This window comes from Lepidochelys kempii, chromosome 3 (genome assembly GCF_965140285.1).
Source record: "Lepidochelys kempii isolate rLepKem1 chromosome 3, rLepKem1.hap1, whole genome shotgun sequence".
Classification (NCBI taxonomy): domain Eukaryota; kingdom Metazoa; phylum Chordata; order Testudines; family Cheloniidae; genus Lepidochelys; species Lepidochelys kempii.
The window spans coordinates 121,379,733-121,451,821 of record NC_136382.1 but is presented as its reverse complement, the minus strand read 5'-3'; the positions used below and the strand labels follow the sequence as shown (position 1 = coordinate 121,451,821).

At 43.8% G+C, this 72,089-nt stretch overlaps 1 protein-coding gene across 1 annotated transcript; it reads left to right on the top strand.

Annotated features, from left to right (window-relative positions):
- The first annotated feature begins 58,702 nt into the window (after nt 1-58,702).
- Nucleotides 58,703-69,568, top strand: TAGAP (T cell activation RhoGTPase activating protein). Its single transcript, XM_073337818.2, has 10 exons — nt 58,703-58,781; nt 59,256-59,340; nt 59,444-59,497; nt 60,208-60,274; nt 61,712-61,881; nt 63,063-63,224; nt 63,725-63,834; nt 64,604-64,799; nt 65,576-65,693; nt 67,013-69,568. Exons 2-10 carry the CDS (start codon nt 59,314-59,316, stop codon nt 68,305-68,307), a joined length of 2,199 nt encoding a protein of 732 aa, XP_073193919.2. The 5' UTR covers nt 58,703-58,781; nt 59,256-59,313; the 3' UTR covers nt 68,308-69,568.
- The last annotated feature ends 2,521 nt before the right edge of the window (nt 69,569-72,089 follow it).

The following is a 72,089-nucleotide window of genomic DNA, read 5'->3' as shown; positions in this document are numbered from 1 at the left end:
ATAAGGTATTCAAAAGTTTAACAAATAAACGCTCCTCGTCTGGGATGCCATTTGGTCTAGGGCCGACCCTGGTGTCATCAATGACACTACTCATGGAGTAAGGTACCACTCAATGAGAATAATCTTGATAGAATCAGGCCCTGATAAAGGACCTCATTATATGTTCCTATACTACGTTGGTATCAGTCCAGAGTACCTCCATTGAATTACTTTAGTGGAGTTACTGGATTGACTCCAGGGCAGCTGAGAGCAGAATTAAGCCCAATAGCTGCAACCCAATGCAATGTGGCTGATCGTGGGGATAAGAGCACTTATTGTGGCAGAGATTTTGGATGCTGTGTTTGTGCAGAGTTGAGAATTTGAGAATAATCATTTGGAAATACTGCAAGAGTACACAATACTTACACAATACTTACTGCATAGCACATGCCCCTCGATGGAGAGGCTATTCCATTTTAGTTGCATTAATTTTACATGTAAAAAATCAGGAACAGCCTGAAAACCAACATGAAAATTGTGTAATGAAAAATGAAACACGATTAGGTTCTCCGCAATAAGGCACAGGGAAGGACTTGCAGCCAAAATCCTGGTATCCATCGCTTATTGAACAATATGATCCATACAAATAGTATAAATACTGTCAAACCTTGTTCAGCTACACTTCTATTATCCAAAAAAAAAAACTCATCCAAAATGTGGCCTTGTCCCCAGTGTGTATTGAGTACGTTGAACCTTCCCTACTTCTCGGAATCTCTTTATCCAGATTACCTTTTAGTTCCATGTCCTCCAACTTAATCTATATGGCCTGTATGTATAAATGAAATAAATTAAGGGCTCAGGTGTGCCTGGACTTCCATGAGTGCACAAGAGACAAGGACTATGAGAGAACAACACTGCTGTGAACCATAGTTTCTCCAACAGAGGCGAGACGAAGTGCAATGGTGCAGCCACTCCCACCAGCCAAAAGAGTTGGCATAACGCAGGGGCATGTTAAGTTCCTGTTGCAATGAGGCAGCATCACAACACACCAACTATGGTCTGCTCCACAAAGGAACAATTGAGCCTTTAAAATAATGGATTGTATCAATTCAAATCAATTATATTAATTGGAAAGTGTAGGGGACAATTTCCTGGTGCAAGTGCTGGAGGAACCAACTAGGGGCAGAGCTCTTCTTGACCTGCTGCTCACAAACTGGGAAGAATTAGTAGGGGAAGCAAAAGTGGATGGGAACTTGGGAGACAGAGACCATGAGATGGTCGAGTTCAGGATCCTGAAACAGGGAAGAAAGGAGAGCAGCAGAATATGGACCCTGGACTTCAGAAAAGCAGATTTTGACAACCTCAGGGAACTGATGGGCAGGATCCCCTGGGAAAATAATATGAGGGGGAAAGGAGTCCAGGAGAGCTGGCTGTATTTTAAAGAATCCTTATTGAGGTTACAGGGACAAACCATCCCGATGTGTAGAAAGAATAGTAAATATGGCAGGCAACCAGCTTGGCTTCACAGTGAAATCCTTGCTGATCTTAAACACAAAAAAGAAGCTTACAAGAAGTAGAAGATTGGACAAATGACCAGGGAAGAGTATAAAAATATTGCTCGGGCATGCAGGAGTGAAATCAGGAAGACCAAATCACACCTGGAGTTGCAGCTAGCAAGAGATGTTAAGAGTAACAAGAAGGGTTTCTTCGGGTATGTTAGCAACAAGAAGAAAGTCAAGGAAAGTGTGGGCCCCTTGCTGAATGAGGGAGGCAACCCAGTGACAGAGGATGTGGGAAAAGCTAACGTACTCAATGCTTTTTTTGCCTCTGTCTTCACGAACAAGGTCAACTCCCAGACTAGTGTACTGGGCAGCACAGCATGGGGAGGAGGTGACCAGCCCTCTATGGAGAAAGAAGTGGTTCGGGACTATTTAGAAAAGCTGGACGAGCACAAGTTCATGGGGCTGGATGCACTACATTCGAGAGTGCTAAAGGAGTTGGCGGATGTGATTGCAGAGCCATTGGCCATTATCTTTGAAACTCATGGAGATCGGGGGAGGTCCTGGACAACTGGGAAAAGGCCAATGTAGTGCCCATCTTTAAAAAACAGAAGAAGGAGGATCCAGGGAACTACAGCCCAGTCAGCCTCACCTCAGTCCCTGGAAAAATCATGGAGCAGGTCTTCAAGGAATCAATTCTGAAGCACTTAGAGGAGAGGAAAGTGATCAGGAACAATCAGCATGGATTCATCAAGGGCAAGTCATGCCTGACTAATCTAATTGCCTTCTATGACGAGATAACTGGCTCTGTGGATGAGGGGAAAGCGGTGAACATGTTGTTCCTTGACTTTAGCAAAGCTTTTGACACGGTCTCCCACAGTATTCTTGCCAGCAAGTTAAAGAAGTATGGGCTGGATGAATGGACTATAAGGTGGATAGAAAGCTGGCTAGATTGTCAGGCTAAACAGGTAGTAATCAATGGCTCCATGTCTAGTAGGCAGCCGGTATCAAGTGGAGTGCCCCAGGGGTCGGTCCTGGGGCCGGTTTTGTTCAATATCTTCATTAATGATCTGGAGGATGGTGTGGATTGCACCCTCAGCAAGTTTGCAGATGACACTAAACTGGGAGGAGGGGTAGATACGCTGGAGGGTAGGGATAGGATACAGAGGGACCTAGACAAATTAGAGGATTGGGCCAAAAGAAATCTGATGAGGTTCAGCAAGGACAAGTGCAGAGTCCTGCACTTAGGATGGAAGAATCTCATGCACCGCTACAGACTAGGGACCGAATGGCTAGGCAGCAATTCTGCAGAAAAGGACCTAGGGGTGGCAGTGGACGAGAAGCTGGATATGAGTCAGCAGTGTGCCCTTGTTGCCAAGAAGGCCAATGGCATTTTGGGATGTATAAGTAGGGGCATTGCCAGCAGATCGAGGGACGTGTTCATTCCCCTCTATTCAACATTGGTGAAGCCTCATCTGGAGTACTGTGTCCAGTTTTGGGCCCTACACTACAAGAAGGATGTGGAAAAATTGGAAAGAGTCCAGCAGAGGGCAACACAAATGATTAGGGGACTGAAACACATGAGTTATGAGGAGAGACTGAGGGAACTGGGATTGTTTAGTCTGCAGAAGAGAAGAATGAGGGGGGATTTGATAGCTGCTTTCAACTACCTGAAAGGGGGTTCCAAAGAGGATGGATCTAGACTGTTCTCAGTGGTAGCAGATGACAGAACGAGGAGTAATGGTCTCAAATTGCAGTAGAGGAGGTTTAGGTTGGATATTAGGAAAAACTTTTTCGCTAGGAGGGTGGCGAAACACTGGAATGGGTTACCTAGGGAGGTGGTGGAATCTCCTTCCTTAGAAGTTTTTAAGGTCAGGCTTGACAAAGCCCTGGCTGGGATGATTTAGTTGGGGATCGGTCCTGCTTTGAGCAGGGGGTTGGACTAGATGACCTCCTAAGGTCCCTTCCAACCCTGATATTCTATGATTCTATGATTCTATGAATTCAGTTAGATACAGTGAACACTGGCCACTTCAGTGTTATTTTAAATGTATCCTATCTACTTATAATGTGTCTGTTGTTAAGGGGCTTATTCCTTCACCCACTTACTTCCCTGGTCCTTCTCGCATGAACAGAGAGCAACAATACCCGAAGTCCAAAGGTGCAAACAATTCGTGTTTATTGGGGTGAACTTCCAGCAAGCATGATTCCAGTTTCCTTCCTTAGTATCCTCCTTCCCAGCTCTGAAACCACAGAGCCTTACACCTGTGTCCTTGTTCCCAGTCCTGTCCTTAACCAAACATGATTCCAATTTCCCCAGCCCCATTCCCTGTTCCCATTTCCCCTTTTAGCAAAACATGATTCCAATTTCCTTACCCCCATTCCCTGTTCCCATTTCCCTCTTTAGCAAAACATGATTCCAATTTCCTTACCCCCATTCCCTGTTCCCATCTCCCCCACCCACACACCCACCCCCTCCCACCCACACCCACACCCACTAAGGTTAACCTATCCCCCTTATTTTCAGGCTTGACTTGTTTTTTCACCTCCCTTTCCTGGAGGGCCATAATCTGAGTCTTCTAGTAGCTTGTTTGCTGACCAGATGTATTTGTTATTTGCAGCTCCTTTGTGCCCATCAGCTAGGTAATTTGCATTTGCACACAGAGGCTTACTAGCTTGCTTTTGGATCCAAAGCTATTAGCAGTTTAGAGAGTGTCTTAAAAGGGAAACATTCCACTTCCACCAGAGTTCTGATTACTTTCCACTTTCATCTCCTGCTCCAAAACACAGAGATCTGAAAAAGAAAGCACAACCTATTGTGACTCCTTTTGGAGCCCTATTAGGATTTTAATGAAGTACCATGTTTTATTTGCATTTCTTTTACCCCTTCTCCAATATACACTGTACACGTCCTGGGAAAATGCAAATTCCTTCCATATAGTTTAACCTTCATAACATTATATTAGCCAAATTAATTTTACACAAGGTGTAACTGCCTCCCCCATGCCCACAGAGTTTTCATGTACACCCACCAAAGCAACAATCTGATCCCCCAGAGCTACCCCAAGGCTCAGTGTTCCCATCATCTGTACACATGAAAAGGGCTGGAAAGCAGTGAATGAAGAGGATTTAGAGGTCACAGCAGACAAGCAACTGAACATGAGCTCCTGTTACCTGGGATTCTTTCAACCCAAAGCTCTTGGTAACTTTTACTCTGTGCTAGGTGCTGTCAGGAAATAAATCAGGGGAGACGCAGCCATCTGACCGATAGATGGCTGGCACAAACAGGACAACACAAGAGTGCTTTCACTTAAAGCTAAATTTTACTTAGTCTCAATCACATACACACGTCCGCCACAGGTTAGTAAAACACCGCCAACCCTCAATAATTACCGAAGCTGAGTGTGGTTCTTGAGTGGCACAGCGGCAGCCCGTCTGCCAGTGGGGAACACAAGATGCATCCAGAGGGAGAGTCCAGTCCTGAAGAATTGCACTACCTCAGACTTTTCCCCCTTATTTATACATTAGTAATAGAATGACATGTTCTTTAAAGAAAACTTGTTAAGCATTCAGTTTCAATGGTTAAGCAAGAGGTTCCTTCTGATTATTGATTAACCAGATGTGGGTTTTTCCAGAGTTTGCAGCCTTGAGACCCCAACAGACATTCCTGGGTCTCATCCTGCTCTTCTAAAATGCATGCGTAAGCAGAGTCAGGATGAGCTCCACCCTGACATCTGGGGGTGAGGTATGGCAAGTTGTGGAAAAGAACTTCAGGGGCTGATCTCATTTGCATAGGCACACCCACCCCACCTAGAATGAGGCCATAGCTGCCCAAATGGTAACTTTGGCTGCTGTAGGATCCCCGGTGTCTCTGTTATTGAGGCAGGAAGAATAAATTGTTATTACCCTGATTATGGGAATCAAGGACAGTGGAACTGCACTTGGCCTTTTGTTATGATGGAGGGACTCGCCATCAACTAAGTAGCACTCACTAGACAGGGGACATGGGTTCCAAAACTCTGTGAATGGAGAGAGGCTGGGGAACAAGTATTAATACTTGGTGGTATAGCCCCCTGGTGAGGGCCTTACATGCTAATTGCACTTCCTTCTCTCTCCACTGTGGAATATCGGAGCTAATTTTGATTCTATTAGGAGTCTAGTTACAGGCTGCTGAGCTGAATTCACTTTGGGCTAATGGTGCACCAGCACTGAGGCTCCCCTACTACAAGCTGAAATCACAAAAGAGCTAAACTTACTAAGAGCTGAAATCACTGAGTGTTGTGTTAAGTAGTGGGGGAGCCTGAAAATATATGGTGGAGCAGTTTGCGGGATGGCGAGCAGAGCAGCTGGTGGAGCAGAGCAGTTTGCGGGATGGGGAGCAGCGTGGAGCCGCTTATGAGACGGCGAGCAGAGCCGTTCATGAGAGAGCGGAGCGGAGTGGAGTGGAGCTCTTCGTGAGTGAGCGGAGCAGAGCCCTGTGGAGCTGTGGGGTAGTCAGCTTCAGGTCACGTAAGGTGCCCCTTACCTCTTCCCCCACCCCCACACCCCCACAGGCACATTTTTATCCAGACTGGGGAGTAAAACTGCAGATAAACTTTTGGTCTCTGGGGCTGCCCTGACCAGGGACAGAGACTTTTGGGTCGTTGGACTTTTGGGACTTTGGGTGATTTGGGGTTGCTGGACTCAAGAAACAAAGGGAAAGGGCATGCCCCAATTTGCTTGGGGTGGGTTTTTTGCTCATGGGTTGTGTTATGAATCCTGTTCATGGTGTTTCCCCAACATAATGCCACATTGTTTCTCTCTGTTATTAAAAGGCTTTTTGTTACACTCAGACTATGTACTTACGAGAGGGGAAGTATTGCCTCTTGGAGGCGCCCAGCGGGGGTGCTATATATTTGTCCCAGGTCACTGGGTGGGGGCTCGAGCCGGTTTGCATTGTGTTATTGGAATGGATCCCCTAGATACTGAACCCGGCCCTTGTTGCTGCCAACTCTGACAGGCAGAAGGGTTACACATGTATCAGCAACTTCAACACAATTCTTATCAGGAAGGACACAGGGTCAGGCTGCCCTTTCTGTGGCACCCAAAACCGCCTCCCCTCCTTTCTTGGTCAAACTGAGAGTGCTGAATGGCCAATTTGCAGCCTGCTGACATGGCTGCTTTTAGCAAAAAGCCATAGTGGTTTCAGGCACTTTACTGGTTTGCCAAAGTCTCCCCGTACATTCCCAGGGCAATGCTGTGACACAAAGGGCTAATGCAATCCTTGGACGTAGAAACAGCGGAGTAGTGAGTAGATGAAGAGAGGTGATTTTACCTCTGTATACAGCATTGATGGGACTGAGACTGAAATACTGCATACCATTCTGGTGTCCACATTTTTAAAAGGGTCTTGTAAAATTGGAGAGGTTGAAGAAAAGAACCACAAAATCGAAGGCAGTTAAGGAGAGAGACTAAAGAAGTTCAATCTGTTTAGTTTATGAAAAGAAGATCACAAGACGACTTGATTACACTGTATATGTACCTTAATGGGGAGAAAATACCAGGTACTAAAGGGCTCTGTTATCTAGCAGAGAATGGTGTAACATGAGCCAATGGCTAGAAGTTAAAGTCAGACAAATTCTTATTAAAAAGGTGACACAATTTTTCTCCAGGGCAGACTGGAAGGCCCTGGAGGTTTTTCGCCTTCCTCTGTAGCATGGGGCACGGGTCACTTGCTGGAGGATTCTCTGCTCCTTGAGGTCTTCAAACTACAATTTGAGGACTTCAATAGCACAGATATAGGTGTGAGGTCTTTTTTAGGAGTGGTGGGTGAAATTCTGTGGCCTGCATTGTGCAGGAGGTCAGACTAGATGATCATAATGGTCCCTTCTGACCTAAATATCTATGAATCTATGATTGACCATGAGAACAAATTACCAAGGGAAGTGGTAAATGCTCCATCTCTTGAAGTCTTCAAATCAAGACTGACCAAATGCCTCTCTGGAAGACACGCTTTACTCAAACACAAGTTATGCTTTTGTCATACACAAGTTATTGGGCTCAATATAGGGGTAACTGGGTGAAATTCTATGGCCTGTGTTATACAGGAGGTCAGACTAGATGATTTAATGGTCCCTTCTGGCTTTAAAATCTATTAATCTAGGTGTGCTACATTTATTAAATCAAAAAACATAAGGAAAATCTATACTTTTTATTTTTAATGTTTGGCATCCAGTGATCCCACAGTCCGCACTGAGACAAAACTCACATGGACTTCACTGAAGTGTTGCTTCAAGATCAGACCCAAGATTTACACCTTTGTTATTTTTCTAACCTAGGACCTGCTCCTGCTCCCACTGAAACCTCAGTCTCACTTCTCCACAGTGAGAATAGGGTTGGCAGGATCAGCCTTAAGGGTGGGCAACCACTCAGGGTACCATGGTCAGGGGGTGCCGTGGTAAAGAGGCAAGGAGCAGGGCCGGCCTGGGGTGCGAGGCCACAAAAGGGAGCTCAGGGCAATTGGGGTGGGGGCCAGCAAGGTCTGGGGGTGAAGGCAGGGGTGTTGTGAGCCTGGGGAGGCAGCGGGAGGCAGCGGGTTGGGTGGGGAGGGGAGACCAAGGTTGCAGTGGGAAGCAGAGGTAATAGGGGGATGGATGCAGAGGCAGCCGGGGTCAGGGGTGTCAAAATACAAGTTCTCCCAGGGCACCATTTTTCCTAACACCAGCCCTGAGAATTGGGCACATAGATTGCAAGGTAGCAAAGTGAACTGCATTCTAAGAGTGACCAAACACCTCCAGAGCTAGGTTAAGAACCAAATCCTGCTCCTCTACCTCATGCCAGTAATACTATTTAATGACAGTAAATGAAATTGTTCCTGAGCAAAGCAAGCTAGATTTAGCCTTGAAAGGACCCTTCACTAAACCCTACCATAACCTGAGTGACAAGTAATTGTCTCTCTTGTCAGCTAACAAAATAAACATTCTTCTTTTGCAATGTTAAGTTTACATTAATTATGTTTGGTGAATATAAAGTAAAATTAATTTCTTCAGTTCTTCTATTTCTGTGATTCCAATAATATTTCTAAAAATGAACTAAAAAATCCCCTTTCTTTATTTTTTTCTTAAAGCATGAATCTCCCAGTTAGTTGTAAACAGATGCTGGGAAAACCCTACACTGAAGCAATCATAGTATTTTTGGTGGTTGTTTCAGCGGGGATTTCTCAAAGTTCAAGGCATGATAGAGTGAGGCCAAACTGAAAGTGAAACTCCAGGCTATTTGAAGCTCTATGGCGTGAACTGCAGCTGTGAATGCAAAATTCACTGCCTCTTTTTCTGCTGAAACAAACATTGACTGTTTTACTCACTGAAGGAGGCTCTAGAAAAAATTCAAAAATTCACAATTTCTTTACTGAAACGTTTTTTAAACGAAAACTGGATTTTCAACTGAACAGAAGTTTTTGTGAAAAAAAATTGGTTTGCCTAAAAAAGTCAGTTTTCAGTTGCTGAAAATTTTCAATGAAAATTAAAAAACCAACTTGTTTTCATTGAAATTTTTCACGGGGAGGAGGGGAATCATTTTCCAACCAACTTCAGTCTTGAATTTGTTGTGCAAGGTGCTTCATTATACTGATTTTTCCAAAGCATCCTCATCATTTTGATCCTATTATAAAAAAAAAAACATTTAATTATCATTGGTCTTCCTCAAACTACATAGGACTACTGTAGCATTTTTTTTAAAATTGAAGAAAGTACTATAATCCTGAAGGGAGCACTGTTATGTTTAGGCTACAAAAATATTTCCCCTGAAAATGATAGAAAAATATCAGAATAGGAAAGTGGTCACCAGATCAACTTGAAATTTATATCCCTTCTCCCACGCTGTGTCTGTCTTGTCTATTTAGTTGGTAAGCAATTTGGGGTAGGGACCATCTATTACTCTGTCTGTTCAGTGCCAAGCACGCTGGGACCCCATTCTTTGTTGTCCCTTAGGCACCACTGTAATAAACATGATTAATTATAATGATAATAATTTCAAAACCAAGTTTTCTATAGATGAAGTATTGACATGGCAAGTTTTCAGGTGGATATAAGCAAAGCAACACAAAGAACTCAGGAAATCTTTTCATTAAACTGGAATGCTATTAACCTGATATTTTAATATCAATCACTGACTTTCAGATTAGCAATGTGCTATGTTTTCAAAGTATTATACAGCTGACAAACGTGTTTTTTTTATTTCACAAGCATGACTCAAAAATATGTGCACTTACCTTGAAGAAAAATTATTTAAATTCACATATGGATCAGCTCTTGAATATCACTGCTCTATTCACAATCTTTTATCATCCAGATACAGATCTCCATTTAGAAGTCCAAGTTTGACCAGCATGATACAGTCTTTAATTAGGGTTCTTTCTACTGAGCCAGCCTATGTATTCACAGAAGGAAATGTGAGAAATCTACCAATGCTGACTTATTTTAAAGAGGACTTGGAAATTCAATCAACTCAAGTTGATACTTCAGGGGGAGGGAGTGACCCCTGGATGGCTGTGACCTAGCTCTAATGGATTAGAGACTTGTAGGAAAAGTTAGAACCACTTTTAAAGGACATTTTATCTGCATGAGAGATTATAATAGCTCTTGGGAAGCACTGCTATGCAATTGTATATGTTGGGTTCCCTTCTTCCCTTCAAAAGTGTGTGGAACACTAAGGGTATGTCTACACTACGGAATTAGGTTGAATTTATAGAAGTCGGTTTTTTAGAAATCGGTTTTATATATTCGAGTGTGTGTGTCCCCACAGAAAATGCTCTAAGTGCATTAACTCGGCGGAGTGCTTCCACAGTACCGAGGCTAGAGTCGACTTCCATAGCGTTGCACTGTGGGTAGCTATCCCACAGTTCCCGCGGTCTCCGCTGCCCATTGGAATTCTGGGTTGAGATCCCAATGCCTGATGGGGCTAAAACATTGTCGCGGGTGGTTCTGGGTACATATCGTCAGGCCTCCATTCCCTCCCTCCCTCCCTCCGTGAAAGCAAGGGCAGACAATCGTTTTGTGCCTTTTTTCCCGAGTTACCTGTGCAGACACCATATCACGGCAAGCATGGAGCCCGCTCAGGTAACCGTCACCGTATGTCTCCTGGGTGCTGGCAGACACAGTACAGCTTTGCTACACAGTAGCAGCAACCCATTGCCTTCTGGCAGCAGACGGTGCAGTACGACTGGTAGCCATCCTCGTCGTGTCCGAGGTGCTCCTGGCCACGTCGGCTGGGAGCGCCTGGGCAGACATGGGCGCAGGGACTAAATTTGGAGTGACTTGACCAGGTCATTCTCTCTAGTCCTGCAGTCAGTCCTATTGAACCATCTTATGGTGAGCAGGCAGGCGATACGGATTGCTAGCAGTCGTACTGTACCATCTTCTGCCGGGCAGGCAAGAGATGAGGATGGCTAGCAGTCGTATTGTACCATCTTCTGCCGAGCAGCCATGAGATGTGGATGGCATGCAGTCCTTCTGCACCGTCTGCTGCCAGCCAAAGATGTAAAAGTTAGATGGAGTGGATCAAAACAAGAAATAGACCAGATTTGTTTTGTACTCATTTGCCTCCTCCCCTGTCTAGGGGACTCATTCCTCTAGGTCACACTGCAGTCACTCACAGAGAAGGTGCAGCGAGGTAAATCTAGCCATGTATCAATCAGAGGCCAGGCTAACCTCCTTGTTCCAATAAGAACAATAACTTAGGTGCACCATTTCTTATTGGAACCCTCCGTGAAGTCCTGCCTGAAATACTCCTTGGTGTAAAGCCACCCCCTTTGTTGATTTTAGCTCCCTGAAGCCAACCCTGTAAACCGTGTCGTCAGTCGCCCCTCCCTCTGTCAGAGCAACGGCAGACAATCGTTCCGCGCCTTTTTTCTGTGCGGACGCCATACCAAGGCAAGCATGGAGGCCGCTCAGCTCACTTTGGCAATTAGGAGCACATTAAACACCACACGCATTATCCAGCAGTATATGCAGCACCAGAAACCTGGCAAAGCGATACCGGGCGAGGAGGCGACGTCAGCGCGGTCACGTGAGTGATCAGGACATGGACACAGATTTCTCTGAAAGCATGGGCCCTGACAATGCATGCATCATGGTGCTAATGGGGCAGGTTCATGCTGTGGAACGCTGATTCTGGGCTCGGGAAACAAGCACAGACTGGTGGGACCACATAGTCTTGCAGGTCTGGGACGATTCCCAGTGGCTGCGAAACTTTTGCATGCGTAAGGGCACTTTCATGGAACTTTGTGACTTGCTTTCCCCTGCCCTGAGGCGCATGAATACCAAGATGAGAGCAGCCCTCACAGTTGAGAAGCGAGTGGCGATAGCCCTGTGGAAGCTTGCAACGCCAGACAGCTACCGGTCAGTTGGGAATCAATTTGGAGTGGGCAAATCTACTGTGGGGGCTGCTGTGATGCAAGTAGCCCACGCAATCAAAGATCTGCTGATATCAAGGGTAGTGGCCCTGGGAAATGTGCAGGTCATAGTGGATGGCTTTGCTGCAATGGGATTCCCTAACTGTGGTGGGGCCATAGACGGAACCCATATCCCTATCTTGGCACCGGAGCACCAAGCCACCGAGTACATAAACCGCAAGGGGTACTTTTCAGTAGTGCTGCAAGCTCTGGTGGATCATAAGGGACATTTCACCAACATCAACGTGGGATGGCCGGGAAAGGTACATGACGCTCACATCTTCAGGAACTCTGGTCTGTTTCAAAAGCTGCAGGAAGGGACTTTATTCCCAGACCAGAAAATAACTGTTGGGGATGTTGAAATGCCTATATGTATCCTTGGGGACCCAGCCCACCCCTTAATGCCATGGCTCATGAAGCCGTACACAGGCAGCCTGGACAGTAGTCAGGAGCTGTTCAACTACAGGCTGAGCAAGTGCAGAATGGTGGTAGAATGTGCATTTGGACATTTAAAGGCGCGCTGGCGCAGTTTACTGACTCGCTTAGACCTCAGCGAAACCAATATTCCCACTGTTATTATTGCTTGCTGTGTGCTCCATAATATCTGTGAGAGTAAGGGGGAGACGTTTATGGCGGGGTGGGAGGTTGAGGCAAATCGCCTGGCTGCTGGTTACGCGCAGCCAGACACCAGGGCGGTTAGAAGAGCACAGGAGGGCGCGGTACGCATCAGAGAAGCTTTGAAAACCAGTTTCATGACTGGCCAGGCTACGGTGTGAAAGTTCTGTTTGTTTCTCCTTGATGAAACCCCCCGCCCCTTGGTTCACTCTACTTCCCTGTAAGCTAACCACCCTCCCCTCCTCCCTTCGATCACCGCTTGCAGAGGCAATAAAGTCATTGTTGCTTCACATTCATGCATTCTTTATTCATTCATTACACAAATAGGGGGATGACTACCAAGGTAGCCCAGGAGGAGTGGTGGAGGAGGGAAGGAAAATGCCACACAGCACTTTAAAAGTTTACAACTTTAAAATTTATTGAATGCCAGCCTTCTTTTTTGGGGGCAATCCTCTGTGGCGGAGTGGCTGGTTGGCCGGTGGCCCCCCCACCGCGTTCTTGGGCGTCTGGGTGTGGAGGCTATGGAACTTGGGGAGGAGGGTGGTTGGTTATACAGGGGCTGTAGTGGCAGTCTGTGCTCCAGCTGCCTTTGCTGCAGTTCAACCATACACTGGAGCATACTGGTTTGGTCCTCCAGCAGCCTCAGCATTGAATCCTGCCTCCTCTCATCACGCTGCCGCTACATTTGAGCTTCAGCCCTCTCTTCAGCCCGCCACTTACTCTCTTCAGCCCGCCACCTCTCCTCCCGGTCATTTTGTGCTTTCCTGCACTCTGACATTATTTGCCTCCACGCATTCGTCTGTGCTCTGTCAGTGTGGGAGGACAGCATGAGCTCGGAGAACATTTCATCGCGAGTGCGTTTTTTTTTCTTTCTAAGCTTCACTAGCCTCTGGGAAGGAGAAGATCCTGTGATCATTGAAACACATGCAGCTGGTGGAGAAAAAAAAAGGGACAGCGGTATTTAAAAAGACACATTTTATAAAACAGTGGCTACACTCTTTCAGGGTAAACCTTGCTGTTAAATTACATACATAGCACATGTGCTTTTGTTACAAGGTCGCATTTTGCCTCCCCCACACCGTGTGGCTACCCCCTCAACCCTCCCCCCTCCCTGTGGCTAACAGCGGGGAACATTTCTGTTTAGCCACAGGCAAACAGCCCAGCAGGAATGGGCTCCTCTGAGTGTCCCCTGAAGAAAAGCACCCTATTTCAACCAGGTGACCATGAATTATATCTCACTCTCCTGAGGATAACACAGAGAGATAAAGAACGGATGTTGTTTGAATGTTAGCAAACATACACTGCAATGCTTTGTTGTACAATGATTCCCGAGTAAGTGTTACTGGCCTGGAGTGGTAAAGTGTCCTACCATGAAGGACACAATAAGGCTGCCCTCCCCAGAAACCTTTTGCAAAGGCTTTGGGAGTACATCCAGGAGAGCCGCGAATGCCAGGGCAAAGTAATCCTTTCACATGCTTGCTTTTAAACCATGTATAGTATTGTAAAAGGAACACTCACCGGAGGTCCCTTCTCAGCCTGCTGGGTCCAGGAGGCAGCCTTGGGTGGGTTCGGGGGGTACTGGCTCCAGGTCCAGGGTGAGAAACAGTTCCTGGCTGTCAGGAAAACCGGTTTCTCCGCTTGCTTGCTGTGAGCTATCTACAACCTCATCATCATCATCATCTTCTTCGTCCCCAAAACCTGCTTCCGTATTGCCTCCATCTCCATTGAAGGAGTCAAACAACACGGCTGGGGTAGTGGTGGCTGAAGCCCCTAAAATGGCATGCAGCTCATCATAGAAGCGGCATGTTTGGGGCTCTGACCCGGGGCAGCCGTTTGCCTCTCTCGTTTTCTGGTAGGCTTGCCTCAGCTCCTTCAGTTTCACGCGGCACTGCTTCGGGTCCCTGTTATGGTCCCTCTGTCCTTCATGCCCTGGGAGATTTTGACAAAGGTTTTGGCATTTTGAAAACTGGAACGAAGTTCTGATAGCACGGATTCCTCTCCCCAAACAGTGATCAGATCCCGTACCTCCCGTTCGGTCCATGCTGGAGCTCTTTTGCGATTCTGGGACTCCATCATGGTCACCTCTGCTGATGAGCTCTGCATGGTCACCTGCAGCTTGCCACACTGGCCAAACAGGAAATGAGATTCAAAAGTTCACGGTTCTTTTCCTGTCTACCTGGCCAGTGCATCTGAGTTGAGAGTGCTGTCCAGAGCTGTCATAATGGAGCACTCTGGGATAGCTCCCGGAGGCCAATACCATCGAATTGTGTCCACGGTACCCCAAATTCGAGCTGGCAAGGCCGATTTAAGCGCTAATCCACTTGTCAGGTGTGGAGTAAGGAAATCGATTTTAAGAGCCCTTTAAGTCGAAATAAAGGGCTTCATCATGTGGACGGGTGCAGGTTTACATCGATTTAATGCTGCTAAATTCGACCTAAAGTCCTAGTGTAGACCAGGGCTAATATTAAGAGGAACTCTGCACATTGAGGGAAAATGTCCTTAGAGCCTTTTTAAACTGCTTATTTTGTGCCTATCACATACAGTCTACAGTGCTTTATAGAATGTGTATTAACAGGAGAATGTCATTTTACTAAAACAGGTGTCTGAGGGACTCATTATGATGTTGTAGACTATAAATAAATAGGGTTATTTAGGGACTTTTAACTAAATATGTGCCCAATACACTGAAAAAGCTCATTTATAACACTAGAAGGAAACATTTTTTCTGAAAGCTAGTAGGCATTAGCATGTGTTTTGGAGCATGGCAGTCCCTGATCCCTTTGAGTGTTTTGAAATGTGTGAGTCTAAATTTGGTGTAGCACACATACATAGTAGGAACCAAATCCAGCCTGCCCCCAGGCCAGATAATTGTACCAGACACTGGGGAACTCATTGGAGGTGAGAGGAATCTTCCCTGTCCCATCAGCATAGCAAGAATGGAGCAGCTCTGCAGCCACTGTCCCAGTCTAGGTGCTGGAATATGTTCCATGGCCTTACATACCCCCACCTCTAAGACTGGGGGATAATGAAAGGGATCAGCTGGTGACAGATCTTCTGGTCTTGCCCCACTATCCTGCCTCAGACAGACACAGCAACAGTACGTAGAGTCCCTATGAATTTGGCCCTGTGCCCTGAAAGAGATTTGCATTTCTTGCACTTCTTCCCCAAATTCTACCCCTGTACAGAGGAATTGGTTCCAAACACATGAAGGTGGAGGCAGATTCCCAGTGAAGTCAATGGCATTGTGGCAACACTCACATTGACTTCAGTGGGACCAGGCCTTGCATGCAAGGAGGCTAAAATACCTTTGTAAATTTCTGATGTAAAAACACAGGGACCACACATAAGACCATATCTTTTACTTAACTGACTTGTTCCTTTCAAGATATACAAGGGCTACAGCCCACATCAGGTGCTATTTGCCAGCAAATTTCATCAGTTTAAAATAAGCAATCAAACATAGGGTGAGGTTCATTAATACTCAGTGGGGATAAAGTGGGTTTTTGGTTGTCCACTTCTTTCAGCTGGATCACGTAATCTGCTGGGCAAACAAATAGCTCTACAAAAAGGGTAATAGGGACTGTAATGTCTACAAAGGGCAGACAGGGCCTCATCTGAATGGTCCCCTCACAGCAGACTGTATGGGAAGTCCAGTTATCTAGCTCAGAAAATGAAGGCCTGAGTCAACTCAAGTTTTGAACTCGTGCTTCCGGAAGTCTAGGGAGTAAATTTTCTTTTCGGTGCAGCTCCTGTGAAGTCAGAAGGGTTTCACCAGTGCAGCCAAGAAGAGAATTTGAGCCTCAGAACCTGATTCTGATCTGACAGAATTCTACTAACTGTAATTCTACTAACTGCAGTGGAGCTACTCCTGATATTCTTCAGTGAGATTAGAATCAGAGCCCTAACTGTTTCAAGACAGACTTATGGGAATGCCAGGGCGTGACTGAAATCAGTGACTTTATTTTATTGTCACGCCTTCAACCTAAAAGAAAACACAAAACTGATTATTCTTCACTCTTTTGCTGTAACAAATATCATCTCCTGAATTGAAGTTGTCATACCAAGTTTGAGCCCAGAAGAGAACATTTTGATGGCTAAGTTCTAAACTTGGGAAAACCAAGCTTCACACGCGAATCTCTGCCTCACCCTGAACTGCAGCAGATCCTAATTTACCTCCCACTTGCACCAGGCCAGAAGATCTCAAGCTCCTTCAGTGGACAAGAAGCCCCCCAGTGCGGTTTGACTTTTCATGCCACTCCTACACTCAGAAAAGTATGTTGTTCTCCATCAACCCAGCGCTTCTCAGATTACTCATGTGAAGCTTCATTTATCGATCTCAAGGGCTCGGGAAATAACAGATCCAACACCTTCTGATTCAGCTCTGGTTGCAATATTAACATTAGTAATAGGCAAAGTGCAGCTTCTGTTTCCCATCAATACCATTCATTTCTGCTGTTAGCAACTCACTTGTCGGGGCATGGATTGAAAAAGAAAAGAAAAAAACCCTCTCAAGTATTTTTCTTTGATTTCCTCTCAGCAGAGCCTGTGCAGAAACAGTTTTTTTCAGTTCTGTTGTTTTGGGGCAGTTAAACAAGTTTCAGTTATAGTATTAGATACATTTCCCATCAGAAATGCTACAAACAATGCCTTGAAGTGAAATTTTTAAAAGTGATCTGCCATGGAAAAAAACCTGTGTTTGTGCATTTGTTGCTGTTTGTTTCTGCTTCTTTATGATGCCGGTTTTTTTCACTGCTTGCTTCTGACCTAAGAAATATCAGAAATTTTGTCTTCTTCATTTTTCTAGAGTTCTACCAGAAGGATTGAGAAAAGTGGCACAGGAACTGTTAGCCCTTATCTGAAGAAGCAGAAATGCTGAGTGTTTAACAGAAAGTTTTTCTTCTGCCTGCTTGCTAGGCATTTGAGTTAAATAGTTGTTAACAAAAGCAGAATTTTAAAGAATCTGAATAAAAAGCCTTTTTTTCCTCTAGGTTGCTCAGCTTTCACTTCCTGGATAGTAGTGATGTCATCATCCTACTAGTTCTCAAGTTGTCCATAGAGTCTTCTGGGGGAAAAGAGTCAACAAGGCCTGGATTTCTAACATAAACATTTTGAAAAATTTGTCAGGACTTCTTATACACCAGAGAGAAGCAAAACAACAAAACACATTTGTTTTCCTTTGTTAGCCACCTTAAGACCACAAAGGTTCTTTGCTACATACTGCCATGCCAGGGGGCATGGCAGGGGGGTACAGTTACAACTGAGAGCAGAATTTGATCAACTATGTTTTATCTGCTCCAAGAATTAGGGACAATTTCAGACAACACTGGTGTTAGGAGTAACATTTTTCTGCTAAACTGAACTAAAACGTATAGAATTGAGTGATCTTATAAGCACCAGCTATTGCGGTGAAGGTGTAAAGGGGGTCTCTTCCTCTCTGCACTGGTCACCTGCTCAAAGGTGGCATCATCACTGGCTCTCTGGGAGAGCTGATGTGGAGAAAGTACATAGGGAAGTGTTATTTTTTCATAGCACAAGAACTAGGGGTCACCAAATGAAATTAATAGGCAGCAGGTTTAAAACAAACAAAAGGAAGTATTTTTTCACACAACGTGAGTCAGTCTGTGGAACTCTTTGCCAGAGGATGCTGTGAAGTCCAAGACTGTAACACGATTCAAAAAGAACTAGATAAGTTCATGGAGGATAGGTCCATCAATAGCTATTAGCAGGGATGGTGTCCCTAGCTGCTGTTTGCCAGAAGCTCGGAATGGGTGACAGGGAATGGATCACTTGATGAATGTTCTGTTCATTCCCTCTGGGGCACCTGGCATTGGCCACTGTTGGAAGACAGGATACTGAGCTGGATGGACCTTTGGTCTGGCCCAGTATGGCCATTCTTATGTTCTTATGTAAAGAGCTGCACCCAATATCCTCTTTCAAATGATGTTTTGGTAAAAGAGAAACTGTCTGAGGAATGGCTTCTTACTAGCGTGAGGCAAACCGCTTCTGATGTAATAAGAACTAAAACAGACTTGCACCCAAACTGAAATGGAAGCTTTATTCAGCTTAAATAAAATTAGTTAGCTTGGGTGGAAACTTCCTATATGGCCACAATATTCTATACTTCAACTTCCTCTGAAGCATCTAGTGCTGGCCACCATTGGAGACAAAATGCTGTACTAAATAGATCACAGATCTGATCTGGAATGGAAATTCCTGTGTTCCTCTCTTGTGTGTTTATTTTTCTTCTAGGAGCTGACCTAGGCTGGAAAGTTCAGATCTGTATCCAAACCTTCCACAAGTTTGGGAGTGTTCAGATACTGAGGTTAGGTCCAGGCTCACTGCTAAGGCTCTTCCCTCTACTCACGCCTCTACGCTCTTTGGTTTCAATCAAAACTGGAAGGAGAAGTTCCATAATATTGCAAGAAAGATGGTTTTTGTGGTTTTGCTGAACTGGGCAGAATCAGGAAGTAGGGCTCATGAGAGAACCTGAGCTTATAAAATTGTCAGCCTGATTTCCAGATTACATGCAGTGCTGAGTGTTTCCGCGAACTGAACTTTTTGAGCTTTGCCCATCAGGAGGTATTATCCACTTCTAAACAAAGTACAAAGCGATTGTGTGACCTCTGCAGTGACCTATATCCAGAGGCGGCTCTACCAATTTTGCCGCCCCAAGCAGTGGCCGCAGAATTGTCCCCGCACCCGGAAGAGGGGCAGAGCTGCCTCCAAATTGCCGCCACGGGACACGGATGGCCGCCCCATTCTGAATGCCGACCCAAGCAACTGCTTGGGAAGCTGGTGCCTGGAGCCGGCCCTGGCTATATCCATGTTTCCCTTGGGGCCCGCATAAATTACGGAAGCCCTCAGGCTGTTTTAATATGCATGGGGACTAGCCCTGCAGAGAACTGTGGCAAAATCAGGGCAATGCAATGGTCAGACTGTCCCTTTGATCTGAGCTCGGTGCAGCACCCCGAATGTGGACAAGCTGCAAATAGAGCCTGACGAGATACAAATCTGTGCACCATCTATATTTTTCTTCCTGTAAGAAATGATAAACATAAAATTGCTTAGAAATATGGATGCTATTTATATATAGCATGTTTATGCATTTTAATGGGCTAGATCCTGTTGACTTTAGACAATAGACTTTCATTGAGGACCAGAACACACAAATGCAAATGGATTCCTGTCTACAGCTGAAAGGAATACACTTTTTAACTTCTCGTGTTCAGGGTTTTCATTTGACTCCAGTTGCCTGGCTGGAATGAAAGCTGCCCATAACAGTTTTCTTTGAAAATTATGCTGGCCCAACGATATGCAGAACTCTACTCGATCGCCACCAATTTGAAAAGATCTAGAAAAAGTCACACAAATGCACCTGATTTTAGTCTGTTAAAGTATCTGCACACAACCATTGTCATGTGACAGCTAGGCATGAACTGTTAGGTACAATGGGCCAGACTCTCTGCTGTAACCAGCTTCTGCTGGGTGTGGCAGAGAGAGGGGCTGTTAGGGAGCCACTTGCAGTTCCCTGGTTTTCTGCCCAACCCTGGCCCTGGAATTAGGTTAGAGCAACCTCTAGGACAGGGGCTGCTGTAACATGCACCAGCTGGCAATGCTCAACAAGGAGCCATCCATCATCTGAGGATAGCTGGAGTGCAGTCACTCCGGCCATGCCTCCTCTTCATCCTCACTATGTCCATCCCTGTTCCCTAACATGGGGAGGGTGGCACTGAAGCTGGCTATGCTTACTGTGCATCACCCTGGGGGTTCTCCCATGCAAGGGGAATCCTCAGCTTTGAGGGTCAGGAGAATCTGGGCGTGAGCAGCCTAGGGGGAGTAAAGCAGGGCAAAGAATCTGCCCCAGTGTCTGGATATTACAAGTGAAAACAATGTGCTGTGTTTTGAAAGTGGAGCCCACAGTGTTTTAATGTAAGTGTAAGAAAGACAGGAGGATCCTTTCAGCTATGCATGTCCACCTATTTAACACAGCAGGTCTAAAGTCTCCCTTTCTGTGCAGGTTTCCTAAGGCCTGCACAGTCTTGAATTCATTTCTGAAATGTTTATGCTGTAATCACCCGCCCTTGTGAGAAATGGAAATGAATTGCTTACATTCAGCTAGATTGGTGTTAGTAGCTGATGGTTTCTCAGTGACTTGTGTGAAATGACTTTGTCTCAAAGATAGTTCGATAGTATTTGTCAAAGCAAGAATCTGACAAATATAGTCTTTTTTAGGTTTTAGTTCACAAATCCTTTGCAACCCATTCCCGGCTCCTGCAAATGTATTCGCTATTTATAAGTATTGGCCAAATAGTTTGGATGAACAATTTTCAGACAGTGTGATGAGGTTCACTGCAACTATTTACTCTTCATGGTTCCCAATCTATGGTGTATGATTGGCCATGTGATACTGTCTCTGTTTCATGTTTGAACGACTAGCCCTTTAGTAGGAGAATGACAAATAGTAAATCATCCATGTCAGCTGTGAAGTTGCAAAACTTTCAGGATTCACAAATATTTTCATGACTACTGGCAGTCGCCCAAATATTCACAAACAATGAATAATCTGAGCCCATCAATACCAATGATTCAAAGTGAAGTTGTTTATCTAGGAATGTATTTTATGAGATTGCTTTTTCTTTCTTTTCCCAGCAGTTGTCACAATCCAGTGCCTAGTAGACAGCTATGAACATCACAGAAAACCAATCCGCAGTTGACACATTAGAACTCGCATGGTAGGTTCAGCAGCTAGACCAGATTGATTTGGCCTGAGGATCAAACTAGAGATGAGCTCTCCAGAGCACGGTTAGGCACATTGATGGGGCAGCGTAGGGAAGCTTGCACAGCTGCTGCCCATGCTGTACCCATAAATAGAGAGTTTCAGTCACTGGAATTTATAATCCAGCACATTTCAGGAACAACAAAACTCACTTTTAAAAAATGGCACCAAAGAAACAGGCAAAGCCACTTTCCTGGTCGATGAGATGAAGAGGACACAGCAGAAAAGCTGTAGAAGGGTTTAGTATTAGAAAATGTGCACAATTTCACAACAAGCCACCAAGTAATGAAGCAAGATGCCAGCCTGCTCAGACTGATCATGTGATTCCATCAATCACATGAGCCCACTTTACAGAGTAAACCCTACTTCTGTTCCTTTCACTCAGGATAATCAGCAGGTTAATTCCTACCAGGCTCTGTTTCCGCCCACATTTTGTAGCATTCTGGATTTTTTTCCAACAGCATTAATAACAATCCTCAGTAGAGAAGTAAGAAAAAAAGGAAGGTTGATAAAGACATCTAAACCCTATGAGATTATGATAGTGGCTGGACTTTTATTTTTTCATTTGTAGATTTAGCACTGACATAAATATAAAATTGCAGCATCTTGTCAGGTTGCAGCTATTGGTCCCTCCCTGCCACCTGCCTAGTTAGTCTGGCATGAGAAAATAGATGCGTGTTCTGGGCCAAGTAACACAATTTAACAGCCTCCCACATATAAATAAAAAAGCATAACATTTCAGAGCCCACGTCCTTTCTCCTTGAGGAGGAGGGTGTGAAAAAATGGGCCTGATTCTCCTCTAACTCAAACCCTTTTAAACAGGGGTAACTCCATTGACTTCAACATACTTTCTCCTGACTGACAATGTTGTAAGTCAGGAGAAATACCCAAATAAATTTGTTAGTCTCTAAGGTGCCACAAGGACTCCTCGTTGTTAATGTTGTAAGTGCGATCAGAATCCTGTTCCAAAGGTCTTGATTCTCCTTTGCCTTGTGTTATCATTTAGGCCATCATTCTGATCTGGTAGCATTTTACACCCACTTTCCACAGGTGTAAACACAAAGGGCAAAAGAGTAGAGAATCAGGCTCGTGGATCCAGTCCTGCACAGTGGTGAGTGCTTCTGCAAGCCTAAAAGACAACATCAAGATTCCGTTGAGCTGGGGGAACCAGCCCCTGGAGAATAGCCCTGATAAAAGAGGGATTCCCAGGCAGTGTAGAGCTGGAACAGAGACCATGACCCAGCAAACAAAGTCTCTGCATTTGCAATTCTACAAGCCCAGATGTTAGCAAAGGAGATTTACTGTGGGCATTGCTGCATGCCCTATTTGAGTTGAGGTTTGCAATTTTCACGCAGTTGTTACATTTTATGACTCTGCGATGCTTCCCAGGGGTGCCCAGGGTTGTGAGACACCTCGCTACCACCTGCCTTTAGCATGAGGAAGTCATGTCGGTGCCTGCTGTGAGTCACTCCCCAGCTCCACAGATAGCACAAACACTCCCCTCTAGGCCTTGCAGGTCCTGCTGTTACTCTACAGGTCAGCAGTAGGCACACTCCAATCCTTTAGCCTTCTGAGCATCTCCCTGGAATGTCCAGCCCCAAGTCCACTGGACACCCACAGTATCCACAGATCTGCTGCTTCCAAAAGAGCAGTACACCCAAGCTTGCCATTTTCACCTCAGAGCACCACTCTGCTTAACTCAGAGCACTTCCATTCATTTATAGTGAAAGCAAGTATAAGTTTATTTAATGTAGCATAGAGATTCAAGTGATAGCAAGCAAAAGTATTGGAAACAAGCAGTTACTTATCAAATAAAATCATATCATGCATTCTAGAGCCTAGACTTAATTAACAAGCTACTCTCCTGTTTAACCAAGTACTGCTCACCCAAAAGCCCTGCAGCAATTTATAGCCAGGCTAGAGACTACTATGCCGCCAGCTTGCCTCCTAAGTGAAGGATCCAGTGTGTGCCTTTGTACTTCTAGGTATACTAGAACAATCCTTTGTCTTTATTCATATACAGGGCACCTCCATGCTGTTTGTTTGTTCCTGCAGATTTACTTTCTTGTACATTTTGAAGTCTCTCAGTACACATCTGGCTATACATCCAAAGAGCCATTCATTGTGAGGCAGAAGATACACAATACACACATGGCCAGACAGAGAGAGAAGTGTCATAGAATCATAGAATATCAGGGTTGGAAGGGACCTTAGGAGGTCATCTAGTCCAACCCCCTGCTCAAAGCAGGACCGATCCCCAACTAAATCATCCCAGCCAGGGCTTTGTCAAGCCTGACCTTAAAGACTTCTAAGGAAGGAGATTCCACCACCTCCCTAGGTAACCCATTCCAGTGTTTCACCACCCTCCTAGTGAAAAAGTTTTTCCTAATATCCAATCTAAACCTCCCCCACTGCAATTTGAGACCATTACTCCTCATTCTGTCATCTGCTACCACTGAAAACAGTCTAGATCCATCCTCTTTGGAACCCCCTTTCAGGTAGTTGAAAGCAGCTATCAAATCCCCCCTCATTCTTCTCTTCCGCAGACTAAACAATCCCAGTTCCCTCAGTCCTTCTCTCCTCATCACTCATGTGTTCCAGTCCCCTAATCATTTGTGTTGCCCTACACTGGACTCTTTCCAATTTTTCCACATCCTTCTTGTAGTGTGGGGCCCAAAACTGGACACAATACTCCAGATGAGGCTTCACCAATGTTGAATAGAGGGGAATGAACACGTCCCTCTATCTGCTGGCAATGCCCCTACTTATACATCCCAAAATGCCATTGGCCTTCTTGGCAACAAGGGCACCCTGTTGACTCATATCCAGCTTCTTGTCCACTGTTACCCCTAGGTCCTTTTCTGCAGAATTGCTGCCTAGCCATTCGGTCCCTAGTCTGTAGCGGTGCATGGGATTCTTCCATCCTAAGTGCAGGACTCTGCACTTGTCCTTGTTGAACCTCATCAGATTTCTTTTGGCCCAATCCTCTAATTTGTCTAGGTCCCTCTGTATCCTATCCCTACCCTCCAGCATATCTACCCCTCCTCCCAGTTTAGTGTCATCTGCAAACTTGCTGAGGGTGCAATCCACACCATCCTCCAGATCATTAATGAAGATATTGAACAAAACCGGCCCCAGGACTGACCCTTGGGGCACTCCACTTGATACCGGCTGCCATCTAGACATGGAGCCATTGGTCACTACCTGTTGAGCCCGACAATCTAGCCAGCTTTCCATCCACCTTATAGTCCATTCATCCAGCCCATTCTTCTTTAACTTGCTGGCAAGAATCCTGTGGGAGACCGTTTCAAAAGCTTTGCTAAAGTCAAGGAACAACACGTCCACTGCTTTTCCCTCATCCACAGAGCCAGTTATCTCATCATAGAAGGCAATTAGATTAGTCAGGCATGACTTGCCCTTGGTGAATCCATGCAATAAACCTCTGCCTGAAAAGAACATTTCCGAGGTATGTCACCTTCTGGTGACCTGCCCTTAACTCCAGGAATTTAAGAACATAATTTTCAGTGTAGACACGTAACTCCTTAAATATTATCCATACATACATGTTGCAATGATTGTGACGACCAGGAGGTTAGTGGCTCTAGGTAGAGTACTAGCTTAGGTGAGCTATTATGTAGTTTGTAGAGTCTATTGTATATTATGTAGAGTCCACCCTTAGGTGAACTATTATTACAGGGTGTCCCTGTAAAACCCTATGCACACACACACCCCGTGCCCTCTCCCAGTTGATACCAATGGGTTATGGGTCACAGGCACCACTGAAGGTAAGATAAAAGAATCCCAAATTTTTGTCATTAAGCTTGTTCTAAGAGAGGGATGAAGCTAATACATAAACATTTTGCCAAGTGGTATCTGGGGCATGGCAAGTGAAGCACATCTGAGCACACACGAGAGCAGAGAGATGTGCCTGTCTCTTTAAATATAAATATAATATAATATAATATAATATAATATAATATGAAAATGACAAAATGATTCACCCAGCACTGAATAAGGATAACACTGTTTCTTCAATATTGTCAAGGAAAGAAGCAAGTTTCTTCAGGAAGAAAGTACAGTACATATTCATGTCCTCAAGGCACTTCTTCATTTGGAAAACATGTTGATCCCAATTCTCATCTCAAATATATGGGCACATATCACTGGGTATATTGTAAATTTAGGCTCTGCAATGTTATCTTTAAGCAGTATCATGTGATGCCTGCAAAAAACTTGACTATGGCTAGGCTGCTGGTGTGCTGAGATAACAGCCTAACATGCTGACCAATAATGTCTCATTGTTTCCTTGTTCCCCAATCTGTCTGTCTCTATCCGTTGTCTCTTGTCTTCTACTTACAGTATAAGCTCTTTGGGGCAGGGACAGTGTTTTTGTTGTGTGTTTCTACAGCACCTAATGAAATGAGGTGCTTGTCCATGAGTGGGGTTCCTAGATGCTAGGGCAATACAAATAATAATAATAATAGTAAATAATGTAAAATGAATCTATATCATGCTTGTAGAACTCAAAAAGTTCTCAAGTGCTCAACCAATGCTTAAATGTTAACTGTTGGATCCCACAGAGAGCAGCGTAGATGGCAGCATGGGAGAAGGTAGTGGGTCAGATACCTAGCTAGTGTAAATCTGTAGCTCTACTGAAGTTAATGAAGTTATACCAAATTACACCAGCTGAGAATCTGGCTCAGAGTTATCAAAGCTTTGAAAGTGGAGCTAAATCATGGTGAAATGTTTTTAGCACAAATGACCCCAGTTGTTTTCCAGAGGAGTGAAATCTAGAACTGAATCCTTGTTCTTCTCTTCAGAGCCGGCACAACCTTCAGATTAAAGCACAGGTTGGATCTCTGCGAGTTGTGGGTAGTATACAGTGAGGAGGAGGAAGCTTGTGCATTCTGTGTCAACTCTAAGAGTTCCATCATCCTCATCTGGCCCACCAGAGTCTGCATTGTATCTTTCCGGTGAGCCCTGAGGACATTCCCAGATGCAACATCGGATGTTCGTGATACAATCTTCAGTCCCCTCTGTTATCACTCAGGCTTGTTACAGTATATTGGAAGTGAATGTGCAGACACCGCTAGGTTTTTGCAAAGTAACCATCATTTTAAAATAAGAACATGACCATGCAAAATCAGAGTGCAGAGGTCAGGTTTCAATCTGGGAAGGGAAGGCGGGGTTCACAAGCTGTGTGTATGGAGAGCGGGGACCAGACTAGCAGGGTACACAGTTATATATCTTCTGTGTAGTGTTCAGCAGTTAAAAGCAATCACTTTTGTGCACTACAGGCACAGAGGACCTGCCTTTCTTTGTCAGATAAAACCATCTTTGCATCAATAAGCATCACCCTTACTATCAGCCACATGACATCTCATGCTCAAATAAATGTTAGTCTCCAAGGTGCCACAAGTCCTCCTTTTCGTTTTGCGGATACAGACTAACACGGCTGCCACTCTAAAACCTGATCTATCATTAGTTCATGACAATAACTGTCAGTACACATGCACCATAAAGGATGAATAGAGCCTAAACCCAAATAAGCCAATGAAAGGATTCCTACTGGCTTTAATGGGCTCTGGCTCAGACCCTGAATCTTTCTGTGCCTCTCAGTTTCCCATCTGTAAAATGGGGATAACGTTACTTCCTTTCTCCCACTTTTTGTCCCTCTTGTCTATTTAAACTGTAAACTCTTTGGAGCAGGGCTGTCTCTTGCAATATGTTTGTACAGCACCAAGCACAGTGGGGCCTCAATCTCAATTGGGAACTTAAGGTGCAACTGTCACTGTTTCTGGCATCTGACTCCAACACTGATTCACTGTTTGATCATCAAGAAGTCACTTGATTTCTTTGTACCTCTGTTACCCCAGCAATAAAACAGGGATATTGAAACCTATACACCTTTGTAAAATACTTTGAGATCTATAGATGAAAAGGTGCTATATGAGTGCAAGGTATTATCAAAGAATATGCTGCCTTGACGTACAGCTGTGGATTTTCTAGAGAGGTACAGACCAGCTGATGAATTGTGATTAAGCCTTTCACCCTTGCAGTTGAGGCCAGATTGCAAATCTGTTTTCATTAGCAGATAAAAGAGGTATTGCACTGCAGGATGGGATCAAGTGCTGCATTAAGTAAAAAAACTGTAAAGAAACTTGCATTGCATGTGCAGGGACCAACGTGACATTAGTCTGTCATGGAAAAGCACAGGTTACTTTCTGAAAATCATTATCTACATTAGACATACTTGACTTACAGTTCCCACCTCTACAATCATTACTGCAGCCCCAGTTGGGGCATCAGTAGTGTTGGTAGGATGCTGGCAGCCAGCAGTGTTTTCACCATCAGTGACAGCAACAGTAAGCATTTTCAGGAAAAGAGGCTAGTCTAGATTTCCCCTGTTAGGAACTTTACCCTTGTATACCAGGGCTGGATTTGGCCCAATATTGCAATGCAGATACATGCAATTCTATTCTATAAAGGTTCTTATACTGCGCTCATCACCATAGTAGCTGAGTGCCTTCTGGGAGTGCATTAAACAACATGACTACATATCTCTCTTGTATTGTTTGTTCTCTCATCCCCTCCCCAGAGGCACAAAGCTGCCAGCATTGTGTCACCTTCCTTTCTTTGGGTAACATTCAAGTAAAACGAAACTTAGTTTCAATGGGGTAATTTTTTTGACTTGCAACATCAGTCTCCATGATCTCAGTCAATAATTATTTTGTATAACCAGCCAGTGAGAAATATATTTTCAGGAAGCTGGCTATATAACAGATTCTGGGAAAACATAAGGGAAAGAACCTATCTTTTGAGGATCCAGATTCTGTGAAAGCAGCTCAAGATTGACATGGCCAAAGCTCACAAGGGAGCGCACCAAAGGAATTAGACAGTATGATCCTGTCTCATCTGGAATTTAGGATCATTGAAACTAAGAAGTCCAAACTACTCACCCAGAATGGAATACTAGGTATTTTGTAGAATTGCAATGGCAACAAGTTATGTAGTATCTGCATAAAGAATCATAGACATGTAGGGCTGGAAGGGACCTTGAGAGATCATCTAGTCCTGCCCCCTGCAATGAGCCAGGACCAAACATAGACCATCCCTAAAAGGTGTATGTCTAGCCTGTTCTTAAAAACCTCCAATGACAGGGATTACAGAACCTCCCTTGGAAGACTGCCCCAGTACATATCTATCCCTATAGTTAAAGTTTTTCCTAATATCTAACCTAAATATTCCTTGCTGCAGATTAAACCTACCTTGTCCTACCTTCAGTGGACGTGGAGAACAAGTGATCACTGGCCTCTTTGTAACAGCCCTGAACATATTTGAGGACTGTTAGGTCCCCTCTCAGTCTTCTTTGCTCAGGGATACACAAGCCCAGTTTTTTCCACCTTTCCTCATAGGTCAGGTTTTCTAAGCCTTTTATCATTGTTGTTACTCTTCTCTGGACTCACAACCTATTTGTCCACATCTTTTCTAAAGCGTGGTGACCAGAACTGGACACAGTACTCCTGCTGAGGCCAAGTAGAGAGGGACAATTATCTCCCATGTCTTATCAACACTCCTGTTAATACACACCAGAATATTCATCTTTTTTCACAACTGTGTCATGTTGTTAACTCATACGATTTAATTTGTGATACAATCTAACCCTCCAGATCCTTTTCAGCAGTACTATCACCTAGCCAGTTATTCCCCATTTTACAATTGTGCATTTGATTTTTTTTTCTTCCTAAGTGAAGTACTTTTCACTTGTCTTCATTGAATATCATCTGGTTGGTTTCAGACCAATTCTCCAATTTGTCAAGATCATTTTGAATTCTAACCCTGTCCTCCAAAACACTAGCAACCCCTCCAAACTTGGTGTCTTCTGCAAATTTTATAAGCATACTCTTCACTCCATTATCTAAGTCACTAAAGAAAATACTGACTTTTGCTGGACCTAGGGCAGACCCCTGTGGGACCTTACAACATACATCACCCAGTTTGACCGCAAACCATTGATAACTACTCTTCTGCTCTTTGAGCACAGAATTTCAAGCAGCTGTCCACCTACTTTATGGTAATTTCACCTAGATCACATTTCCCTTGTTTGCTTATGAGAATGTCATGTGGGACTGTGTCAAAAACCTCACTAAAATCAAGATATATCACATCTACAGCTTTACCCCTAGCCACTAAGCCAGTAAGCCTGTCAAAGAAGGAAATTAGGTTGGTTTGGCATGAGTTATTCTGGACAAATTCAGGTTGGCTATTCCTTATAACCCTATTACCCACTTGGTGCTAACCATTTGATTGTTTAATAATTTGTTCCAGTATCTTTCCACATTTTGAAATTAGGACAACTGGTCTATAATTCAATTTCTTTTTAAAGATAGGTACTATGTTTGTCCTTCTCCAGTCCTCTAGGACCTTACCCATCCTCCATGAATTCTCAAAGATAATCACTAATGGTTCTGAGATTTCTTCAGCTAATTCTTTAAGTACCACAGGATGCATGTCACTAGGTCCTGCTGACTTGAATACATCTAACTTATCTAAGTATTCTTTAACCTACTTTGGCTTGCATTCCTTCCCCCTTGTTGTTAATATTACTTGTGTTAAGTATCTGGTCACAATTTACCTTTTGAGTGAGTACTGAAGCAAAATAAGCATTAAGTGCCACTGCTTTCTTGATGTCATCAGTTATTAGCTCTTCTTCTCCTCTAAGTAGAGATCCTACACTTTCCTTCATCTTTCTCTTGCTCCTAATGTATTTAAAGAACCTCTTCTTCTTGCCTTTTATGTCCCTTGCTAGATGTAACTCATTTTGTACCTTAGCCTTTCTGATTGTGTCCCTACATGTTTGTACTATTTTTGTACTCCTCCTTAGCAATTTGTCCATGTTTCCACTTTTTATAGGATTCTTTTTTGATTTTCAGTTCATTAAAGAGCTCCTGATGGAGCCATACTAACCTCTTACTATTTGTCCTATTTAAAACAAAAAACAAAAAGCATCAGGATAGTTTGCTGTTGCTCCTTTAGTATTGTCTCTTTGAGAAATTGTCAGATCTCCTGAACTCCTTTATCCCTTAGATTTTCTTCCCATGGGACCTTACCTACCAGCTCTCCAAGTTTGTTAAAGTCTGCATTTTTGAAGTCCATTGTCCTTATTTTGAAGCTCTCACTCCTCCCTTTCCTAATCATGAAATCTATCATTTCAAGATCACTTTCACACAAATTGCCTTCAACCTTCAGATCTGCAACAAATTCCTCCCTATATTTTTAAATATAAACATAAAAAGCATTTAAAAATTGTGTTAAAAGAATGTTATTTAGGTTGCCGAGTCAAGAACTAGAAAAGTTAAGAATGCCAGAGTTATGGTTGCTCAAGCAACCTTAATTCTGCCCCCTTGTGCATTCATCCTGTGCCCTGAATGAGGCCGGGGTCTTGTGGAAAAACTAGTGTGTGATCATGTAATTAAATACTATATCATAGTACACATGCACAAAGTGGCAAGGAGAATATTGGAGATTACTTTGTTAATAGCTTTTTGTATGTGGTATTGTAGGTGTAACAACTGGCTGAATACTAGTTTTCTCAATTTCCATTTCTATTTACACTGTATCCACATTAATGTGGCAAGGCCCAGTGAGGAGTGGTGAAGTCTGCTGACTAATATTCTCTGGGGGCACAGAGGAGCACCAGTATCACCAGCTGCTTCAGGGATGGACCGGGAGGTGATATGGTGGTCCCCATTGTCTTGCTGATACCATGCAATCAACCCCAACATCGCTGCCCTCACCACAGCAGCACATTGTGATTGGTTTATGCGGTTTATGAAAGTGAAAACCCAGAAATCCATTTGCAATGCAGTTTACCCAGTTCCCACTGCATTTTTCCATACCCTACTTATGCAATACGGGAAAGCCGGATAGAGTCCCCAAAAATTAACGTCAGAAGGCTTTTCTGCATTGTAGTTCAGCACCAGAATGAATCATAGCCATTTGTCAGAGTGATACTTATAGCACTGCTCTAGTTGTGTGTTAGATTTTCCTTTAAAAATCCAGGGTTTTTATTATAACTCAGCTATTTTAAATTCACGCGTGGCTGAAAGGACCTACCTTCTTAGAACAGATATGGTGTTTGTTTGTTTGTTTGTTTTGCCTCATTATTAACCAGCTCTTAAATGCAAATTCACAGGGGGAAAAACAAAAAACGAAAGTAGGATTTGTCTGCTTTTTAAGCCAGCATCGCTAGTTCAAAACTAGCTGAGTTATGCAACCATCCTTTAGCAAGAGGTTAGCCCCAACCAACAGGATGATATTACTACAATTCAGAAACCATATTTGAAAATAGTCCAAGCTGTTTAATTCTCAAAAATACATATGTTGTTGTTCATGATCAGTTAATACTTTTGATATTCTGTGTTTGACTGTGTACTGCCTTTAACCTTGATTATTTCTTGGGCAAAGCTGAATGCCTCATGAAGTCCCGCTGACTTCAACAGGACTTTGTATTTTATTGCAACATTGCATAGTAAACATTGCTACATGTTGATATGCTGCTCATTTTGCTGGAATCTTGCATGTTATTCTTAATGCACCAAATTCTGGCTGATGGAATAGCTTGTATCAATGTGTAACATTCCTAACATGCCAAAGTCCAGCAAAAGATTGGCGTTATGGTGGCACAATGGAAGAGCCATGGTAAGGCATCTCAGTAATCCAGCAGCCAGATACACCGATGCACACATCTCACTGCAGCAGCTACTGTGGTATGTGTAATTATGTTTGTTGTTTTCAGAGGCACAATGAAGTCCCTGCTGACTGATATTTCTAAGTTATATACAGTTTTTAAGTCATACTGCTCAATGATATTTTTAGAGATGGGTCAGGACTTAAAATCTGGATCCAAACCTCAATGGGCCAGACTCAAATCCTGAAGCTGGCCGCCCTCAAACTTTGCAGCTCAGGCCTATCTCCAAATAGTTATAAGCCTGTTTTCTATCATTATCAAGGGAGGTTTGGGTCAAGTTTCAGTAATTTCTGTTTCCTATAGAGAAAGCTCCAGCAATCCACCATGCTGATTCCCTGTTCCTCCTTTCAGTCATCCTAACAATGATAGGAACCAACAACAAATGGGTCTGGAACTCTTCGTCCCACTGTGTGTGTGGCCCTGTCTGAGTGACGATTCAGAGATCTTACACTGCACATAGGGGACATGAAAAAGGGCAGAATCAAAACAGGACTGCCAGCAGTCACTGCCAGCATGTGCCTAACTTCCTTCTGCAAGTGACTTGATCCCACTTTCACACACACTTTCAAACTATCATCCAGAACTCTGCCAGAGTGACCTGACCCCGTTATCCACAGCTACCCAACCCAGCGACAGACATCCCTCCCTTTGAAATACATTCCAATACCAGTCCTCTAATTGCAGCTGCCAAAGCCACCTCCCAAAATTGTACACATCATGGAAAAATGGCAAAAGAAGTGAAAATCCAGAAGACGGGCAAATTCAGTTTCCATTACTTCTGATATGCTATGACACTGAGGGTATGTCTTGTATAGTATACCCAGACCCGTGCACTCGTGCTTGCTAACCCGTTCATTCCAAGCCCTCCTTTGAGTGTCCACACTGCATTGTTATGCACGTCTTATACCTATGCTGGCACATCCATACTGTGGTACACTGACACATTTCAGACATATATCCCAGGGTTCTTAGAGCCATAGGTAGCTGTGACCACTTTAGGGCTTGGTTCATAGTGTATTGTGGGAGAACTTGTCTGTCCATCTTGTGACACTTGACCAGAAGTGTTCTTAGCCCACCAAAACAGCCAGATGAGCCATTTTGGGTCTACTCATTCCCTGCAACCAGATCCAGCCATATGGGTCAGTCCAGCACAAGTGGAAGACCTTTCCCTGCTTGCAGTTTCACTATTTCAGGATTCAGGCAGAACATCTGCGAGATGCTGGTGGATGTTTCAGCTGCAGTATCTGTGCTATAGAAAGCAGCTCTCAGAGAGGGACACAGCCATGGCATCCATACCATGATGGATGCAGCTGATGCCTGCTGCCATCACTGCATATTCCCCACGTGGAGCCTGGTGCTTCTGGAGCAGGGCCACAAGCACAGGCTGGTGGATCACGTTATCATGCAGACCTGGGATGACCAGTAGAGGCTCAAGAACTTTTCTATGAAGAAGTCGATGTTCCTGACCGTGTATAGGCAACTTGCACATACTCTCCAGCACCAGGACACATGAATGCTCATCTATCTGGAAGTTGGCTGCCCCAGACTGCTATTGGTTCAGGACTAACCAGGTTGGTGTTGGCAAGTCATTTCTGGGGGCTGTGGTTGTGGAGGTTTGTAAGGCAATCAGGCCTGTTGTTTACCCAAAGATGATTGGCATAAACAGTATTCTTGACATAATCACCAGCTTTGAGAGAAAGGGCTTCCCAAACTGCTTTGGGGCTATTGATGGGACTCGCCAGCCCATTGTTTGTCGTCCATAAGGAGCAAATGAGTACATAAACCGAAAAGGGTAGTACTCCACTTCTATGCAGGCACCTGTGGACCACAGAGACAGTTTCATATGGAACATACTGGCAGGGTGCATAATGCCAGAGTTTTTCGGACATCAGGACTTTGTCTTCATGGACAAGTAGGGAACTTATTCCCTTCAGATGACATTATTATACATGGAGTCTCTGTCCCCACTCTTATCCTAGGGGAGCTCACATATCCCTTTCTGCCATGGCCTATGAAACCGTACCCTGATTTCAGAGGACCTGACAAAAGAAGGGTCAGATACATTCTCAGTAGCTAAAGGATGGTGGTGAAATGCGCATTTGCCAGATTGAAGTCAAGATAGCCCTGCCTTCAGAACCATTTGGATGCTAATTTTAGCAGTTCCTTTTGCATTACTGTGGCCTGCGGTGCACTTCAAAACATAACATCTGCAAAATTAAAGGAGAACCATTTTGCCAGGCACGGACTCAGACACTGCTAGATTGCAGGAACATTACAACCAGAAAGTGCACTTATCTTTACGGGGCGGGATAGAATCATAGACTTTAAGGTCAGAAGGGACCATTATGATCATCTAGTCTGACCTTCTGCACAACGCAGGCCACAGAATCTCACCTACCCACTCCTGTAACAAACCCCTAACCTATGTCTGAGCTATTGAAGTCCTCAACTCTTGGTTTAAAGACTTCAAGGTGCAGAGAATCCTCCAGCAAGTGTTCCATACCCCACGCTGCAGAGGAAGCGAAAAACCTCCAGGACCTCTGCCAATCTGCCCTGGAGGAAAATTCCTTCCCGACCCAAATATGGCCGTCAGCTAAACCCTGAGCATGTGGGCAAGACTCACCAGCCAGACACCCAGGAAAGAATTATCTGTAGTAACTCAGATCCCACCCCATCTAACATCCCATCACAGGCCATTGGGCATATTTACAGCTAATAATCAAAGATCAATTAATTGCCAAAATTAGGCTATCCCATCATACCATCCCCTCCATAAACTTAACAAGCTTAGTCTGGAAGCCAGATATGTCTTTTCCCCCCACAGCTCCCCTTGAAAGGCTGTTCCAGAACTTCACTCCTCTGATGGTTAGAAAACTTCATCTAATTTCAAGTCTAAACTTCCCGATGGCCAGTTTATATCCATTTGTTCTTGTGTCCACATTGGTACTGAGCTTAAATAATTCCTCTCTCTCCCTGGTATTTATCCCTCTGATATACTTATAGAGAGCTATCATATCTCCCCTCAGCCTTCTTTTGGTTAGGCTACACAAGCCAAGCTCTTTGAGTCTCCTTTCATAAGACAGGTTTTCTATTCCTCGGATCATCCTAGCAGACCTTTTCTGTACCTGTTCCAGTTTGAATTCATCCTTCTTAAACATGGGAGACCAGAACTGCACACAATATTCCAGATGAGGTCTCACCAGTGCCTTGTATAACGGTACTAATACCTCCTTATCTCTGCTGGAAATACCTCACCGGATGCATCCCAAGACCGCATTAGCTTTTTTCATGGCCATATCACATTGGCAGCTCATAGTCATCCTGTGATCAACCAATACTCCGAGGTCCTTCTCCTCCTCTGTTACTTCCAAGTGATGCTTCCCCATATGCCAGGGAAATCAGGGATACCTTGTACACCCACATGAAGGGTTTGCAGTGTGCTATGCATGAGGGGAATGAGTAATGTAGCTATTACACACAAATTCTCCCACACTTATCCCACAATTTTAGGGGTCAATGAAGCTGTCATAAATATAAAGGGAAGGGTAAACACCTTTAAATCTCTCCTGGCCAGAGGAAAACCCCTTTCACCTGTAAAGGGTTAAGAAGCTAAGACAACCTCGCTGGCACCTGACCAAAATGACCAATGAGGAGACAAGATACTTTCAAAGCTGAAGGGGGGGGGAAACAAAGGGTTCTCTCTGTCTGTGTGTTGCTTTTGCCGGGACCAAAGCAGGAATGCAGGTCAGAACTCCTGTAAAAAGTCAGTAAGCAATCTAGTTAGATATGCGTTAGATTCTGTTTTGTTTAAATGGCTGATAAAATAAGTTGTGCTGAATGGAATGTATATTCCTGTTTTTGTATCTTTTTGTAACTTAAGGTTTAGCCTAGAGGGATTCTCTATGTTTTGAATCTGATTACCCTGTAAGGTATTTACCATCCTGATTTTACAGAGGTGATTCTTTTACTTTTTCTTTAATTAAAATTCTTCTTCTAAGAACCTGATTGCTTTTTTCATTGTTCTTAAGATCCAAGGGTTTGGGTCTGTGTTCACCTATGCAAATTGGTGAGGATTTTTATCAAGCCTTCCCCAGGAAAGGGGGTGTAGGGCTTGGGGGTATTTTGTGGGGGAAAGACATTTTCAAGTGGGCTCTTTCCCTGTTATATTTGTTAGACGCTTGGCGGTGGCAGCAATAAAGTCCAGGGACAAAAGGTAAAATAGTTTGTACCTTGGGGAAGTTTTAACCTGGTAAAAATAAGTTTAGGTGGTTTTTCATGCAGGTCCCCACATCTGTACCCTAGAGTTCAGAGTGGGGAAGGAACCTTGACAGAAGCTTATGAATTTAATAAAACTTGTTAATGTAGCTCAGGGATCAGCAACCTTTGGCACACGGCCTGCCAGGGTAAGCCACCTGGCAGGCCGGGCTGTTTACCTGCCACGTTCGCAGGTTCAGCCAATCGCAGCTCCCATTGGCCATGGTTCACCACTCCAGGCCAATGGAGCTGCAGGAAGTGGTGTGGGCCAAGGGATGTGCTGGTCGCCACTTCCGGCAGCCCCCATTGGCCTGGAGTGGTGAACTGCAGCCAGTGGGAGCTACAATCGGCCGAACCTGCAGACGTGGCAGGTAAACAAACCAGCTTGGCCTGCCAGGGGGCTTACCCTGGCGGGCCGTGGGCCAAAGGTTGCCGATCCCTGATGTAGCTCTGTATTCAGCTGATGTACTGCTGACATGGATTGTGATTTTTATGAATTTAATAAAGCCTGTTCTTGTAACCTTAAAACTTGTTCTTGTTTTCAAACAAAACACTTTTTTTGAAACAAGTATTTAAATCACAATTACAAATCTTATAGGCAGCCCAGCTGCCAGCAAGAGGCAAAAGACAATACAACAAAAAAAGGGCTAAATAAATACCCGAAGCAACAAAAGTGCCACAATGCCAAACTATATACAGAGCCACCGCTACATCTCACTGGTTGCAGAACTGTATGCCCCCTATGCGCCTTTTCTCCTTGCCCTTCTGAAGCATGTTGCACATGTGAGCCCCAATTGCACAGGGTGGACTGTTGCACAAGGTACATTTGATTGTTCCACAAACTGTTCATTGCTTGGGTCATGGTCCCAGAATCATCCATTAGCTGCCTAGGCTGCAGGATGTGGGAGCATGGTGGGGACTCAATGCATGAATTTCGGACAGTAGCTGGAGCCTATAGCCTGGTGGCCATGAGAGTGAGCAACCTCTCAAAAAGGTCCTTCTGCTGCATTCTGTCATCCTCCCCTCAACCTCTGGTCATGTTCCAAGAACTGTGTCGCCATTCTCTCCTCATGCTGGATTGCCTCCTTCTCCCTCTGCAACCGCCTCTCCTCCCTCTGCAGCTGTTCATCCACGCTGGCCTAAGTGTCCTGCAGCCTTTCATCTCTGATTCTTTCCCTTTTCCCACGTAAGCTGAGTTTCTGCTCCGCCAGACTCCTGATTCCTTGCTTCTTGCCCAGCAAAGGTGGAAGGGCCTGCAAGGAAAATGAAAGAGCACATTATTGTCTGACCATGAAAGAAAGATATTTCTACCCTTCCTTAGGGGCTGCGTCATGACAAGTTCATAGCTTGATACTTTTTATCACTTGGTTTTATTTTATTCATTCTTTATTCACAAGCTCCCGCAAGCCTCACTCCAAGCCCAGACACATTATGGTAAGATTAACATAATTAAAACAATTAAAATCATTTAAAATCTCCTTAATTCCCCTCCCACCTCCCCCATGGGTGAGGGGAGGTTCCTATGAAGGACCCTGTTACTAGCTTTGGCTTTACCATCCTTTCACTTGCTGCTGCCCACGCTACCATGGCAACACTAATATTTTTAGTGCACTACCTTGATGAGAGCGAGTGTGAAAATGTCTCCTCGAGCTGGGACTCACACCTCCAGCTCCAAGTGTCCCTTTAGACTCAGGTAGGGCCTTGATTACACACAGGGGGCATATGTACCATTCTGAAAGACTCCGCTGTGTGTCTAGTGGAATTCCCCATTATAGCACTGAAAATGGTAGAACCTTTCAAAGCAGTAAAGACTTGCCTGTGTGTGCTCTGAGAAGAGCACAGTCTGGACACTGAGGCTCTGATTCTTCCTGCACCTTTTCAAGCCACTTACACATGTGAAATGTGACCCAAATCAGAATGGCTGTATTTTATAGCACAGATATAAACGACTGCACAGGGGGCAAAGGAGTGGAGAATCAGGCCCTAATTGTCACCTCTCCCTCTTGTAAGAGCTCTGCAGGGTCACAGAAACATCAGAGCAACTTGCAATAGGGCTTTTTGGCAGGGGACTTTGAACTTCAGACCTTCAAACTGCAGCTAACTATTGGTAACTTACACTGAAGTGACACAGTTAAAGGAAAAGAGAAGGTTCATTTTAAGGAAGTAAAACTAAGGTCTGCTCAACACTATTAAAGAAGGTAGAAAATGAGAAGGAAGAGGTGAGATCAGGGAGTGGCTGTAATTTCCTTTTGGGGTTTATTTCTGAATAGGAACTTAAGCAATCACATTCAAAAGTTGGTGGGGTGTTTTTTTCCCCAGCCACCTTTACATGATTTAGCACCTTGGAGCTGAGCTGAAAACTACCAGCATCTCAAGTTCAATTTGCTTTCATTAAAATCTTAAAACTATCCACCTAAAAATCTAGCCAAACTCCTGCACACTATGCCCTCCAATAAAGAATAGTCCGATGTGATCAAAGATAGAATACCTGCTTCCACTAAATCACCTATTGTCTTCTTCTCCCTTTGCTTTCTTTTAACTGTTAAACATAAATAAAACCATCCTCAAGACACAAAATGGGCCATAGCTCCTTGGCCACGTGGCTCAGTGTATGGAAAACAGGTAAAACTTATAAAACTTATAAAAACAACCTAAGTGAGTTAGCCGCATAAGGCCCTTTGACTTTTTTCTGTATTATGATGAAAATATGAGAGGTGACAGAAGTACTATGAGATACTGGCTACAATGACAAAATAGTTACTCTGATCCATGGACCAAGCCCTGCCGTTCTTGCATCAATTCTATAGTTCATCCCGCTACAGCAAAGCATTTCTGTGCTTTACTGAAGAGGGATGGACTGAAGTCTCTGCTTAAATACTTGGCTGAAGTCAGGCCTCAGTGCTAATGCAGACAACATGGCTGTGATCTCAGTGGGATGTTGTCTGAGTTAAGCTCTAAACAGGAACTGCAGAATTTAACTCTGTATGTGCAGCAGTGTGGTGGGAGAGATTAAGGATAGATATTTTTAAAGATGAAGCAATTATTTCCTCCCCTCATCACTACTGCAATTAATTCACGCTCACAAGTGCCAGCGTCTAGGTTTCAAGAATGTTTCAATATGCCTACTGGTGCATGTCTGATCTCATAAACCCAACCAATACATAATATATTAAATGTGATATAAAGGAGTTCAATCCAGAAGCCTTTATCCAGTTAAATCTGGGAGAGGTTTTGTTTTGATGAAGAACCAATGGGTATGTCTCCACTGCAATAGAACACCTGTGGCTAGCCCAGCTCAGCTGGTGGGGCTCACAAGGTTATAAAATTGCTATGTAGATATTGAGGCTCAGGCTGGAGCCCAGGTTCTGAGACCCTCCCCACCTCCTGGGGATCTCAGAGCCTGAGCACCAGCCTTAGCACAAACATCTACATTGCAATTTTATGGGCCTGCGGCCTGAGCGCAAATCAACTATCCTGGGCCAACCACAGGTGTTTGCAGTGCAGATATACCTGTGATTTCAGAATTTGGCCCAAGGATGCTAATAATTAAAGGCCAACATTTTCAAACATGGCTGCCAAAAGTTAGGCACTTACATCTTTATGTAGACATAAATAAAAGGGGCCTTGTTCTAAAAGGTGGTGAGCAGCTGCAGTTCCCATTTACATCCTTGCAGCTGCTCAGCACCTCTGAAAGCCAGGCTGTCTTTTATGTAGGTGCCTCAAACTGGGTGTTTGAAGCTGGGCTCTGAAACTCAAGTTTGAAAATTTGAGCCTACAAACTTTTTCTCTTAGAGGTTTAAGGGACTTGATTGTCACATGCACTTTTCAAGCACTGGCGTATGTGCAAAGTTGATCCATTCTAACACCTTAGTGTGCAGGAACCTGTGCAACACCCAGGGAAAAAGAGGACCAGATGTGAAGGAGAAGGTGAAAGCTTATGACACTCAACCATATTTTAACCCCTACTTTCAGAGTGGTCCAAATTCAAGTCACCACCATGGGTAGGCAAGGGCCCCCCTGGCATGCACCTTGCAAAGGGGAGTCCATGCTTGGAGACTTTTCCAGCACAAAAATGCAACAAGAGAAAAAAGGCTTGTTCAAATATTATTTTAAATTCTGTGTTCAATATAATAAAGTATTTGAACTGGCTTGAGGGTGACCATCACTGAACAGACCATTTGAAAAGTGTGAAGAATGCTGTAGTGAAGATGTGGTATAATACAGCTGCAAAGACCTCAAGATACGATACTCAGGGTTAATGATTGCACACAAAAACAGTATGCGCCCAACCTAACAATACTTTGCCTTTACAGTGGTTGCAGTTAGAATGCCTACATTTGTCAACAGTTCCACAGTGAAACTAGATTTAACACAGCTCCCACTGGCCACTTCAGGAAAAGCTATCAATGATAAATGGCAAATGTTGACTTTTAATGGCTTTTACTACAGGTACTATTTTTCACCCAAAGATATCAGAACACTTTGCAAAAAGGGATAAGCAGTATTAGCTCCCTGTTATATATGCCCAGGGTCACACAGAAAATCTGGGGCAGAGATGACACCCAGCCAGGAGCTTCATCCATTGGACTACAGCTCTACCTGATGAAAGGGAACTACTTGCTCAAAACACGTTTTTTATGTTGTCCCTTATAGGGCAGTCTATAGAATAACAACTCTAGTACAAAATTTTAAACCCACCTGTAGAATTTTGTCACAGGGATATGATTCCTTATTACATTCTATAGGCAAGTTTAAAATTCTATAGAAAGGAGATCATTCTCTATTAAACTCTATGGGTTTTTAGAATAATCCTATTTAACTTTTATAGAAACCCTACTTGTTTCAACCCTAGAAAATTCCGTAGGATTTTTCCTCAAGGCTATCACAGAAATATTATGTCTTACTTATTCATTTCAGTCTTCTTACAATTACGACAAGTTTATCACAAACAGAAATACTTTTCCCTACCCCTTCTCTGGGGCACTGTCTTACTACGCTGGCTCCTAGTTGCCAGTCCTTCCCCAGGCAGCTGTTTACTAAGGGTTTGTCTACACTACAAAATTAAGTCAACTTTATCTAATTCGACCTCGAGCCTCCAAATTAATGAAGTTGATTGTGCGTGGCCACACCATGCTCATTGTCTCAGTGGAGTGCATCCTCACTAGCAACGCATGCACTGATGCACAAAGCAGACACCACCTGGAGGCGAATTAAGTCGAATTATACAGTACTGCATCTGCACTACCTCACAGTCGACCCATGAAAATCGAGCTAAGCGCTACACCTCTCGCAGAGGTGGATTACAGAAGTCGACATTAGAGGCAACTTAGGTTGGCGTAAAAGACCTGGTAGTGCAGACACCTACATTAACAGGTCGACTTAAGGCGTCTTCCTTCAACCTAACGTTTTAGTGTAGTCCAGGCCTAAGCTTCTTTCCCTAGAGGGAGGCAGGACAGCCTGGCAATCTGGCAAGTTCTTGTTGGAGCTTATGTCTCACCTCACCCCTCCCTTCTCACACCAAAAGAGGGATTTTTAAAAGTCCCTGCCAGCCTTTAACCGGCCTCAGGTGTCTCTAGTTAACATGAGGTAACCTTTTATTGCTCATAGGCAACAGGGCCTTCACCATTCTAGGGCTGATCTATCCGCCCACTTCCCGGAATCCGACAGGACCACTCTCTTATGTCTGTCAGGATTTGTCACAAATAATATAATGCATATTCATTTCTATCCTCTGAACACTGACTTCAGTTGAATTACACAAGGTCAGAACTGGACCTCTCGGTTGCACAACTGACATTAAAACCGCATATTGCAGTTGAGTCACACTGCATAAATGTCATAACAGTCGCTAGACCATATAGGCTGACTGTTGGAGTTCTGAACCAACATTCAGTTTACCTTTTATAATGGAGCTTTTGCTTGCACAGTAGGACTTGTAGATATCTCATTGAGAAGACCCTGACTGAGACAGTTTTGGGGAGTTTTTATGTCAATACCAAATAAGGCGCAATTGTTGACTGAAAGACCACACACTGCAATTGTCTGCAGAGTGAAAAGTCCCAAAGTAATTCATTCATCTGGTAAATGAGAGAAAAGGTAAAACCAAAATGAAACTTTAAAAGGCAGTTGAAGGCGGGAAAGTTCTGAAAAAAAGCAAACCTTTGGCTCTGTTTGCAAACCTCAGGCAGGATATTACTGAACCAGGGAATGTTTCAGAGAGTTGCAGCTAAAGTCCATTTTTATACCCTATATAATCATCATCTCTGGTCAGTTGTACCAAATCTGAGACCAAATAAAACATACACAACACACACATTGTGATTTTTATTTGACTAAACGTATGCAACCATAACTTCATCTGTGTCAGAGTTCCGGATGGTGCGTTAAAGCCACCTTTGTGCTCCCTCAATCTCTGGAGCTATCAGAGACTGATTCCCCTAGTGTAACATAGAGCAAAATCAGTGATGCCCCAGATTCTGTCAGTTTGTAATGTTCCCAATGGGGCTGTTACACTAGCTGAGGATCAGTGCAGTGCACTACAGCATCCCCCTTTCCCACTCCCAGCATGCCCCCAAGCAGGGGTGTCATAAATATAAAGGGAAGGGTAAACCCTTTTGAAATCCCTCCTGGCCAGGGGAAAACTCCTCTCACCTGTAAAGGGTTAAGAAGCTAAAGGTAACCTCGCTGGCACCTGACCAAAATGACCAATGAGGAGACAAGATACTTTCAAAAGCTGGGAGGAGGGAGAGAAACAAAGGGTCTGTGTGTCTGTCTATATGCTGTTTCTGCCGGGGATAGACCAGGAATGGAGTCTTAGAACTTTTCGTAAGTAATCTAGCTAGGTATGCGTTAGATTATGATTTCTTTAAATGGCTGAGAAAAGAATTGTGCTGAATAGAATAACTATTTCTGTCTGTGTATCTTTTTTGTAACTTAAGTTTTTGCCTAGAGGGATTCTCTATGTTTTGAATCTAATTACCCTGTAAGGTATCTACCATCCTGATTTTACAGAGGTGATTTCTTTACTTCTATTTACTTCTATTTCTATTAAAAGTCTTCTTGTAAGAAAACTGAATGCTTTTTCATTGTTCTCAGATCCAAGGGTTTGGGTCTGTGGTCACCTATGCAAATTGGTGAGGCTTTTTATCCAACATTTCCCAGGAAAGGGAGGGTGCAAGTGTTGGGAGGATTGTTCATTGTTCTTAAGATCTAAGGGTCTGTAGTCACCTAGGCAAATTGGTGAGGCTTTTTACCAAACCTTGTCCAGGAAGTGGGGTGCAAGGTTTTGGGAAGTATTTGGGGGGAAAGACATTTCCAAACAGCTCTTCCCCAGTAACCAGTATTTGTTTGGTGGTGGTAGCGGCCAATCCAAGGGCAAAGGGTGGAATATTTTGGGGTAAAGGTATTCTCACATGCCCCGGAGCAGAGGCCAGCATCTGTCCTATAATGAGAATCTGCTTTTTAAAAATCATGTAGGGCAGTCTTATTTTAAAATGCTGACAGCAATACAAATCTGGAGTGTTTACGTAAAGCAGTAAAGCAGCAGCAGTTGCTAGTGGCAACAATATGAGACCACAATCTAATCTGGGGATATTTATTTCTAATTGTCATCTTGATTTTGATGAGTGGTAAGAGCCTCTCAGAACATTTTGTTCTGCTCTGTGTATGTGTGTGTGCAGGCACAAAAAGCGTAACTGGTCACTACATCGAAATATCTAAAAGTACTGGGCCAAATTCACCTAGGGGGAGCTTGTCTGAAGACAGTGGAGTTATGCCAGAAATAAACTGGCCTCAGCATGGGATTTGTTTGGAGGATAGGTCAGGAGGAGAGAGTATATGGGATTATAGCTCTTTCCATTTAAAATGTAGTGTTTATAAGAGCTCTGTCACGGATGGCACTGTTTGTTATCCAGGAAACTGGAACCACACAGACCATGGTAGGACAGGTTTCCCCACCCTGCCCAACAGTGGGCCTCAGTGCTGAACTCTTTTGGGAAGAAGCTAACTTAATCTCCCTCAGTAGAGTCAATTGCTGGACTCTCTCCTGAGACATTATCATCATCATGTTCCCATTACGCCTCTGGCGTTTAGGGCAGTGACGAAGCTCCTCCACTCCTGTCCGTTTCTGGCAAGGCTTTCAATGGTTCCCCAGCTGTGCCCCAGGTTTTTCAGCTTGGCTTCCACAGCTCTTCGCCATGTTGTTTTCGCTTACCTTCAGGTGTCCATCTTATTGCTACTCTGGTGATGGTACCAGTTTCCATCTGAAGCACCTGGCCAATCCATCTCCAGCACCTCCTGGCAATGATGGTGCTCATATCCTCTTGCCTGCACTGTGTCAATAGATCTTGGTTTCAGATTGTTCTGGGCAAAAGATATGGAGGATTTTTCTGAGGCAGGCTGGATGGAATGAAGACAGTCTGGACATGTCATACTTTCTCATTCCCCAGCATTCTGCACTATAAAGTAGTGTTGAAAGCACGCAGCTGTCAAGGCTGAATCCCCACCCTGTCACTCGGAGTGCAGGAAGTGGGGGCCCATAAGGATTCTAAAAATTAATACTTGCCACTCCGGGCTTGTATTACACTCCCAAGGTTGCAGCTTTTCTCTGACCTTGGCTTGGTAAACGCTGCCACCACCCAAATGCAAAAAAACCCAACCCTTTGAACCCAGGAAGGAGCACTTGGGAATTCCTCCCTGTGGGGTAGCCTCAAGCCCCAAGCGGGGAAGAGCTGAGAAAGAAAACAAAGGAAATTAGCTGTGGCTACCAGCTAATCAAACACCACGCACAAATCTGTTAGGACACCAAAAATCCAATCCTATTCTTCAAAAAGGTAAATTTTATTAAAAACAAAAAGGAAAAAATTACATCTGGAACTTAGGCTTTTTGCTCTATTTTAAAAGAGCAATTCCAAAAATCAAGCACCCAAAATAGCTTTCTTGGGGGTTCAGCTTAAAGGTTACAAGAAAACAAAAGCATTTGGGGTTAGCACAGAAGAGATCCACAAGCCAAAATAAGAAATAAACCTGATAGCATCTAACTAAACATTCCCTATCCAAATTATTTCTTCTAGGTATGGAAAATACTTTTTCATACCTGGTTCAAACCTTACACAGCATTCCTGCTTATAGCATTGCTGCCCCGTCCCTGCAGCCCAAACAACAACAGACAAATTGAAAGTTTCTTTCCCAAATGTAAAAATTCTAGCCTTCCCATTGGCTCTTTTGGTCCTGTGCCCACTCCTTTTCTTTTACCTGTGGGCTTGTTACCTTTACAGGTAAAGCAAGCAGAGAACAGACACCAAGAGGAATTTTACAGCTAACTGGCTGGTTGGGTGTCCAAAAGGGAGCTCCCCCTGCCCCTTCAGTTATCACAGCAGCTCTGATAAATCTTGAGTTTGGTTTTGGTGCTGTATTTTGATGATTTTCAGACTGTATTTAAGCTCCTGAAGGTGTTCCTGGCTTTATTGATTTTGTTCTGGATGTCCTGGCTTCTTCCATCATCCTGCCTGATAGTGCTGCCCAAGTATGTGAATGTTTCTATATTGGTGAGAACATAATCCTCTATCCATACTGATGATGGTGAGGCAATATTAAAGGTCATGATATCTGTCTTATTGCTGTTGATTTTCAGTCCCATTTGCTGGCTGAATGCATTGAGTCAAGTTGTTTTTTCTTGTATATGGTGTTGAGTATGTGATAGGAGAGCAACATCATCTGCGAAGTCCAGGTCTTCAAGGGATGAGAAGAGTGTCTATTTAATGCCTCTTGGCATGTCTTCTATTGTACGCTGCATTACCCAGTCGATGGCAATGTTGAAGAGGATTGCAGACATGACACACCCTGACATACTCCTGTTGTGACTTCGAAACTGAGCTCACTGTGATCAACACTGCATGTAAAGTTGAAATAGAAGCTTTCGATTATGTTGATTATACGGAAAAGAATTCCATATGCCTGCAGGATGCACCATAAACTGGTCCTGTGAATGCTATCAATGAAGCCTTCTTGATGTCTATAAAATTTATGTAGAGTTGCCATTGCCATTCTAAGCACTGTTCTATTATGTTTCATAGAATGAAGATCTGATATGTGCATCCACAGCTTTCACTTTTCTGAGAATGCTATCAACTGCCTCTGATATATGCTGAACTCTGATCTTACGCAATACTTCGCTTGGCACAGATAAAAGCGTGATACCACGCCAGTTATTACAATCATTGAGAGTTCCTTTCTTTGGTATCTTCACTATAACCCCATTGGTCCACTCATCTGGCACTTTTTCCCTGTCCCAGACGGATGTAAATAGAGGGGCCAGGATAGATGCTGCTAATTTAGGATTTACCTTGAACAATTCTGCATTCAAGTTATCCTTGCCAGGAGCTTTCCCATTTTTTAAGGATTTGATGGCTTGAATGATCTCTTCCTTAGTTGGGGTGTCTGTGCTGATATCAAGATCTTCTTCTGCCTCCTGGATGTTTGCTTCCTCTTTTTAGGTGGCTCCCTGTTCAGCAACTCTTTGAAATGCTCTGTCAAGCACATTTCTTGTTCTTTTTCAAATGTTAGTAAGTGGCCTTGTTTGTTCCTGATGAGAGTGCTTGTTGGTGTCTGCTGTTTACCACTGATAAGCCATGTCATTTTGTAGATGGTTCCTTGTTCACCACGAGCAGCTGCATCCTCTGCTTGTGTTGCCAAATTATCAATATAATGCCGTTTGTCCACTCTCACAAGGCGTTTGACCTCCCAGTGTGCCTTGCTAACTGCTTGTGGTATTTGTCCTTTAGCTTCTGGGATTTTGTGTCTAAAACATTTTTCTTCAGGGCTTGTCTGGTTTCTATGGCGTTCCATGTGGCTCTCCTGAGACAGCCTGTGTCAATTGTGGTGATGTTTTTTTAGATGTGATCACCTGTCCCCTGGAAACTAGAGCAAGACTATTCATATTATAGGCCACATTCCATGAGACTCTAACTACCCTTGAAGATTCCTTACCTGAGTATATTTTTTAAGCAATAGTCTGGTGGTGGTCGGTGGTTGCTAGGCATGGGGTAGCTTGACCCATGTTCCAGTTTAAGAATGGGTGAATTGAGATGGTGTTCCATCACCAATTTCCTGAGCCACAGAGTCCTTGCCATCTTTTCTTTTTATTAGATCTATGTGAAATATTCACAACAAAACCCCAAATTACACTGAGATTTAGTTTTGTGACAAACTCATACCAGATTTGTTCAAAGGCCTGTGAAAGTTTGCAAACCATTTGAGTAAATGTAGGCCAATTTATGGCCAGAAATCAAGAGCGAGTAGCAATTTGACATGAAAACCAGGTTCTCTCTGATTCTCACTTTGAGATTTTGGATTAGTTTCATGCCTAATTTGAAAGCAAACCTCAGGGTGTAGAGGCAGGGGAAAGACAAACCCACACATAGCAAAATCTAAAGGAAATATTCACCTGAATCTCTGCAAATCAAAACCAAGATTGACACCATTCTGGTTTCAGTAGCATAGAGAACACTGTCTATCCCTCAAAGCAACTAAGCTTGGCAAAAAAACTAAATCTAGGTTTCTGGTACCTAAATGGTTAATATGCAGAAGCAGAATTTATTTACCTGATAGAATAAGAGGCCACACCTGTGGGTATAACAAAAAAGTGATAGAGTAACTTCTCATTGAGACATATTTTTACCATTACATTTGTAATAAGAATGATCAGTACATCCCTTTGGAACCTCCAAGCAGAAAGTTCAATACATAATGGCATTAAACTATTATTGTTCACGCTTCTTAGTTTTAGTTGTTTGCCAAAATCCAGCAAACAGTTAAATTCTACTCCAGTTGCAATTCCTCTGCTGCTGAGTGTTGTAACAGACACCAGTGTGCAGCATTCAGAGCCAATCGTAGGTATGTTGGCATCCAATGGGAAGAAGAGATTTGGCTGCCCAGACATGGTTATTTGCTCCTTTTCTCCTATCAGCTCATCTGATCACCCATCTGTGATTTCTTCTTTAATAAGGGTGCTTTTGTGTCTCCTCACTCACAAATGGTGGGCACCTTAAATTGCCAAATGCATCCCAGAATCCTTTATGCTGGCTGCAGTGGTGGTTCAAAGGGACAAATGATTCCAGAGAACATCTGAGACACAAGGGACCCACTACACATAACTGAAGGGGAATAATGACAGCCTTTGGAAGGGGGAACTGCACGGCCAGGACTGCCAGAGCCCGAGAGGAGCAGTTTGGGACTAGCCTACTGGTGGTGGAAGTCCCAGGACAAAAATCTAGAGGTGGGCATAAAAGGTAGCTGCCAGTTTAGTCTAGATCTAATACTGACCTTGAAAGGATAATGTGAATGCAAGTAATTTTATTAAGATGATGTTAAAATAAAAAGAAAACAGTACAGAGTTTAAGCATAGAAGTTTCTGGTTATCAGGGAATAAGGTACAGATTATCAAGGGGTGTGAAGTTCAGTTTAGGAACAGGTGGCGTAAGGAATACATAATCTGTAATCTCCCTGATTGGGTGTAAAAGGTTAACGGGTCAAAGTACAGACATTGATATATGGGGGTGTGTTGTTCATATAATGGCTATGTTCAGGTGTGGAGTATAATAAGTAGATGCGATGATGAGGATGGATTTACCCTCATTTGGTGAGATTTAATGTTCAATGAGTTTATGGTTCCAGTTCATATGGTCCAATGGAAAAAGTCTCTCTGTCCCTTTCCCATAGTTGATGCACGATGTCATACCGGCTCACACCTCCTGGTACTGTCGGTGGCTGGTGATGTGTTCGATATAGATGTCCCTGGACCATCGGATGGTGTCCGAGACCATGAGGTGCCACATGAGCCGTGTGTAGCGTCAACCGATCCCACAGGTCCTCAGCACACGCTCGTTGCAGGGATCCCAAGCGCCCAGGGCTCCGACAATCAGGGCATCCATCTGCACCTCGTAACCCTTCACTCTCAGGGTGTTGGCCAGGGAGGCGTATTTTTCCAGCTTACGAGCTTGGGCTTCGCGGAAGGCCAGAGTCCTGTTCTCAAAGGAGACTGTGACATTGACAAGGATGATCTTTTTCTGGGCCTCGTCAGTGACTAGCACGTCAGGTCGCAACTTGCTGTCAGTACCAGGGATTGCGCAGTTCACAGCGACCTCCCCCAGGCGCGGTGCGATGGCTTTCATCAGGCGGTTCTGGATGGCGTTGTGGTGCAGCTGCCAGGCTCTGGAGTGGGGCTTGCAGCTGCACAGGATGTGGGGCAGGGTCTCGTTGGAGTAGCTGCACTTCCTGCAACGCTTGTCTCGGTTCCCGTGGCAAACGGCTCCGTTGAGCAGGACGCAGTTGAGCCAGGCACGGTGGATGAACCGCCAGTCAACGATACAGGTGAAGCCGCCCCCAGCGAGGAAGTGGTTGCTGGCGTCCCACTTGCTGGTCAGTTCGAAGGCTTTACCCCAGTCCGGTTTACGCTTCAGGGTTTCCATGTAAGGTGAGTGGATGGCTGCCTTCAGGGTCTGCTCCAGCATGCCCCTGGCGCTCAGGGTGATGATGGTGTTGTCGTTGGACCTGATCTGCAGCACCAGGAATCCCAGCTCCTGGCGCTCCTCGCACCACTCCCAGCAGCAGCCAATGCGCTTCCCCAGGAGACGCATGGCATTGCCAGCGCGGGACCACAGTGAAGCGATGTTCGCCATCCAGGGAACCGCTCAGGAAGGTGGCGATGTCTTGGTTGGAGGGGGCTCTGCCAATCTGCTTCTTTGTCGCGTCATGGAGGGCATTGGCCATGATGTTCCGTACCATGGCGTCGGGACACGTCAGCAGGCAGAAGGCATGGGTGATCACCGCGATGTCACACAGGTCGCCCATGTGGGGGACATTGGCACCACCATGCCTGTGGGCGACACAGACCAGCTCATTGCTGGCTCTCTGGGGAAGGAACAGCCACTTCTTCACCAGCTGCCAGACAATCTTGTCTGCCTTGTTGAGGGGTACCTTCGCCATGGCAGATCCCCTTAGGACGAATGAGATGCGGGGGATCAGAAAGGTATTCAGGGCATTTATCTTCTGCCACGGTGCTAGCAGGGAGGCATCAATCTTGGCAGTGTCCTGCAAGATCTCCTGGATGGCGTCCTCGGGTGTCTGCCGGACATGGAAACCCGTCGCTGGGTTGATGCTGGTACGCCTGCCCCTCTGCCAGGGGGATGACGGGTTCGCTCTGGATCTGGAACCCCATTGTCTGCACTGAGTCCCTTTTGCTGCCATTGATGTGGAGAGCTGTACACTTCTTTGTATCGAAGCAGAGCCCCATCCAGCCGGCAGCTCGACTGGTGGCATCTAGCATACGTTGGAGGCTCTCTCGGTCGTCCATGGTCAGGACCAGGTCATCCGCGTAAGCCAGGATGCTCACCCTCTCACCGTGGAGGTTGAAGCCATCTGTGCCATTGGAGATCGCTTGCAGCAACGGCTCCATGGTGAGGTTAAAGATGACGGGGCTGAGGGGACAGCCCTGCTTAACTCCGCTCTGGATTGGGATCTCGGCGGTCTCCCCTTCAACCGAGCGAATGGTGGTGCTGCATCCCTCGGACACCTCTCGGATCACACGAAAGAAGTTCTCTGGCATCCCAAACTCCTGGAACATGGCAAAGATGTGGTGGTGGGGCATGGACCCAAAGCCGTTAGCCAGGTCTAGCCACGCTACCGTGCACTGCCTCTGCGCCCTTCTGGCCATTTCGATGGTGGTTTGGAGGACGAAGTTGTGTTCATAGCAGTCCTCGCAGGACATGAAGCCTTTTTGGGTGGAGCTGATGGCTCCCCCGCTCACTGACCACTCTGTGATCCTCGAAGCCAGGCAGCTGGCATAGACCTTGTACATCGTGGAGCAGAGGGAGATACAAAATTAATGTAAATAGGAAAGGGGTCATTGGAAGGGGACAGAAAACCCAGGGCATGTTTACAAGCTTATTTTTTATTTATACACTTTCCTGTGCAATTGAGAAACAGTGGAGAATTGGGGAGAGCCCATAGTTCTGTTTGATCTTGATAGCTGATTAGGATTAAAACCTGTAAAGTAGAGGTTTGAAAAACTGAGGGTGCATTTTGTGCAAAAGCAAGGCTGGTATCGATCCAAGCCCCACTTATCCAAACTGTTGAAGTTCAGCAGTGGCAAGGGTTGGATGGGTTAATGGTGCTGGTTCTGAATCATTTCAGGTAGAGAAGAGCCTGAACCAAAGGGGGCAGGAATAAAAAGCCAGGTCAGATTGGCAGGGCCCTTGGGTAGTTATCACCTTCCTCTACATCATGGAGTGGGGGTTAGTTGCCAGGGTTATCTGAGTATATGTCACTCAATCAGTTCCCTGACATTGTGGGGGGCTTTAGGCATTGGTGCCTCTCAGTCCCTTCTATTCTCTCCCTGTGGTGCTAACAGTTTAGTCTCCTGTGGGCTGTAAGACTTTGGTTTAATTCTGGTTGTTGGATTTAGTGTGCAGGTGCTGGGTGGTGTTGGTGGCCTGTGATATACAGGTTGTCAGATCTGGTGGTCCTGCGTGCCTTTAAACTCTGTGCCTCAAGGTGTCATATGTGAACACCCCCAAACTCATCTCTGATATGTGCTAGAGAGCAGAACAAGATTAGAGCTAAAGAAAGTGTGTGTGAGTGTGCCCTGTCCCGATTAGCTACACTAGCATTGTGTTGTGTGAATCCACTGCCAGGTCAAGCAGTCTAGTCTCTTCCTTCCTGCCCACCTCACCCCACGAAGGAAAGAAAGCAAGCAGTCCTTAGCTTTTGCATAATGGTGCCCCTTATTCTGGTAAATGTTTCCATTGTCCCCAGGGAGACCGTACTTGGGCCGGTTGAGAGAAAGCTGGAATACAACCAGTTTTCAACATTCAGAGGCATTGTTGCAGAACCTGGCTCTTTCTTCTAGATTATACACAGAGTTGAAAGAGCCACCGCCTTTAGTAACATCCTGTTGTATGCTTGTCACAGCTAAACCTCTGCAGTCTTCCAATTAGTAAGACATCAGAACAAAGGCACGTTTCATGATTTGTTTACTTGTACGATTTGGTAAAAGCCATCACATATTTGTGAAAGTCCTATTGAAACAAACCACAGTTGGGATTTTTCCATTTGTGGTTCAATAAGGGAAGAAAAACAGACACTTCCGTGAAAGGAACCTTAGCAGATTAGGTTCCTTTCTAAAGAAGAAGATTCTACCTTCTTTTGTTGACTTTTAGTTTCTGAGTTCTCTCTCTCCCCTGCCCCAGTTGATGCTCCCTCTTCATTGTCATAGTCTGGGGCATGTCAATGAGCTGCAACTAGCAATCATTTGAGCTGCAGGAAGGTGACATCACTGATAAAAGTTAAGGTTTAAAACGTTTACATAAACAACTAAATAAAAAGTCGGCATATAGCTGACTTGGTTAAAATGATTTGGAAGGCCCGTCACTCAAGTCCTTTAAAACTGGCTTGACAAAGGTACCACAGGCACTGGCCGGGGAATGAACTTGCAGTCTTTTCATTCTTACCTCTCTGAGAAGCACACTTCGGAACATGAGATCACCACAACACACAATGGGGAAGAAGCACTGAAAGCAGTCAGAAAAAAATTAGGATGAGCACCAAACTAAAAATCATTCATCTCACCTCATCACAAGCTTCCCACTTTGTTATTTCACGTTGCATACCAAACTTAAGCTAGATCTACACTACAGAGTTCTGCTGGCAAACCTATGTCAGCTAGAACTGTGAAAAATTCCCACCCCTGGGGAACATAGCTATGCAAACAAAACCCCCAGTGTAGACACAACTGAGCCAACAGAGCAAAACCAAGAAACACTCTGTTCTGCAGCCACAGCCTTAGAGTCTTTGTCGCACACTTTAAAGGCTTGTGTCCCAGCTCTCAGGCCTTCTCTACACAAAGTATACACCTTATAAACCTTCCATTCCTCCCCCTCCCTGGACATGGTTATACTGATATCAGTGTTCTTAGTACTGGTATTCCCATGTGAAAAGGAGACTAAACTATGCCGATATAAGGCACCTTTATACCTGCATAATTGCATCCATCCTAGGCATATGCTAAAGTTGGTCCTTCCCTGAGTTATGGGAGGCCCGGGGGGTTGCAAAGCAAGCCCACCCTGCACTTACCCTGCAACAGCAGCTCCTGTCCCATGGGACTGGCTGGGCGTGGCTCCCTGCTCCAGGCATTGCAACCTGACCCTGGCACACAGGGTTGCAGCACTGCTTACTCAAATTTGGCACAGCCAGCCCCCCATCGGGGGGGCTGGGCCAAACCTGAGTGGTGCTGTGACCCTGTGCACCATAGGCCAGTCACAGTGCTGGGAGCAGGGATCCAAGCCCAGCCAGCCTTGTAGGACAGGAACGTTTCAACAGGACCAGGTTTTATTGGTCAAAGCAGGACAGTCCCATGAAACCCAGGACCGTTGGGACATCTGACACTAGGAGTTGTAACAGTATAACTATATCAGTAAAAAACAAACAACAAAAACACACACCCCTAACCGACATAGTTATCCTGGCACAAATACTGTGCATACACCATGCCGAAGACCTTCAAGATTTAGATCTGTATCTGTGGTGGGAAGGGAGTTGTTCACTTTCCAAAAAATAGTGGGCTAGTTCTTTAAGTGCTTTTCCTATGATAGCCTGGGAACGTTCTACATGAATAGTGCATTTTTTTAGCCTGCATCTGTTACCTCTAGTATGTGAGAGCAGCTTTGTTTGTTGGTACTGTGTGACTCTTCACACGCACGTTGAGCCAGCCGTGAAACTACCACAGCTGCTGCTTGCAAGGGAAGATCGTACCCTTCTGGCTCTCTCTCCTTCATCCACCTGGTGCTGCCTGAGATATCATCCCTAGTAGCAACTGTTCTGGTCTCAAGAGAAGGAGGGAAGTCTGTGGGGCTGAACAGAAGCTGAGATTTCACAATTTAATGCTGTCTTTCCGTGAATGTGATCCTGTGAATTGTATGTGACAATATAACAGCTATACAGAGGCATGCCTATTCGGGATGCATGCTCTTCAGAAGGAATGAGTTTGCTTACAGTGAAACACATTGCTTTTACATTATTGCTGCATGAATTCAATGCTTGTGAAACACACCAGATGGCAATTGAGGGATATAGTTAGGGATTTGAAATCTGAACCCACATTTTTATACACACCCACTGCTCAAACCATGCCCATAATTTTCGAAAGCAGATCTGCCATACACACAGGATGCTTGCTAACACAGGGAGTGTGGTTAGATAGCGAGATATAGCAGTGTATCTTAACTAAAGATCGGAGAAAGTACTAACAACCTACCAGTCCCCATGAGAAATACTGCCTCTAGGAAATTAGAAGGCTTACACCATGGCATATGTCTGCCTACACTAGTGTGTAAATTAATTGCCTGGTCCTGCAAAGCACTGCACACTGAACCACCACTGGATTCAAGGAACAGTTCCAGCATCCTTATTTATCCATGGAGCAGGTCAAACGTCCCCACACTGGCCTATGTGTCTGAAACTTGTCCTGGAGGGACCACTTTGAGTGATCATGCCTGTTCAATCATTGTTAATTTATATTAATATATTTATACTGCACCCAATAGTGTGCCAATGTGCTTAACAGATGGATTAAAAAGAGCATGCTCCCTGTCTCAAAACATCAGTCCTTGGATTTTCTGGATTAGACTGCCAGCAAGGGTCCTGCCACTGCCTGTCATTCTTAGGAAAAGCACCGAATACAGAACAATAATGTTTCCATAGAAATTGTATGGCATACCTAGAATTTAATAGGGAATCATTTATCTGCTATAAAATCCCATAGGATTAAAAAAAAAACAGAAAAAAATCACTAATCAATATTTAGGGTTTTTAGAATAATTGCTTTTGTTCCCTATTAGTTTAATCGCTAATAGATTCTATAGGATTTTTCAATATGGGCTAAAATGGTGGGATTAGTATTGTAGACCTCTGCCCACTAGGAACTGAACTGAGACCAACAATTCATTTCAAATAACTTTTGGGCACTTCCAGATGTGACTTTGCCTAAGTAAAGATGAAAGATTCCTGAGGCCTATTCCCAATCTGTGAGCCATTTTAGTCCCCTTTTTCAGCTTGCAAGATGTCTACACAGCAAAAGCTGTGCACAGGTAAGCCTGTCTGAACTAGCTTGAATCCAGCTAGCATGGGTAATAATAGCAGTGAAGATGGCACAGCATGGGCTTCAAAGCTGGCTAGGGAGCTGAGCATACACCCAGAGTCGGTGCCAGGGTTGTATTGTATTGAAGCCTGCACTGGTCTGTCTCCACTGCTACGTTACCTGCACTAGCTGGATTCAAGCTAGCTTGGGTAGGCTAACCTGTGTACAGCTTTTGCTGTGTAGACATACCCTTAGTGATTTAGAACAAGGAACTGGAAGCCAGAAGTCCTGGGTTCTAATTCAGCTCTGCCAATGAGTCACTAAGGGTATGTCTACACTGCAAAAAAAGACCCCAGCAGTAAGTCTCAGAGCCCAGGTCTACCACCTCAGGCTCATAAGCTCACGCTACATGACTAAAAATACCAGTACAGACATTCAGGTTTGCGCTGGATCCTGGGCTCTGAAACCCAGCGAGAGGGAGGTTCTCCAGAAGAAGGCTGAGGCAAGATATGATTGCGCTCTATAAATACATCAGAGGGATAAATAGCAGGGAAGGAGATGAGATAAGTTCAGTGTGAACACAAGAACAAATGGATATAAGCTGGCCATCAACAAGTTTAGGATTGAAATTAGATGAAGGTTTTTAACCATCAAAGGAATGAAGATCTGGAACAGCAGAGGAGCAGTGGGGGAAAACAACCTAACTGGCTTCAAGACTGAGCTTGATAAGTTTATGGAGGGGATGGTATGATGGGGCTGCCTACAATGGCATGTAGCTGATCTGTGACTGCTAGCAGCAAATATTTTCAATAGCTGGTGATGGGACACTAGAGTTACTACAAAGTAACTCTAAGTTACTACAGAGAATTCTTTCCCGGGTGTCTGGCTGGTGGGTCTTGCCCCATGTTCAGGGTCTAACTGATTGCCATATTTGGAGTCAGGAGGGCATTTTTCCCCCAGGTCACATTGGCAGAGACCCTATGGGTTTTTCGACTTTCTCTGTAGCATGGGTCACCTGCAGGTGTAATCTACTGTAAAGGGTGAATTTTCTGTAACTTGAAGTCTTTAAACCATGGTCTGAGGACTTCAGTAACTCAGCCAGAGGTTAGGGGTCTAGTACAGGAGTGGGTGGGTGAGGTTCTGTGGCCTGCAAGGTGCAGGAGTTCAGATGAGATGATCATGATGGTCTCTTCTGGCCTTAAAGTCTATGAGTCTCAGCCTGAACTCAGATGCCTAAACTACTATTTTTAGCCCTATAGTGTGAGCCTCAGTCGGTTGGCCTGGGCTGTGAGACTCACTGCCACAGGTCTTTTCTTTTTGCAATGTAGACGTACCCTAAGTGACTTTGAGCTAGTATCTTAATCTCTCTGTGATTTTGTTGCTTATAACATGAATAGCAGTTACCTCCCTTGCAATGGTTTTGCAAGGCTTCATTGCTATTATTGTTTCTATTAAGGTAGCACCCAAAGGCCCCAGTCAATATCAGGACCCCTTGGGGTCAGCTCCTGGAAAAAGATGGGCCCTGATCTTGCAACCTATTCTCTGTGAGCAGATTCCTACCCTGACATGGAGCCCCATTGACTTCAGCACGATTCCATGCATGAAAAGGGTCCACTCATGCAGGACTGTTGTGATAAACCGGTGAAATTAAGAGGCGCTGCACCCAAGTAGTAGTATGGAATTTGCATTCGAAGTAAAGCAAAGTCTAAAATACCTATTAATCGGATTACAATCTACAGCAGTGGTTCTCAAACTTTTGCATTGGTGACCCATTTCACACAGCAAGCCTCTGAGTGCGACCCTCTATAAATTAAAAACATTTTTTTATATATTTAACACTATTATAAATGCTGGTGTTGAAGCGGGGTCTGGAGGTGGAGGCTTACAGCTCGCGATCCCCATGTAATAACCCCCAGTTTGAGAACCCCTGATCTACAGGTATCCTGGTCCAGTTACTAGTTAAAGAAAAAGAAAGTGCAGATCATGTGTTCAGTACACTATACTAATACCTGTAAAAAACAAACCACTGAAATGGATATATGAGCCATTGACAAGTAAGAGAGAAAAATGGCCCCTGTCTCTGCCTGTCTGGAATAAATTTAAACCTTTATTTTCTTAATAATATTTCACACTTATGTAGCAGCTTTCATCTTTATTTTACAAACCCTACTGAATCTTCACAACGTCCCTCGCAATATAGCTGAGCATTGTTACCACCTGTCAGGGATAGTCTAGAGAATACTTAGTCCTGCCATGAGTGCAGAGAACTGGACTAGATGACCTCTCGAGGTCCCTTCCAGTCCTATGATTCTATTACTCCATCCCCATTTTGCAGATAATCAGAGGCAGAGAAGTGGCTTCTCCCAGACCACAGAAGAAGTCAGTGTCAGACTCAGATTTATTTCTTACAAGAAGCTGTTGTTAAGGAAGGGCACAGGGAGCTCTTACTGCAAGTTTCTTGACTTTTCATCAGTTTTATTCAAATCCCTTTTCATTATCTAGACAAACTGGTTTTACTTTTAATAAATAAATTTACTTACCACTGCTACTAACAACACCTTAGATTATTAAAATGGAAAAGCCTGTAAAATTCAGATTCACCTTTCACTTTATATGCAGTATATTTATCTTTTGAACTGCAGTCAACTGGGACAATGGAAAACTCATTGTCACTCTTTAGTCAATTTCATTTTTTTAGATTTTTCAGGAACTAGCCCAATGCTGCAAAGGTTGTTGTTGCACTTGTTTAAAAGCAGTGTCCATTGTAGTTTTTAAAAAATAATGCATAGAAATATGTCTATTGGTGTAAGGTGTCATGAAAAGCTTGACAAACCTAAATGTAGGGTCACATTTAACCGGATGACGTCTTTTTCATTGCAAAAGCGATGGTATTTGACTAGCATGGGGGTGTTAAACAGTGCAAATTGCCCTTTAAAAATTAATTTTAACCTGCCTACACTGCATCATCCTTTTCACACATCCTACCTGGTGACAGTGGCATTACACGGAACCTTTACCTGCCAGATGACTCGTCTTTTCCATGCATAACAGCTACAAGGTTTTAAAAAAATAAAAACACTGCCGCTGCCCTAAAAGGAAAGAGGAAGCTAGAACTTTGAAGCGTCGGTCAGAGAATCTTGTCCTGCCCCATGATGCTTCTTCCTGTCTCAGTTTGTGAATTTCCACCTTCCCCTATTCTCCGTTTATAATGCAGCACACGTGGGGGTAGAACTGTTTAGTCTCCTTCTGTCTTTGCAGCAGATTAGTGGCAGAAAAGACAGTCATGCTGTTTCTCCTTTTCTCTATAGTTCGCTCGAGGTAAAAGAACTCTGGCTGGATACCATCCTCTGGTAAGCCCTGTTCTGCCTATGAAATGCATGTACCCAGTAAATAGTAAAGTTAGTGTAATACTACAAATTTAGACTGCAGAAATTATGTCCTGGGGAAGGAGGTCACCCATTGCCATTGTGGCTGTTGTGCATAGCAGATTGAGCGAGTTTAGTGTCGTATTTGAAAATTAGCACTGATGTAAGATTTGAGTTTTATGGTCTAGCTTTCAGCATTTATTATCTACTCCTTACATGTAGTGAAAGTGAAAAGCTCTTTTTTAAAGGAAGGCATATCTATGGTAGTTGTACTAAATGCATTACAGCTATAATTTCAGCTCCCATAATAATATTTTATAGTTTGCTAAGGATAGAGAGATTGACTTCTTATTTCAAGATATATTTTAAATGATATTTTGGCTTGCAGTAGAGCCACAAAAGAATGGTTAAATGTTATGGTGGGTAACCGTTATTTCTTTGTCCATTCATTCTGCACAGGCAAACAAAAGAAACCAAGGGAACCAGAATCACTAAAGTTCCATCAACTAAATTCCTAATGAAGGTGTTAAGCAGCTGCAATGCTGTAAGTGTTTTTAATGAGTCAATGGATCTACTTTAAAAAAAATTAATTTTTACAAATAATGTTGGAATAGTTTCTCACATTTTGTATTTGTTTTCTTTCTTAGCCAAAATCTCTAAATGCCAGCAATATGGAGACTTTGATTGAGTGCCAGTCAGAGGTAAATAATCTCTAACTCCATCCAGTTCTTATTGTATGTTCATGTGTAATACCCTGGCAAACTTGGGGTCAGATTCTCACCTCGTGTAAATCGGCATCATTCTGCTGAAGTCAGTGGAGTTTGCTGATTTACACAAGCTGAGGATCCAGACCTTGTTGTGTATTTAATTTCTGCCTTGTTTAGATATTACATCTAAAGAGCAAATATGCAGCAGTGACGATGTTTAAAGTTAGTTTAAGCAAGATTCAAAAAGAGATTGGATATTTTTAAGGATATCAAGAATATCCAGTCAAAATAGTTAATGAAAATATTTTGGAATGTTTCAGGATTTAAGCAGATTTCTAACTATTAGAGATCAGAATAAGACCTATGTGGAAGGCAGATTGTCCCACATCTGCCTACTGCAGGGATCTTACACCTTCCTCTGAAACATCTGGTGCTAGCCACTGTCAGGGATAGGATAATGGACCTTGGGTATGACCCAGTCTGGCAATTCCTATGTTCCTAATAGCAACTTAAACATTAGGACTGGATAGTTCTATATAATACAGAGCCTACATGTAATTGCTAGACTTAATAATTAATCCTGTGATGCTATATTTTTCCATTTTGTATATGAAACATATCACAGGCTTTTGAGATACAGATGTGGTTGGCTGTTGGTTTTTTTTATCTTTGTCTGCTTCATGACTGACTAACATTTATTTTAGGGTGATATCAAGAAATGCCACTTGTTGGTGTCGTGTGACAGTGAAGATGGACTTTGCCATCTGATTGGTAAGTTTTGAAAAAAAACTTTTCTTCTTACATGAGTGTTGAAAGCTGGTATTTCTGCAAAACTAAAGCTGTTTTATATATATATATATATATATATATATATATATATATATACACACACACACATAGTACTGGAAGCAGGAAAAAAGGTTTGTTGTTAATTGATATTATGTGTGTTAATATCACATTATGTGACATTGTTATTATTTTTAACCCTTAGTTAGCAGGACTTTAATGAGCCACAAGTGCAAGTCCTGCTAACCTCTAGCACACATAGCAAATTTTCCATTTCATTTTGGTGTTGGGATATTCAATTTCTGCACAGAAGGCAACTTGTTTAGAAAACACTCCCAGTTATGCTTTATGGGGAAAACATAAGCTTCAGCACACTGTAATCTTCAAGTTCCCAACATGCCACTATGTTTAAGATCCAGGTTCAAATCCAACCATGGGAGATCTAGGAACCTCAAACAGCAGAGGGCTAGGAGAGTTGTTCATATCCTCCAGGCATGTGTGCTGTGTTCTAGGGCATCCCCTTGTGGCCGGCTGGAACAAAACTTTAAAGTCTTAGAGGTTGCATCCAATGGGCCAGCAACAACACACATATGCAGATGGCCAGAGCCACCCACCCCTAAACTGAAAAAAGTCCATATCTACTAAAGCAAAAAGAGCCAGTGCGTGATCTATGAGAGGTATGGAACACTGGTATCCACAAGTTTCAGAGTAGCAGCCATGTTAGTCTGTATCCACAAAAAGAGAAGGAGTACTTTGTGGCACCTTAGAGACTAACAAATTTATTTGAGCATAAGCTTTCGTGAGCTACAGCTCACTCCATCGGATGCATTCAGTGGAAAATACAGTGGGGAGATTTATCCACAAGGTGCAAGATATGAAAGGATGTGCTTGTAATCAATCCTTTGCAAGGTGCTAGAAAGAAAGAAAGAAAGAAAGAAAGAAAGAAAGAAAGAAAGAAAGAAAGAAAGAAAGAAAGAAAGAAAGAAAGAAAGAAAGAAAGAAAGAACCCCCACTTCCATGAACCCACTAACAGGGACATTGAGCAGGGTCAAATAATGTAGTGAAAGAATATTCATAACACTGCAAACTGCAAACTGTTGAATCAACCACAAAAGCAGTTCTTGGGCTGCATACATTCCTGCTGTAGGTCTAATGCTAAGAGGAAACAGCAAGTACAACATAGAAACAAGAAAGTTGCTATCTTTATAGAGCTGGTCAGAGTGTTACAGTTTAAGGACTTGTTTCCTTAGTAACATCTTAGCTATCTTTCAGTTTAGCTTTGCTCTGTTTAGCTTGACATCCTTGTTTTAATGTTTATGGTGCATATTATTTCCTCTGTCACAGAGCATACCAGATCATATCCACAGTAGCTTTCTCACACTGACTTTCCTTTCATTTTTGTTTTGCTCTTGCTTGTAATAGATGGTAATAAGAAAAGAAAGAAGGTGATATCATGGCCCTTCGCGCTGCGATGGAACTCTAACGTATCAGAGTCCTCGGGACATTTAGAATCTGATCTGAAGACTTCTCTGTTTGATCAGCCTCTGTCAATTGTCTGTGGTGAAGATGACACACTCCCCAAACCCATTCAGGTAAGTGAACAGCTAGTAGTAGTCATTTGGTATTTCTTATCTCTAATGAGTGGCAGTATGTCCTAGTAGGTAGGGCACTAGACTAGTATTCAAGAGACCTCAGTTCTGCTTCTGGGTCTGCTGATGACCTTAGGCATGTCACATCAGCTCTCTGCCTCAGTTTCCCCATCTTTTAAATGAGACTAATGATACCTCATTTGTAAAGTGTTTTGAGACCTACCAATAAAAATCTCTGTATAAGAGCTTGGTATTAATATTCATGCGCAAATAATAGTGCTACTAAGCAAGGTGGGGATTTCCTCTGTTCTAGAAAAACCCAATCCCTCAACTCCCATTTTCTTCAATGAGAATTACACACATGAGGATTGCAGACTAAGGGACTATAAAAAAAATGCATGGATTAGACCATCAAAAGTCAGTAGAAAAGCAGCAGCTGAACAGCTGTGAAGTTCAGGGTGATGAAGAGGCTTGGGTTGGCTAACTATAGAGAAAGGGTTAGTCGCAGAGTTCAGATGCAAATCCAAAGTTTGAGGGTATTCAGATGTGTGGGGTTGGGTTCAGCCCCTGTTGCTTGTGTTAGAAGTGTGGTCCACTGGTGAGGGCACTGATCTGGGAGTCAGGAAAAGTGAGTTACCTTCTTAATCATGTCATTGGCATGTGTGATCTTGAGAAAGTCACTTCACCTTTCAAATATTTCAGAAGCATAAGGACATTATGAATTACATCTTTCCCTGAAAAAAAGCACTCAGCTTTTGAGCAAATACCTTCTGACTGACACAAATGCCACCTCACTAAAGCAAAGGAAACACGTATTGAGGCCACTTGTCAATAAGTGTACAGTAAGCTAAGAACTGGACTTTGCACACATTCAAGCAATGGATATTTTTTTTCCAAAATGAGCTTCACTAGGCATTCAGTATGGGGGCGGGGATAAAAACATGAGTGCCCAATTCATCTCCTTCTGGCAATCAGGAGTAATTCCACTGAAGTTGATGTAAAGTTAAAGTGAGAGAAAAGTCAAGACCTTAAAGTGTAACTTATTGCAAACCAACACTAGATGGTATCCCACTTTAAGAACAGTGCAGCTCCCAGTTAAATATGCTCATATCTTTAATAACACAGTTATGCTCTATATGGCCTCCCTTACCATTCTTCCATTTCTGTATGTGTGTTTCCTATAGGATATCCTTACTACACTGTATTTTAAAGGACCTTTCACTGAAGGAATATTCAGAAAAGCTGCCAATGAAAAAGCACGCAAGGAGTTGAAGGAAGAACTGAACTCAGGAGGAAAGGTTGACTTGGAAGGCAAACCCGTGCATCTGTTAGCAGTGGTCTTTAAGGTAAATGTACCTGACCCCTAGCTGTGAGAGTAGATTTCTAACAGGAATGGGCAAACTAGTAACTAGAACAGATCCTTACCTGGAACCAAAATTAAAACCAAAGTGAAACTAGACTAAACTTTTTAAACTTCAGGAAAAAATTGATAACCCTTTTAATTTCTTATTTTATTTTTCTGCCACTGACTTCCAGTTCCTATGTGACCTTGGACAAGTCACTTCATGGCCTCAGTTTTCCCTTCTGTAAAGTGGGGATAACTATATTTTATCTTTCTTTGTAAAGCACTTCATGCTGTTTTGTATATATTCATACAACATACATGAATGGTTGTGTGTGTATATATATATATATATATGTACCTCATATACCATATAGCTAAAATTGATGAGCGCTGTGCTGAGTCAAAGTCTTAGTAATAATCAAAAGGCAAGAAATGTCTTTATGTTCATTCCATCGTAAATGGTATTATCCAAATGCTAAACAAAAGGTCTCTTCACTGCAGGATTTCCTCCGAAATATCCCACATAAGCTACTGTCATCTGAACTTTATGACGAGTGGATGACAGCTATGGAGAAGCAGAGCAATCCTGACAGAATTGGAGGATTGAAAGAGTAAGTTTTGCAATCAGTCCCATTGAAATGGAGCAATCCAGATCCAGTGACCTTCCTGGAAACATTTCCACTCATGTCATTTGTAGAAAGTTGGTGCAACTCCTCCAGTGGTTAATTTTGGAGTGAAAACGGTGCAGAACAGCATTTCTCTAGTAACAATACTATCCTAAATGTATATGAGATTGATTTAAAAAACATAAGGCCTCCGGAATAATGAACAAACAGGCTTGCAATGTTTTGGTGATTAATGTCGTACATCAACAGTGGACAGTCATCTGGGGCCTCATCCAAACCCCATTAAAGTCAATGGAAAAGCTTCCATTGGTTTGAACCCTGGTCCTGGGAAAACAAAAGATAATTTTTCATTCTTGTGGGGGGAAAAAAACAGAAAAATATAAATTATAATTAACAGCTGACTTATATGAAATAACTGTAAAGCTACATAACATGACTTTAGAAGAGTTAAGGATGATATTATTGAACCTCTCCAGTGATATTTCCAGATTACATATCATTTATTAACATTGTTTGTTAATTTATTTTAAAACATGCAGTATTCTAACGCTTGCTTGCCAGTCAAGACGTTATGGTTAGCCACACAATCAGCTGCTGCTGGGGATTTTTGAATGGTAGTTTAGTAAAACAGTTAAAATAATTGTTTTCCTCTTTTTGGAGGAAGTGTTGTGTACGTGAGCTAAACTGAAACTTGTTCCCATAAAGACGAGGTCATTGTCACCTACTTAATTTTGCATTTTTTGATGTTTCTTAGGGTTGCAGACAAATTACCAAGACCAAATCTCCTCTTGCTCAAGCATTTGGTCTTTGTGCTTCACCATCTCAGCAAAACCTCTGAGGTCAACCGGATGGATTCCAGCAATCTTGCTATCTGCATTGGGCCAAACCTGCTGACTCCAAAGCATGATGAAACCTTACCACTTGAAGTCCAGAAACAGCTGAATGACAAGGTTAGTTTGGCTTCCTCCCTCTGCTGCTCCCCTAAACAGACTCTTACCCTTACTATTTATCTTCAGAAGCTAAGTGAGGCACCACTACCAGCCATCTCTGGGTCAACCCCTCACTGGTCCATTCAGAAACAGGTCATCAAGTCTCCTTGCCTCATCATCTACATTGTACAAACAATAAGTTAGCCTAGAGTACACACTACTCATGTTTCCAGCTCCTGAATACAAATGTACTGAACACATATATATCAATAAAATATACAGTGTGTGTGTGTGTATATATAGATATATACACACATATATACACACACCACACACACTATCTGAGTTGTAATCTTCAAGTGAGAGTTAAGTCTTCTTGGATAAATCTGAGCAGATCCACAGGACCCCTGTTCCAAAGTGGCCCATTATGTAACATGAGGCTAACATTTTCACAGGATCCATCCATTCCTGCAAGCCCTTCATTGTTCAGCATGGTTCTGTTCAAAGATAACTTGCTGTCTGATATGTGGAGCTCTTTATAAAGGAGTGGCTTAATCTAATGTTGTAGCAGCTACCCAGCTGCTGTAGTATTATATGCAAAAGTACTGTACAGTATTATGAAAGATTATTATATACTATACATGTTATTCATATCCCTTCAGTTAAAATAAATTAGTTAACAATAGATCTTAAACTGCAAAAAAAAAAAAAAAAAAAAAAAAACAGTGCCAGTTCTGAAACTGCCAGTTCAAATGCTTAGTTTAACACACACAAAAATAATTATTTTATTTTCACAGGTTAAGACATTAGTGGAATTCCTCATTGATAACTACTTTGAAATATTTGGGGAGGATATATCTTTGCTCTTCAGTCCCTCAGCTGATGATTCACTGGAACACGCAGACAGCTCCACAGGTATGATGATGTGTGGGTGTACTTTACATATTGGGTGTATTGGATCCACTCCAGATCTGGATAAATAACAACACCCGTGTATACATTTATGCATGGTATCTGGTCTATCAAGTTATTGAAGCACGTTTATGTTAAAATGTAGTAAAATTTTACTGAAAGTACAGAGGGTTTCTGAGTGCCAGACACAAACTGCGAATGTTATTTTATTGGAGCGTGTTCTACATGCTAAAGAAGTCACTTAAAATGACACTATCCCACAAGGCTAGATTCATTCCCAATGCCAAACGTCAGCTGTTCATACCGTTTATAAAATCATCGTATTCATAGCCTCTCATAGGACTCTATGCTGCAAGCTGCCGAGTGCCCTCAGCTCCCATTGACGTCAGTAGGAATTGAGGGCACTCAGCACCTCACTGTGTTGAGTCCACAATGATCATTAAATGTCCTCTTAGTGGAACTTCCTGAGGTCCAAATGTCACCGTCTGTATATGTGTAGCTGCCAATGAAGTCACGTCCAAGGGCTGAATGTTGTTCATTATGGGCCAGATTGTTCCTGCCCCTGGGCAGGTATGTAAGAGGGAATAAGGACCCTTTCCCACTATGAATCCTTTGACAGGTGCCAAGCACAACCCCAGATCTGTGTGCTCCCTGAGTGTAAGGACCTTAGGTATCATTATTGGCAGCTCTAGAAACCTTCAAGGAGGGGATGGTTCCATGACCTTGTCCCAACCTCTTGCTGGCCCCGTGTTGGGACAGTATATGCTGTCCCTTTACAAAGGCAGTCAGAGCACCTGCCTTGCGCCAGCCCCTACCCTAAGCTAAGTTAAAACTGCAGTTCAACCTCACTGATTTTAAGGTGACCCACTATCCTTTTTGATATAAATGGATTAAGAAGATTGTTCCTAAAAAGAATTATGAAAATTGAAACAAATGTGCCAGATTGGGAAGCTATAGAATATAGTGGTTGCTCATAGCTGTTTTTTCTTTTCTACTTGTTTTTTTCTATCCCCATTCGTAAAATTGTTTACCTTTCTTTCTCCCCCTTTAGCCCTCCTAAAAATATTATGCTACAGTTAGTTGGGTATATACCTGAATGTAGTGAATTTGTCAGATAAGAACTCTTGAGGTGTTAGACTAAACTACATAGGTCAGATTCTCAACTGGTATAAGTTGCTGAGTTCCACTGACGTCAGTTTACATCAGCTGAGGATCTGGCACCAGAACTATGAATAAATGGAGATCAGCACATCAATAATTGTTGTTTTCAAGTAGTTTTTGCTTCGCATGTAATGTACTGACAATTTCTTCCTCTCCCACAGAACTGTTATCTCCCACTCAGCAAAATGACTCCGCCTACGACAGCACTGATCCCGAGGCTGAATACAACTCCAGCATTTCTCAAATCAAGCAGCTCCAGAAGACCAAAGGGAAAACCAATAGCCTGAGCACCAGAGAGCCACAGTGCCAAAAACCACAGGACCTCCTCCCGTCTGCCTCTTCACTAACCGTTTTTAAAAACTCCATAAGCACACTGGATAGGAGATTCTCTGAGCCAGACATGTCCTTGAAGGACTACCTTGAAGGCAAGATAAGGAGCCAGAAGCTAACCAAAAGTGAGGATAATTTCACCATCCAGCAGGAACAGCTGAGGTTGCAAGGTCAAGAACTGGAAAAGCACCTGTCAGGGGAATTTTTTCCTGGAGGTCACTATAGGACTAAAAAGCCACTAAACCTAAGTGTGAAAACCAACTTGCCATCAGAATTATCAAGTGGCTCATTACCCAAAACATCCTCCAACTGTTCTTTGGATAGCTCCTTATCTAGTTCTGACTGCTCTGTCTTTACCAGCTCACCATTAGTTTCTCCTTCCAGTCCCAAGAGAAACTTCTTAAACAGACCCCAGTCCTTTTCCACCAAGACTGCAGATGAAAGTGATACACCCATCAGAGAGATCAAAAAGCACTCCATGTCATTTTGTTTGGCAACCCGCAAGAAAGTGCTAACAAAAACCCAAAGTTGGGAGCCTGGAAAAGCCATAGGCTTTCAAAGAAACAGCTTCAAGAAGGACTCAAAGAAAGAAAATCAGTTTTCATGCAGAATAGTCCTGGAACACTGTACCAACAATAGCAAACCATTATCTGTGGTATATCAACCAAGGTCTCGTTTCAGGTCAGCTGATGAGGTGTTTAGGGAAGTGGACCAGAAAAATCCTGGCAAACCACCATCGTATGAAGAGGCTACTAAAAACTGCCTGGCTGCTAAGGTCCCCTCATACAGTACCTTAACAGTTCAGAATATGAGAGCAACTGTGTCAAATCAAGACTCTTTGCCTCCTCATGCATGTCTCAGCAATAGAGGGGTTACAACAGATACATATCGGAAGGATCTACCCTCTGACAGACTTTTTGTGGTAAATGATTCTCCGATACAAACTGAAACCATTGACATTGGAATGAATTCCCGTGCAAGTTTACCTGTAACCCCTCGAGTTTATCGTCTCAGGACTGTGTCTGAGTCCTATCAAAAGAACAAACAAGAGTATCTGATTCGACGGTGCAGTCAGCCAGTCTTTGAGGTTGACCAAATCAAATATGCTAAGGAATCCTATGTTTAAATAGACTGTCCATTCTCAACACAATGTACAAAGTAAACATGGTACAAATAGATGTCTTGCAAAAGATCATCCACAACATTTTACTTTAAAAGGACCAAGATTAAGCTAGCTTGACGTGAACACTTCTTTTGCATAAAGCTTTTCTGAAACTGGGTGTCAGCCTAATGTATCATGTTTTTCCAGCATTGGGTGTGTGTGGTGCATTATAATGTAAAAAAGTGTATATACTGCACATAATATATTACATTGAAAGAAAAGAGTAGAAATGTGAGAGCTGTGTGATAGAGTGTTGTGTTTCTATCCTTCAGAGGTCACTTTCAAGGCTGGGAGGGCCAAAACTTATCCCACCTGCCTTTTCTCCTATATATGTATGAAGGCTTTGTGTAATTTGCTATATGGTTTTTCCCCTCTAACACAATGCATTGCTGATTATTTTTTAATTTAAAAAAATGGGTCAGCAATCCCTCAGTCCCAGAATCTGAGACATTAAAGATGGAAAAGAACTGTTCCATCATCTAGTCCAGTCCCACCTGCTCCTAATGCAGGATTGCTCGTCACAACATACTTTTCTAGAGCTCTGCCTGGTTTTAAATGACTCAAGCAATGTTTTCACCACTTACCTTGGGATACTACTTCACACTCTAATAAACCTCACTCTTATTAAGTTCCTCCTACTATTCAAGCTAAATTTCCTTTCTCTTGATTTTTATCTCATCACTCCTAGTTATACTCATTGTTGCCCTCCTAAACAATCCCTCTCCCTCCTTGGTGGTTAGGAGAGCAAACTTACAACAACTAATCGGCAGTATTATGTAGTCAGTCATGATCTCCAATCAAAATCAGGGACCTCTGTTATTAGGCATGTACATATACATTGTAAGAGACAGTCCCTGCCCTGAAGAGTTTATAGTCTAAATAGACAGGGCACACAGAGGTGAGAGAAAGGAAGTATTGTTATCCCCATGTTACAGAGCACATGAACAAGAAAAATCCTGCAAGTAAACATTTCACACTCAAGCTTCCAACAGCTCTTTAAAACCTACAATGAGAAACATTTTAGTTATAAAAAATACTTGACAGTGTCTTTTAACCTTATAAGAATAAAAATGACTGGACGTGTAATGTGTTTTCACATGTAGTAACTCACATTTTAATAGCACTTATCTCCAGTTTATGGTTCAATGCCTTGAACCAGGACGGAGGAGACTTTTTGGTTTTTCCTCCAGTGTAATTTCACTACAATAAAGCACTTTTTTCTGCATGTCTAATTGTTATGATATTTTATTCATGGCCTCTCTCTTTTTCAAACATTCACACACTATCTGCATAAGAACATAAGAACGGCCATACTGGGTCAGACCAAAGGTCCATCCAGCCCAGTATCCTGTCTACTGACAGTGGCTAATGCCAGGTGCCCCAGTGGGAATGAACACAACAGATAATTATCAAGTGTTTTTCACTTCTCTGAGGCAAGGCATTGTCAGTTAAGTTCCCTCTAAGCTGCATGGCCATGCGGCCTTGCAGCTGCCTATTAAGCCCTAAGCAGGGGCTCAGGGCTGCAGCGGGGAGAGATGCCCGGACCTGCCACAGCAAGGAAAGGCGCCCCTCCCGACCGGACCCAGCGCGGACTTGCCCTGGACTTACCGCAGCTGGGGAAGAGGAGCTCCTCCCCCAGCCCGGGCCCACCAGAGCTGCCAGAGAGAGGAGCCCCTCCCTCAGCCCAACCCAGCCCCGACAGAGCTGCCGCAGCTGCGGGGAGACACCTCTCCCTCGGCCCCAAACTGCTGCAGAGAGAGAGGGGTTGGGAGAATCCTCTCTCCCCACTGGAGCCCAGGGAAGCCTGCACCCCAAACCCCTCATTCCTGGCCCCACCCCAGAGCCTGCACCCCAACCCTCTGCATCAGCCCTGAGCCCCCTCCTGTACCCCGAAACCCTCATCCCCATCCCACACCAAAGCCTTCACCCCTAACTAGAGCGCTCACCCCCTGCACCCAACCCTCTGCCCTAGTCCTAAGCCTCCTCCCACACCCCAAACCCTTCATCCCCAGCACCACCCAGAGCCCACACCCCCAGCCAGAGCCCTCATCCCCCACACTCCCCGAAACTCTGCCACAGCCCTGAGCCCCTCCCACACTCCAAACCCCTCATTCCTGACCCCACCCCAGAACCTTCACCCCTAGACAGAGCCCTCACCCTTTGCACCCAACCCTCTACCCCTGCCCTGAGCCCGCTCCTGCACTCAGAACCCCTCAGTCCCACATCCACCACATGAATTTTGTTATGTGCACCAACATGAAGGTGATATGTCACACATCACCTCCATATTGGTGCACATTACAGAATTCATTCCACACCCCGATGTAAAAAATTAGAGGGCATACTGATTGCCAGCGTCATCTAGTACACCACTGCTTGCTATCTGTCCAGTCAGGGTCATGGAGTAGCAGCTCTCTCCCATTCTAGCTCCCCTCTGTTGTCTGGGGAACACACCTACTTCAGGGAAATGGAAGAACCAAACAGATACTGAATTCCTTGGGGGCGGGGGGGTTGGGGTTTGTTTGTTTGTTTGAAAGATGTAATGCTGTATGTGAATAATTGATTAACGATGATACATTATTACTGTCATGGATATGTCAGATTTTTTATGTGTACAACAAACACTTAGCAGCAAACAAGTGCATTTAATTCCTTCCACTGTCACAGTGCCACGAGGTCCCCCTAGAAAGTCTTTCACTTTGCTTCACAAGGATTCCAGATAAAGCTCTTAATTCTGATGGACACCCCCCCTCCCCCTTTGAAATCACAACTTCATTTTTGGCTTGTCTACATTTGCCTCCTTTTCCTGACATTTCCCCTCATGGTTACTGCCTGTGCACCTCTCCCAGTAGAAGCAACAGTGGGAGCACTAGTGAAGACACATCACCGGCTTTCAACTACTGTGTTGTCTAACACTCCTCAAAGCAGGTGTAAATGATAAAAGGGCGAGATTCTAATACCCTTACATTCAGTAGTTCCTTATGTAGGAAGATGAGGCCCTGAAACAAACCCGTGTATCAGAGGCCCAGTATGAGGCCTAAGGCCTGAACTAAAGTAATGGTCAAGACTTTGTTAACATAAAGCAAAATTAAGCTGTGAGCAAGAGGCAGGCCCTGCTCAGAGTCTGGCAAGGAGAGGGCTGATGTTGCAAAAACACACATACCTAAAAGGTACTGGACATTAGAGGTATAAACATATGCCAAGATAGTACCAGAACACTCCGATATTAGCACATTCTACACGGATAGCAAGGAACATGCTGACCCATCCTAAAGACAGGGCAAAAGGGTTATATGATGGATGGGGTTGTTTTGATTGAAGCAACATGTACAAGGTGATAGGCGGCACTTTACTACGTAGAGGGATTGTACCTCAGTATGTCCAGCATGAGGTGTAACTTGTTTGTATCTGTGTATAAGAATGCACCCCTGAGGGGTTGTCTTTGTCTGGCCTAGGAGGCAGTGGTAAATCCTACCACTGATTGAGCCGGTCCATTGTCAGGGAGCATATATGTACTAGCAGAACTGTAGAAATCTGATCTGGGGAGCTAGAGACTGTGTTTCGTTTGGCAATAAGGTATGAAGGCACCCAGCCAGGTTTATCAGAGTCTGTGGTCTTTGAGGTTTCTCTCAGGGTCTGCTGTGCCAGCTATCTGCACAGAGCCAGGGCAGCACACAGAGGGAACACACACACGCAGCCGACTGTTATCAACATTGGACAGAGCTAGGGTGAGCAGATATCAGTAC

Bases quoted from the DNA above. Each gene is read 5' to 3' on its own strand.
- TAGAP (XM_073337818.2), top strand. From the start codon at position 59,314: ATGAAGGTGTTAAGCAGCTGCAATGCT. The intron at 60,275-61,711 runs GTAAGTTTTGAA...TGCTTGTAATAG, and splicing joins TGGACTTTGCCATCTGATTG to ATGGTAATAAGAAAAGAAAG. The intron at 65,694-67,012 runs GTATGATGATGT...CCTCTCCCACAG, and splicing joins ACACGCAGACAGCTCCACAG to AACTGTTATCTCCCACTCAG.